Below are 72089 nucleotides of genomic sequence, written 5' to 3'. Positions count from 1 at the left end.
GCCCCAATCGTGCTGATATCCTTTGTTATGAAAAAGCCATTCGCCTCAATTTTCCCTCGGGCGAAACCCTCATAGTCTATGGTGATAAACTCAGCTCGAACCTTCGTATCATTTCATGTATCAAATCCAAGAAATATTTGCGAAATGAGTGACATGCATTCCTAGCCCATGTCATTAATGAGAGGAGGGAAGTTAAAGACCTCGAGAGCATCCCCGAAGTCTGCAACTTTCCTGATGTTTCCCCGAAGATATTCCCGGAATCCCTCCCGAGCGCCAAGTCGAGTTTCGAATCGACTTAATCCCCGGAGCTACCCCCGTAGCCAAATCCCCTTACTGTCTAGCACCGGCAGAAATGCAAGAGTTTTCCAGCCAGCTCAATGAGCTACTCAGCAAGGGATTCATTAGACCAAGTTCCGTACCTTGGGGAGCCTCGGTCTTGTTTGTGAAAAAGAAAGATGGATCCTTTCGGATGTGCATTGATTATCATGAACTGAACAAGCTTACCATCAAAAACCGTTATCCCCTACCCACAATCGATGACCTCTTCGATCAACTCCAAGGAGCCAACTATTTCTTAAAGATAGACCTGAGATCAGGGTACCATCAGTTACGAGTCCATGAGAGTGATGTTCCCAAGACAGTATTCCTGGAACTCGCTATGGTCACTACGAGTTTGTAGTTATGCCCTTTGGTCTAACCAACGCACCCGCATTATTCATGGATCTAATCAATCGGGTGTACCGCCCCTTCCTAGACAAGTTTGTGATAGTGTTCATAGATGATATACTTGTCTACTCTCGGAGCGAGGAAGATTATAGACAGCACTTGCGGCTAGTGCTAGAAACTCTAAGGGCGGAGAAACTTTACGCAAAATATTCTAAGTGCGAATTCTGGATCAGAAAGTTAACCTTCCTCGGTCACGTGGTTAGCAAGGAAGGCATACACGTGGACCCTTCCAAAATCAAGGCGATTGATAATTGGTTAGCAGCGAAGACGCCCACAGAAATCTGTCAATTCTTGGGTCTAACTGGCTACTATCGCAGGTTTATCCAGAATTTCTCCTAGATTGCTAAGCCTTTAACCACCATGACTCAGAAAGGCGTACGCTTTAGTTGGGGAGAAAAACAAGACACTGCATTCCAAACATTGAAGCAGGCCTTATGCAGCGCACCTATCTTGTCTCTGCCTGAGGGGACGGAGGACTTCGTGGTTTACCGCGGTGCATCCAATCAGGGCCTAGAATGTGTGGTCATGCAGCGAGGAAAGGTTATTACCTATGCCTCGAGACAACTGAAAGCAGACGAAGTCAATTATACAACTCATGATTTTGAGTTGGGAGCAGTGGTCTTTGCGTTAAAGATTTGGAGGCATTATCTCTATGGAACTAAGTGTACTGTCTTCATTGACCATAAGAGCCTACAACATATCTTCGATCAGAAAGAGTTGAACATGAGGCAACGGCGATGGGTAGAGCTACTCAATGATTATGAGTGTGAAATACACTATCATCCCGGCAAGGCCAATGTGGTAGCGGATACCCTCAGCTGGAAAGAGTATTTGGGTCGTAGAGTGAAGGCACTGACAATGACCATCCATTCCCATCTGTCCGCTCAAATTAGAGAGGCTCGGCTGGAAGCCTTAAAACTAGAGAACATGTCGGATGAAGCCTTGAGGGGAATGGAAAAGAACTTGGAGATCAAAGGAGATGGAGTTTACTATTTCATGAACCGGATCTGGACCCCAAAGTTCGGTGGGTACAGGGAGGTTGTCATGAACGAAGATAACAATACTAGATACTCCGTTCATCCAGGTTCAGATAAGATGTACCTGGATCTCAAAAAGCTCTATTGGTGGCTAAACATGAAAGTAGAGATCGCTACCTTCGTGGGAAAGTGTCTGACTTGCACCAAAGTGAAGGTGGACTATCAAAATCCCTCAGGTCTACTTCAGCAGCCATAAATACCTGAGTGGAAGTGGGAAAGGATTACGATAGATTTCATCACTAAGTTGCCCAAGTCTCCGAGTGGGTACGATGCCATCTGGGTAATTGTCGATCGATTGACTAAATCCGCCCACTTCCTACCAATCAAAGAAACATTCAAGATGGAGAGACTTACACAAATCTACATCCAAGAGATAGTTCATCTGCATGGTGTGCCTGTGTCCATTATCTATGATCGGGATAGCAGATTCACCTCGAGATTTTGGCAGTCACTGCAGAAGGCTCTTGGAACTAAGCTGGATATGAGCACATCTTACCATCCACAGACAGACGGGCAGAGTGAGAGGACCATTCAAACATTGGAAGACATGTTGAGGGCATATGTTATAGACTTTGGCAAGTCGTGGGACACCCATTTGCCATTGTTTGAGTTCTCCTACAACAACGGCTATCACACTAGCATCAAAGTTGCGCCGTTTGAAGCCCTCTATGGTCGTAAGTGTAGATCCCCTCTATGTTGGGATGAGGTGGGTGACACGCAGTTAGCTAGAGATCAAGTTCCCGATAGCTCTCTCACTGGCCCAGAAGTCATCCGTCAAAACCATAGAAAAGATCGTACAAATTCGTGATCGACTAAAGTCTTCAAGAGATAGACAAAAGAGCTAGGCCGATAAGAGACGAAAAACATTGGAGTTCCAGGTTGGTGACCGTGTTCTTTTGAAGGTCTCACCCTAGAAAGGCATGATATGCTTTGGAAAGCGTGGAAAGCTAAATCCGAGATACAAAGGACCATTCGAGATTCTTGCTAGGATATGTCCCGTAGCATACAAACTTCGTTTAACCCAAGAACTTAGCAACATTCATCGAGTCTTCCACGTTTCAAACCTTAAAAAGTGTTTATCCGACGAAACCCTTACAATCCCTACGAGATCGAAATCATTGAGAACCTAAATTTTGTGGAAGAACTAGTCGAAATCATGGATCGAGAAGTCAAAAGAACGAAACAAAGTCGCATACCGATAGTGAAGGTCCGTTGGAATGCCAAGCGGGGACCTGAATTCACTTGGGAACGCGAAGATCAAATGAAACAGAAATACCCGCATCTTTTTCCAAGTCCATGATTTTATCCTAAGTTTGAATTTCGGGACGAAATTCCCTCTATCGTGTGGATGATGTGACAACTTGAAAATTTTTCCGTTAAATAAATTTTGTATTTTTATTTAGTTCCGTCAAATTCCTATGGTTTGGAAAATCATTTAAGTTATATAATTTAGTTTTAGATAAGAGTCGAAACCAAAATCGCACGAAAACCCTAGTTTTTTTCAAAAATCAGCAGTTTCCAGCCTAAGTGGTGTTCAAGGTCGTGAACCCGATCACGGCCGTAAACCCGTTCACGGTTGGTGGCTGGTAGACCCCACCACTGACCATACACCCAGCCTATATATATGAGCTCCTCCCCCTCATTTACACTTTTCTGGCTGAAAACTCCCCCATTCTCTCTCTAACCTCTCAACCGCAAACACCAAAATACCCTCTTTTCTTCCGAAAATCATCCAGAATGACCTCTGGGCGTTGTTGTGGAGGATCTAAAATGCGTTTTGCATCGAATCAAGCATTGTTGCTCTTGAGTTCACGGCTGAGAACCCTTCAAATCTTCAAACATTCAAGGGCCGTAATCCGTTCACGGCCGTGAACCCTTCAAACATTCATATTTCCTTCAAGAACACCGTTCATGGCCGTAAACCCTTCAAGGGGCTGTTCACGGCCGAGAACAGTCCACGGCCGTAATCCCCCTTCACGGCTGCAAACCCATCCTAAGTTGTGAACTTGGCTGAAAACCCGCTTTCTTCGATTCAATCGAGTCCCGGTAACATTCTTAAACCAAAAGCAAGTGTTTTTCCAACACTATAAATAATGGTTTCGCTAATAAAATGCATATATGGATTTAATTGATATTAGGGTTCCGTTAAGTGCCGCGTACATCAAGCCGAGGGTCTTTACTTCCAGTTTTGTTGTCCGACATTTCACGCATCCAACAGTGAGTTCATACCCCTATGCTTTTGCTGCTTTTAATATTTTCAGGGCAGACTACAAGCCAAAAACAAATGATTTTTGTGAATTTATACAAAAGGATTCCAACACGATTAAAACTGATGCAATTGATACATCCATACATTTTATAAAATATTTAGATATTTTATCCCTTTTGTATTATGTTGAGCATAAGGGAAAGTTTTCAACTTACTACCAAATTGCATAGTTTTCAGATCAATTCATGAACCAAATACATAATATTCACGCAAACTATAATAGGTATAGTTTGGGGTTTTTGATATACAGTTTTACAAATTCAGAGCTTATACATTGTTAAACATATGAACTATGACAGACTTAGTTTATGATATTCATTTATATCTCTCGGGTAACAAGGATTCATTACCAAATAGTTATTTAAATATAATTATTACTCTATAAAGTATACACACTTGTTAAATTACAACAGAACAATACAAAACTATATGTAAACTAGTTAACACAGGATTGTGAAACAACACTTCATTTGTACCTTTCGAGGTACAAGTTAAATCCTATCTTCTAGTATAATCAGAGTCTCCTAGAGGGAGAGCGTGATATTTGTGAATAGATTTATTCGGGACTGATAATCCCACACCTAAACTGCTAGCTACAGTTAGGCAGGCATGCCTGGGGTGACAAATATCATACCGTCCGACGCCCGAAGAATGTCGTAGAGGTCATCAGTCATATCAAGCATGGTTATACGATTCACAATAGTATAAACTAACTTATCGTTTACGGGATTTCATTCTTCATTAGTTTTATTTTAATTAATAAAACTACTATACGTTATACTGGAGGATTCCAGGGGATAAAATACATGGTTTTATTTTAATCAATGAAACTACCATACATACTGGTAGTAACCAGGGTTTCCAACAGAACATTCTAAACATACTGGTGATAGCCAAGGTTTCCGTAGTTATAGATCACTGTAACAAACTCATACATTAGAAAATATTGGATTTTATTGGAAACATATAAACATTTTCGCTGATTCATTAACAAGTTTTCATTATAAAAACATGCTTATGAACTCACCAGCTTTTATGCTGATACTCTCTTTTCAAAATCGCATGTATTCTCAGGAAATCAGTAGACAGGTACCTCAACAGACTTTTGAGAAGACAGAGCATATAGAGTCACGTCTTTATATTTTTTTATACTTTTGATGTATATGAATAAGAATCAAACAAATGTAAATACTTTTTATATATTCAATGTAATGGTTGTGTTTACTTTGGTTACTATGATGCAATTGTTGTGATACTACATATGATGTCATCTACCCCCGAACGTTTCCGTCATTTCAGTTTGGGGGTGTGACAGGGTGAAATGGGTATATCGGACGTGCTGGTCGTCGAGAAAGACTAAATTCATGTTAGCCTCAAACCAAGGGGGAGACTGTTAGGTCATATTTTGTTGGTTTGAGCTAGGCATCAATCTGTATAGGTCTTGATAGGGTTTGGTCATGTAATGTAATGGGTGTACGGTTGTGTTTTCGGCTGTATGGGTGTTCACGGCCATGAACTGTTTACGGCCGTGAACGTGTTTGCGGTTGGTTGCCCCCTATAAATAGTTGTCAGATGTGTCAGATGAACAGTAGTCATGTGTGTGTGTATCCAAGTGTACCTGGCGTTTGCGGCCTAATAGACGTGCGCATTTTTGGATCATTCTTTGCTTCTACTCCTTCTATTCTTATTCAATTACTGCTTGATTGTTTGTTTGATCACTGGTTGGATCCAAATTGTGGACTTACACCTAATATGCTAGTACTTTGCATTTTTCACTTTGTTTGTGTATCTCATAGCCCTCTTAACAAAACATGTGTTCCTAGTTCATAGAATTAATGCATAAAAAAGTATTATATGAACTTAAACATGAAAATGGTATATTATTTGTATATAAAATTCATTAATATTTTAAATATTTTTTAAACTTTTTCCAGCAAGCTTTTAGAGTCATGCCATAACACATCCACATAAATTAACTAAGTAGAGAATAACACAAGAAAAGATAAATTTGGAGAATAAATTAGTAAAGAATATGAAGAATTCTACAAACCAAATATGATATTAGGTTAAAAGGTAGACGATCATGGAATTGGTAATACCATATGATATCCTTTAGTGACTCTAATCAGAATTTTGTAAACCAAATATGTGAAGTAAAAAATAGTTCAAATTAAAACTAAAAATACAACCTATGATGCGTTTTACCATGTACATCACCAATATCATGGACTTTATGTCCTTGAAAGATCTGAAAGAGCCAAGAGAAGCATTATTAACAATTTTAAGAATTGACCTTAAAGAGGTGGTTGAATTTCTAACCAATGTTCATATATCATCATGAATACTCCATAAAATGACTAATTTCGAAATGAAAGTATATTGATTTAATTGATAAAATAGAAAGTACATTTACAACATCGGCAATGAGAATAAAATATGTGGTATTAACTGCAAGTTGTCCATTCATGGCTCTTTTATATATCCATCACAGTTATAGATAATAGAGAAATTGAGAACAAATTTTACCAAACATACTCATCTAAATAAAAGAATCTCGTACACAAACCTAGTGACATGAAAGTTCCAAAAAAGGATGATGAAGTCGGGGATATAAAGAACATCGAAAATGGAGCTCTTATTCGAGAGTTATGATTTTTCGAAAATTGTAAAAAATACCCGGAAAATGATGATGTGTCCCAACGAAAGAGCGCCACATGGAAAGGCAGCAGTCCCCTCTTTCAATTGACTCAGTGACGTGGACGACTAATATCAGGACATGTGGCACCATAAGAACGTGGCATATGGGCACAATGCGACGCGCCTGGTGCCACGATGGTGCTCGCTAATTTTGGCAACTTATAAATAGTTGTGAGATTTGCTCATTTTCCCTCACATTTTCACTCCAAGCTCTATAGAAACCTCCCCCATTATAAGCCTTATTCTCCTGAGTTTCCGGCTACTTTTGCAAGGCGCTGGAGCATCAGATAGCCCAATGAAAAGAAGCTTTCAGAGTCAAAATTATGCCCGTGAATTTTTGTACTTTTTTCATAAAACTCTGTAAGTTAATTTGAACTTACTACGCTTCAAACGTAACTTATATTTATACTCATAGTCGATATTTTGAATTTATAAATAAGATCTATCTGTAATTCCAGTCGTTATACTAATCGATCTACTTATAGGAGTGATCTCTAGGCTAGATTTAATGAGATGTTTAAAGTGCATTTTCCAAATAGTATACTTTATATACCAAACAGATACTACCTCACATATGATCTTACCTGGTCATTCCTTATTAGATAAACTCTGTATTTATTGGGTTATTGAGGAATCTGAATTACTTTGATTATAGTCCAGAAAAATATAAAACGACCACTAAGACTTAGTAATGGTTTTATGTAGGTAGTTAAAAAGGGAAAGCTAAGGTGTTAGATGAAGGAATAACTTTCCCACTAATCATCCACTTCTTACATGTGAATGCATAGTTACTTCCATCTTACAAATAGACACAAAGTGTTTAAATGCTTAATTGATACGTGCGTTATTATGATATCTATATTGGATAAAGTAGCTTGACTTAATTATATATGTACTTACTACACTCTCAAGTCTGGCCCACTTATTTTCTTTATGTCACAGGTAGGAATACGAAGGCACATGAATAATGATTTAAATTTGTTGAGATATTTAATGATTTTGGGGCCATTAATATAAGAAGCAGTTGTAAGTCCTGTAATGACTAGTTTATGCTTATGTTTCTGTATCAATGTTAACAGTCGAAGATTTTGATATTAATGAAAACGTTTTTTTTTTAAAATGGTTTTAATTTCATATTGCAATGAAAATATTTTGGGACAAATTCTGCACTAATATATTCTTTAAAATAATACTTTGTTTTAAGTAAGCATAAAGAAAAAGTTGTATTTGGCCGCGAAAATTGGGGATTTCACAGTTCGTATTAGAGCATTAGTTGAAGCGAATTAAGAATTTTGGTAAATGTTAGACTTCAACATAGAATGCTAAGTGATGATTGTGCGGTGTGTATCTAGACTACACCTAAATTGAGACAAACACTAGCTTACATTATGAATAAATGTCTAATTTTCTATTATGTGCTAAATGGTTTATTTTATAGAAAGCCTTAGGTTCTCTACCTATATTGCTATTAAAAGATTTGAGGGCTATTACCAAGGTTCTAAAAAGCTCTCAATGGCTTCGCCATGGCATGCCATGACTCCAACGCTTGTACTTGCGGCAAAGGTTTAACAAAATGTCACTTTAAGTCATATATGTATATAAAAATGAATAATCACATAATATATAAATATATATATATATATATATATATATATATATATATATATATAATTATCATTTATATACAAAATTCTCCCCTTAGTTCACGCCTTACAAATGACATGACTCACCATGATTTGATAAAGCTCGAGGCTTAATATTGCCGCCAAGTGACACCTAACATTATTAACAACATTGTCTATTGCTAACTGTAAATTAGAGAAAGGAAATTTTATATGCACATGATTCTAAATCTATAAGTATTGTATTAGAACATAAATATCACCTTCTCCGTCATAATATAGTCGCATTCCGATACACTGGATGATTGTTTCAGTGTACAAAACATCATGGTGAGAACACATAGCGGATTGGGAAAAAAATGGAAATCGATAGCCTGAACAATCGCGTGTGATTAGACGTGCACCAGAAGTTGTACCTACACCTGAACCTGTGATGATAGCATGACAATCCAAGCTATTATTCAGGACATGTTAGCCCAATATTTGGAAGAAACAAGACGACTTCTACAGGATAATAAAAGGGAACCCACTGTCCCAATTGTTGGACTAGATTTGAATGAAGATCAGTCGGAGAGAAGGAAACTATAGTTGAACCACTGATCAAGATGAACCACGAGTGGTTAGAAGGAACAATCTAGATGAAGGGATTTAAAGAGATAGATGCAAGTACAAGGACTTCATGGCTTCCAAGCCACCAAGTATTTTTGGGAACCTAAAACCAGTAACTTTTATAGACCAGATCTCTGAAATAAAGATTGTGTTTGAGAGTTGCGACTACAGTGACAGATAGAATACCATCATCACATTCAGATAGTTGAAGGCGTTATTTTTAAGTTGGTGGAAACTATTGGATGGAACTATGCCAGAAGGTGAAGCGATCAATATGTCACGGGGAAAATTCGTAGAGCAATTGAAGAGGGAATATTGCTCAGAAAGAGACCTCCTGGAAATCAATAACGAATTCTAGAATTTGAAGAAGGAAAAAGTGAGCGTCTGTGAGTATGATGTCGCATCCACTAAGAATATGAAGTTGGTTTCACACTTAGCACCTGCTGAACTATCAAAGATTGAGAAGTTTGCTAATGGACTGCCATCAGATTATGGTCCAAAAATGAAGCTAGAAACTACTTTGAAATCAGACGTCTAGGCGGCTATGAACATGGTGATCCAGATAAGAGAGAAAGGTCTGGAAAAAGATGGAAATGAAGAGAAAAGGAAGTTTGAAGGATCCTTAAGGTCCAAAAAGAAAAGTAGGTTTTCGAAGTATAGCCTAAAAACAATAAGTATATGGGTAATAATGAGGAAAAGTGGTGTGATAAGTGCAAGAATAAGCATTCTAGAAAATGCATGGAAGAAGTGACATGCTTCAAGTGTGGAAGAACGACTCACTATTGTAACGAATGTAGGCACAATAAAAGGGTATGTTTTGAGTGTGTAAAAGAAGGGAATCTTATGAAGGACTACCCAAAGAAGAATAGATTTGTAAAGCCAAATGTGCAGCCAAAGCTAAAGGCAAAAACATTCTAGATGACCCTAGAGACAGCAAAACACGAAGCAGATGTCGCTTCAGGTACTTTTCTAGTAAATGACTTGCCTGCCAATATATTATTTGATCCGGGAGCAAAATACTCCTTTATTTCTCATAAATTTGGTAGAAAACTATCATTTCCTTTGCAAAGACTAGAACATGCCTTAATAATCGAATAATGGTAAGTTTGTATCTGTTAGTGATCATATGGAAAACATCGTCATTGACTTGAATGAGAATAAGTTCCATGAGGAATTTTTTCCCATTGATTTAAATGGTTTCGATGTCATGGTAGGGATGGATTGGCTAAGTCTGAATGATGTTGAAATACTTTATAGAAAGAAGAATGTGAGAGTAAATTCCCTTGGAAAAGAACCATTTATGGTGTACGGAGACAAATGTAGAGTAAATTCTTGAATCATCACTATGATGAAAGCAAGGAAGTGTTTGGCCAAAAGGTGTACATCATACTTTGCATTTGTGCTCGATGAAAAGAAAAAGTAGAAAGAGATACATAGAATACTGGTAGTGTGCGACTTTCTGAAAGTATTTTTCCAGAAGACCTTGTTGGACTGCCACCTGACAGGAAAGTAGAGTTCTGAATAGACTTCTTACCATAAACAACACCAATAGCAAAAGTACCATACCAATTACCACCAACAGAGATGAATGAGCTTTTGATACAACTTCAGGAACTGTTGGACAAAGGTTTCATTAGACCTAGTTCATCACCCTGGGGAGCCTAATGATATTCATGAAGAAGAAGGATGAAACCATGAGAATGTGCATCGATTACAAAGAGTTGAATAAAACAGCGGTGAAGAATAAATACCCATTACCAAGAATTAATGACCTGTTTGATCAACTGTAAGGCACAAGCTACTTTTAGAGGATTGATCTCAGGTCAGGATATCACTAATTAAAGGTGAGAGAACAAGACATAATGAGATATGGAAACTATGATTTTTTGGTTATGTTTTTTGGACTAACCAAGGCTCCATCAACATTTATGGATCTGATGAATCGAGTTTGTAAAACTTTCCTCGATAGATCTATGATAGTGTTCATCGATGATATTCTTATATAATCAAAGAGAAATTAAGAGTATAGCAAGAAATTACGTGAAGTATTAGAAGTTCTGAAAAAGGAAAAGTTGTATGAAAAACTCTTTAAATGTGATTTTTGGATCTAAGAGGTGCAATTCTTGGGTCATGTGGTTAACCAAAAAGGCATAAAGGTTGGCCTAGTAAAAATTGACGTAGTGATGAAGTGGGAAAGACCAAAAAGTCCAATTAAGATTTGTAGTTTTCTGGGATTAGCTAGATATTAACGAAGGTTTATCAAGGGCTTTTCTTCAATAGTTGTTCCATTGACAGCCTTGACCCACAAATGGGCTACCCACACATAGAGTGAGAAGCATGAAGAAGCTTTCAAGAAACTAAAGAAGTAGTTATGTGAAGCACCGATTCTTTCTTTACCCGAGGGAGTTAAAGACTTTGTGGTTTATAGTGATGCATCTGGATTTGGTTGGGTTGTTTTTTAACCCAAAGGGATAAATTAATAGCATACACATCATGATAATTGAAAACCCATGAACTAAATTACCCCACTTATGATTTGAAGTTAGCCCTGGTAGTTTTTGCATTGAGGACATGGAGACATTATCTATACAGAACAAATTGTAAAATTTTCATTAATCATACGACTCTTCAATATCTCTTTGTTTAGAAGGAGGTGAACATGAGACAAAGGAGATGACTAGAAATAGTCAAGGAATATGGTAGTTTTTGCATTGAGGACATGGAGACATTATCTATACAAAACAAATTGTAAACTTTTCATTAATCATACGACTCTTCAATATCTCTTTGTTTAGAAGGAGGTGAACATGAGACAAAGGAGCTGGCTAGAATTAGTCAAGGAATATGATTGTGAAATACTTTACCATCCTGGTAAGGAAAATTTCATAGAAGATGCTTTGAGTAGAAAGTTAAACCCCAAGACGAAAAGGCCATGGGCATTCAGAATTAAAATTTTCTCGATGATTATGCAAAAGTATCAAGAAGGCTCAAATTGATGCTTTGGAAGGAGATAACCAAAAGGGAGAACGTTTGGGAAGGATGTTAGTGTTTGGAACGAGTAACCAAGGGTTGAAAGTATTCCAGAATGTAATTTAGGTGCCAAAGAAGGGTTGTATAAGGGATCTTCTCATGGAAGAATATCATAAAACCATGTACTCTATCTATACAGGCATCACCAAGATGTATATGGATCTACAACCATAATACTTGTGGTATATGATGAAACTTGATGCCACTAAGTATGTAGCCGACCGTGTGACATATGCAAGAGTTAAGACTCAACATCAAAAACCGCACCGAAGTTTGGAGTCGTTACTAGTACCCATGTGTTAGTTGGATGGCATTACCATGTATTTCATAACCAAACTGGCCAAAACAAAGGGAGGCCACGACATGATCTTGGTGATTGTAGATCGATTGAAAAAAAAGTGTACATTTTATAGCAACCAATGAATGATGTTCTATGGAAAAGCTCGCTAAAGTTTACATGAAATAGATAGTAAAAGCTCATGGTGTTCCCTTGACGATTGTGTCAAACTAAGAGATTCGTTTCACTTCAAGATTTTGGAAGGGATTACACAAAGATATGGGTACAAAATTGTGTTTGAGTATAACTTACTATCCGCAGACAGGTGGCCAAAGTGAAAGAAAAATTCAAACATTGGAGGATATGTTTGTTGGGATTCGTAGATTTGATATGTTGTGTTTGAGTTCGGATGCGAAATGGATTTTAGAGATATATGTATAGTCTTCACTTGTATACGCGAATAGCATAGCATGTGTTCGTATTTTTGTACATAGGCTTCATAGGTCTTATAAGTTTGTTTTGACAGTTGTGATTGCTTAGGTGTCCTGACCTCATTGGTCAAAGCCTAACTGACTTCCTTGTACTCACTATATAATGGTAGTTAGTTAGTTGTGGAGAGTATCTTTTGAGAGGTGTCTTACATCATTTTGTAATCGTATGACTTTTACTCTCTAATTGAAAAAATAGATCTTATTTACATCGACGTGTGCATTTAATTAAGTCGTCACATTGTTGATTTCATTTTTATAGAATCTATCGATCCTATCAATGTTGCGAGCATGCACTCTTTAATTTATAGGTAACTTGGATAAGCATCTACCACCAGTTGAATTTTCCTACAACAACAGTTAACAATCGAGCGTTAAGATGACATCGTATCATGTGTTGTATTTGTTGAAACATGAAAAGTGAACCTCTAACAATCACAAGTAATAAAGGTCTGAAGTCAGCTGAGTTCGAGATAGAGATGGAGTACGATATGGAGATCATTCTGAGATGAAGGGCAGTTCCGAGATTTACAATCTATTATAGCATTTAATGTTTCTTGTCTTATTATTGATGTAATGCTTCATAGGACTTTCCTTTATGTATCTTTTAGATAATCAGTTTGTCAGTGACCGATTATTATCCAGTCCTAGGAATGTTTCCCAGTTTGTACGATGTTCCTCCTTAGTCTATTTAAGGAGTGATTTGAATGATAAGAAATATATATGTTGTTACTCAAAAGATAGCAAAAATTCTCTTTACTTCAGTTTCACTTTTCTATCAAGTCAAGATCTTTCACAACATTCTTCTTGTTCATTAAATGTCTTTTCATTGATTATACTCCTAGTTTACTTCATTTAATATTAGAGTACTTTGTTGAATCATTTCTTCAAGTCCTAACTGGTATTACCAGATTCGACTGGAACCACTAATTAAGAACATACATTGATCTTAAAGATTAACTCAAAGTTTGAGTTTTCAAACCTTGTCCTTGCGTATTGATTCTTGTACTCACAATTGGTATCAGAGCTTGAGTGGTTTCCCTTTGAATCCATAAGAACATATTATAGTTGATTTGAAAATACCTTGGTATTTCAATCATATCTATGTTCAGGATAAAATTTCTTCTATATATTGCTTCTGCTCTAATATCTTAACTTCAATGGCTGCTCCTAATTCTCAACAAACGTATTCAATGCAAAAAAGAAAATAGCGTGGGTTCCCCTTCTCGTTCCCCATTGCTAGTTGTTGAAGAGTATGATCACTGGAAAGTCAGAATGGAAAGGTTCTTACTTGGTAAGGAAAAGGGGGATGAAATATGGAGATATGTGAAAGAAGGTCCACATGTTCCTATCAGACAAACTGTAAGAGATGTTGTTGCAACTCTCATGGGATAGGAACAACAACATCCAACACCTCTCACTGCTCATGATATTGAGAAACTACATGCACATAAAATTGCATTTTCCTAGATGGTGTTCGATGTTCCTCCTTCTCTCTTTGAGCACATTAAGTTTTGTAAATCTGCTAAAGATATTTGGGACACACTCCAAGACCTATTTGACGGATCAGAAAACATGAAGGATAAGCATTTGACTTCCGTCGTCAACGAGTTTGATACTTTCACTACAACTCCCGGTGAATCAGTTGCGTTGGCCTCTAACAGATACAGAATCGTTGTCAACAACATGACAACTCATGGGATTTTCCGAACTCCATTAGAATACAATCTCAAATTCATCAATTGTCTTGGTAAAGGATGTGGAAACGTGAAATCATGTCTTCAAAGTAATGGATATCTAAAGAAGTTGAAGCTTTACCAGCTATTAGATGAGCTTCAAGGTCATGAACCAAATGTTGCACAAACCTTGAGAAAACTCTCAGGAGGTCCTCTTGCTCTTGTTAGTTCTTTCGATCCTCACCTCTCGAACCACTCTGTTTCGAACCCATTCAAAGTTGTTATCCCACCAATCCCACATGTTCAACCCTCTCCACCTACTTTACCTGCTCCTGCTAGTTCAAACTATCAGTTTGATGGAGACCTCGACCCTGAAGCAAAGGACTTCGAACTTCGCAATCATAATCCTTCACCGCATCCAACCATCTGTGCTGCCTCATGTTCAAGCTTGGCTGACCGATCAAATACCTCGGGCTCTTGTGATCCGTGTAGATAGTACATAGGACTCCATATAGGTAATGTCGCCAAATTTTGAGGGAAAACACCACTACCTCCAACTCCAAATCATGTGTGGGGTAATTCACTTCATCAGGCTTCAGTTGCCTCGACGTGTATGCAATCACATGACCCCGCTGCATCAATATTGAAGGGTTTTGAGCATTCTAACACTCCTATGGTGTACATGCAACCCTATAAACCTTGGATCTACGTTTTCTCTATTATACATGCAAATATTCAATATTCCAAGGTTTCATCCTAACTAGCATAATAAGAAGTAACTATACTACAAGAATCTAGTGCCTCAAGTGTGACACCTCAAATGGTTCACACAATACCAAGGACCCTTGGAATAACTAGAGAATAAGGATACACGCACCAAATCCATTTTTTCCCTCTTGTGTATCGACACTAGTGCACATTTCATGAACTAGGAACCTCTTTATATAGTGTGGAGGATTAGGGTTACATTCATGTAAACCCTAATACCCATGACCTTTTATTTCCATAGGATCCATGGGTTAAACTTTCCATGGACTATCCATGAAAGCTTAACCCAACCTAAATGAACTTGGCCCACCACATATATAAGAGTCCATATTTAATTAGTTCCTTTTGATCACTAGATTAATTCTAAATTAATTCTTTATCAATACTAATTAAATAATATGATTTCATATTAATATATTAGAACTTATAATATATTAATATAAATCACTAGTATCCTTTTTTCTCATTTTGTCTATCCAATTATTCTGATGCCATGCGACCCAAATGGACCATGCCAAATCGGGTCAAGTACATACCAATTATAGTTATGGGCTCAGACACTAATCCAACAAATATTGCACCTAAACTCATGATCGAAGCATCATAATATACCACAAAGTCCTCAACACCATCAGGCAGGGTCAGAGTTGGTGCCTCACACAATTTTTGTCTCAAAGTATCAAAAGTTGCCTGCTACTCAGACCCCTAACGAAATGTGACAGTTTTCTTTGTCAGCCTGGTCAAAGGAAGCACTATCTTCGATAAATCCTGAATAAATCTCTGATAGTGACCTGGAAATCTAAGAAAACTCTTAATCTTAGATGGAGACCTTGGAACATCCCACCTCATCACCGCCTCAACCTTGGCTGGATATACCAAAATTTCGTTCTGGTTGACAAGGTGCCCCAGAAACTGCACCTTGTGCAACCAGAACTCACACTTGGAGAACATCGCATACAATATATCCCTCCTCAAAGTCTCTAATACCTCCCTCAGGTGCTCCTCATGTTGCTTCTGGGTCTTTTAATAGACCAGAATGTCATCAATAACCACAATTACAGACAGATCAAACATGGGTCTGCATACACGATTCATGAAATCCATGAATGTGACTGCAGCATTGGTGAGCCCGAAAGGCATCGACACGAACTCGTAATGACTATAACGAGTTCGGAAGGTCGTCTTCTGCATTTCTTCCTCCCTGAACCTCATCTGATGATAACCCAAGCGCAGATCAATCTAGGAGAACCAAGATGAGCCCTGAAGCTGATCGAAAAAATCGCCGATCCTCAGGGGTGGGTAATGGTTCTTCACCGTTAACTTATTCAGCTCTCGGTAGTCAATACAAATCTGATATGTCCCATCTTTTTTCTTCACAAATAAGATCAACGCTACTAGGGTGAACTACTCGGCTGAATAAATCTCTTGCTTAGCAGCTCTTGCAGTTGCATAGACAACTGTTGCATCTTTGGAGGTGCTAGTCGAAAAGGTGCTTTAGCTATCGGTGCTACACCTGGAATCAAATTAATCCAGAACTCCACCTTCCTCTCCGGAGGCATTCATGGCAAATCCTCTTAAAACACATCCGGGTATTCCCGAAAAATTGACACATGATTCAATGGTCATCTCACCCTTCTCTTGGGTATCCCTCACATAGGCCACAAACCCATAACATCCCTGTTTAAGATAACATCTGGCACTGGCTGTCGAACAGAGAGCCGGCCTACACTGAGCACGCTCATCATGGATCACCATTTCTCCCCTACTTGGGGTCCGAACACATAACAACTGAAGTCCACAATCAATCCTTGCCCCAGTGGGGCTCAACTAATCCATCCCCACAATGACTTTTCTCTCGCACAAGGGAATCAAAACCACGTCAATCGGATACTGCTCACCAAATGACTCAAAGGTAAATCCCCGGTGAAACCTCGATACTCACACTGGATGGTCATCGGCAATCTCAACCTCCAGTGGATGATCCAACTCTCCCGTAGCATCGGCAAACCTCTTGCTGAGCGTAAAAGATACAGAAGATCGGGTAGCCCCCGAATCAAACAATACCAAGGAAGAGATACCATTCAGAAGGAACGATCCCGTCACCACATCTGGTGTTGGACGAGCCTCCTCGGCTATCAGCTAAACAGCCATACTCCACACAATAGGCGCATCCTCCATGCCCTAGCGGCCATCAATAATCTATAAAGTCGCTTTAATGGGTGCTACCACTGGTCCCACTGCTGCTAAACTTGGGAAATTGGCATTCTTATCGCCCTTCTGATTGCAATGGAAGCAAATTAGATCTGATCCCTGGATGGTAGTAGTAGTAGTACAATCCCTGCCAAAGTGCCCTGTTTTGCCGCCCTTATAGCAGCCTAAACTACCCGCCCTGCAGGCTCCGTCATGAGCCTTGCTGAACTTGCCACAGTGGCTCCGACTCTATTGGCCCCTTGATATAGAGTCATAACCCTTGGGTTTCTTTGCCAAACCCCCAGTCGTCTGCCCCTGATCAGCCTTCCTCTTATGGAGGTGCTCCAAATCAATTTCCTGCTCTCGTGCCGTAGCTATCATGTCATCCAATGTCACGCATGCAGAAAAACTAAGAAACACCTGAATGTCTGATCTCAAAATATCATGGTACTGAGTCTTTCGCATCTCCTCATCTGCGGAATATTGAGGTACCAATAAGTCTCTCTCCCGGAACTTGGCGGTGATCTCCTCCACAGTTTCCGTCATCTTTATCATATCCAGGAACTCACTCTCTAGCTGTTACACCTCAACAACTGGTGCAAACTCTACCTTGAATCGGGTCACAAAATATGGCCAAGACATGGCATCAATGGATGGGCGTCCCATAGTATATCCAACCTCGTCCCACCAATCTCGAGCTCGCTCTCTCAGACATCCTGCAGTGAACTGAACCTTCGACCCCTCAGGGCAGAAGCTCGTCATCTGGGCACACTCGATATCTACCAGCCAACAACTGGCGGCAATATGGTCCTTCACCCCAAAGAAATATGGTGCCCCAAAACCCCTGAATTCCTTGAAGGAGAGAGTGTGGACCCCATAATGGCTAGCGGCCAGGTCGACCTTAAAAATCCAAAGGCGATCCTCCATCAGCTCAATGATACCCTCCTTGATTGACCCAAACATCACCGGGGTCCCATCAAGGATACCTCTAGTAATCTTAGACGCAATAAACTCGCGTAATCTCTCAGAAATTGGTTCGATGCCCATGCCCGTGCGCAAACCAGAACCACATAACCACGTGTCATCACCATGTTGAAACATACCACATAGCCAGTCAGTAAACCTACGAAGAGGTTTACACTTTCAAGCGTCCTATATTCATCGTGTGTTTCCTGGTCTCGGGTATAAATCTTGTGCGTTCAATAGTACGGGCCTAATATTACCTTCCACACCTATCTATACCCTCCTCAACGACTACCTAGACACCTCCTATTCACTCATTCCTTTCTATTACTTTTTTCATAATATAAGGCGTCCTACGCACCAACACATATCCAAGGAAGTTCCTAGGGTGCCTTTCCTCACCACTATCTGCTATCACTTGTAAAAGGAACTCTCACTAATACCATCTAACCACCACACGAATCCAAGTAAATATTATTGATATTAGATAATTCTTCGAATGAAGGGTTCCACACTACAATGGTTAGACTCAGACAAGAACTGTGCAATAGAGTTAAACCTATCCTTATAAAGTTATCTAATCCCAATAACATGTAACCAAACGCATTCATTTGATAGTCAACTAGTACCAGCAAATTTTTCTAAGAGCACAGAGCATGCAACATTCGACCATCTAGCAACTCCAATCAGAACACAACCTAATCAGGCCATCCTATCAGATAACTGATCTCATACAAATCTATAAGCTCATGCAATAAGCATATAAAGGCATCTCTCCTAGCATTCTGTCATCCAATACAGAGCAGATACTTAGCACTAATCTAGCATACAGTTCTCATATCATAACATAAAACATATGACATGTATGGGTATTTTGGGAAGACTTACTTAAGCTTGGCTGATTGCATGCATCACACCCCTTTATTTCTTAGAAAACTTTTAGAAAACAACTTCTTTAATGAAAACCTCACCAAATTCTTAGTTTGAGTTCAGACACACCCGAGGGTATGCCCGAATCCCTCAACCAAGGCTCTGATACCAACTTGTAACATCCCAAAAATATCAAATAAAAATTTCATTTTTAATTCCTTTCAAAACATCTAGTAAGCATGTCTAAACATCCAAAAGTGTAACCTAGTATAATAATATCAGCATACAAATCCTAAAATCACATATATGCAGAAAACATGGGCAGATGCGGTGTGATCAAACCAGGTCCTTCCCTTTCACGTAGGAAGTAACAGAAACAAAACCTAAAAACTCTAAGCACAAAGCATATGTGGGTATATTTCAACCCTTTCGGTCTCTTTCAACCGGTACGGTGTCTATTTCAACCCCTTTCGTCTCTTTCAACCGGTACTAGGTGTATTCCAACCCCTTCGGTCTCTTTCAACTGGTAATGGAAATATATCAACCCCTTTGGTCTTTTTCAACCAGTATCGGGTCTATTTCACCTCCTACAGCTAGCATGCATACATATCAGTACATGTCACAAAGACATCAATCATATATAGATATGACATGTAATTGACATGAAGACAATTACAATCTTACAACATAATCTAGTAGGTCGGCCTTGGTGCCTTCGACCAACGAGTACGGTGAAGGAAACTCACTTCTCGATCGATAACCAACTACTGTTGCTCTCAAGATCAGCTACACAGGTGCTACTCCACACCTAGATAAGAATGCAAGGCAAACCTTAAGTCTACCCTTCAAAACAAAGGGTTGACCAAAAGTCTACTCTGATCAAAAGTCAACGTCTTGTGTCAAAGGTTAACTTTCCCCTTAATTCACCCTCACATCGTGACCACTAAGGCTTACGTCGTGAGACTGGACCCAACCCGGTCCCACTCAGCGAGTCGACACAGAGTTAGGACCGGAGGGTCCATCAGAGTTGTGGGACCGGAGGGTCCCACTGAGACACATTGACCGGAGGGTCTTACAGAGTTATAGCCTCGAGTGGCTAATGAGCTTGGTGTGGTATTTTGGGGAACTCACTAAGCTTCGTGCTTACCGTGTTACGTGATATGTGTTTTAGGTTTCTCGGGATCGCGGAAAGGCGTCGGCTTGATTGTACACACCAGAGAAAGAGTTATGTTTTGAGGATCCTGGAGTCTTAATCAAACATTTATGGAGTTGTGATTTGTTAATTAAATAAATGAGATTTTGTGAAATGTGTTATGAGAATCATGTGATTTAAATAAGATAAATTTGCTTAAAAATTTACGGTGTTACAACTGAGCTACCTAACTCTTCTCAAATGAGTTAAGAGTTTTCTGCTTGGTCCAAAAATAGAAGAGGTACAATAGGATTCGTGAAACAATCTTTTTCATCTCAACATTCTTACACTTTCACACACAATGACATATGTCCAAGAGATCTCTGGTCAAACCAATCATGATTTAGACATATCAAACTTCTTTGTTAATGATCTAACATCATGAGACCGTGATGAAAGTGAAACCCACACTATCGAACTCATTTAAGGAATTGACGAGGAGCTATGTTCCAGATCTAACGAAACAATCGTTTCAGTACCAACTTTCAAAACTCCAAATCATATTCAATTCTTTTGAGTGATCTTGATCAAATGTTCGAATCCCACGATGTTTGTTACCCAACAAGATCCAGTAAACATTTGTTTCTTCAATATGATTTCCGGGTGAGTTTCATTTGAATTATATGTCACTTCATATATTTTTTCAAAGCATACTTGTCCCTAACCACACCGGTCATACAGGTAATTTCTGTTACAATTACTCACCTTATGTTTAGGTTGATATGTAACGAAATTTTTAAGCTACCCATGAAGCCATATAAAAGAAGCCCTTCGGTACTTCTCTACAAGTTTTCGATTGTAATTCACGGGAACATACACAAGCTTTTGATTATCTCTCTTGATAATTAACGAAGCCACCTTTGCCCGGGGTTTAACTGCTTTTGTGTCGAAATTTTATTTTTCGACATCACAGATCCCAAATTTTCGTTAGTTTGCTTCTTATCTCAGTCTATTGACACACTACACTCACGAAATCCTTGAGGTTCTGAGTATTACCAACTCAGACTGATGATTTCAACAAGTCTGGCATATGACTTCGTTTCTAAACCCAAAAACAAAAGAGCTTAACCTCTATGCCGAAGGTTTTTGATCTTATCCACTTGGTACTCACTAACAGTTTGATGTGACAGTTTGGCAACTTGGTCCGATTTTCAAGGTACTTTATCTGACGTGGTGCTCATAACGGCTAGTGTTACGATTTTCAAGGACAGACGTGGGTAACTCTTAAAGAAATCGTTTGAATTCCATTGGGGTTACATATAAAATGAAATTATTATCTCCTTTTATAATTACGCGTTCAAATTCTCAGACGATCACAAAGCCCTAAAAATTCTTTGTTCTTCAAGAATTTCTCAAAACCCTAATCAATGGCTGCTGTTCAAATCAACACAACTGATGAAGTTGCATCTCAACCAATCATGAAGATTCAAAGCAGCAACTATCAAGTTGAGGCTGATGTTTCGTTGTATCCAGAAGAACTCAAGATATTGATTGTTGCTCTTCAACATTCAAGTCTTGCCACTGCTATGTTAAATTCCTTTGATGTTCCGATGTCCTGGTTGCCAATGGCTGGTTCAACTGCTTCCTACAGCAAAGCACTAGATGTGATTACATTCAACTTGGTGAATGATAAGAAGGTTCATCTTTCCAATAAACTATTTTGTCAAATTCTTGAAATCCCCAATTCTCCACCGTCCTATACTCTCACCAATGCTCAAGTCATTCACATGTTCAACGAGATGGGCCATCAACCCGCACTCACCAAGATTAGTGATTTCAAGAAGTGAAGCGTTCCAAGCATTTGGAACTTTCTGTTTGGTATTTTTCTCCGTTGTTTGACTGGTAGAAGTGTTGGATTATACAAAGGAAGAATGGAAGTATATGTCATGGTTGCTGGGATTTACTATGATCTTGTTGTTGATTTCTCAACTCAAATGTGGAAAGAGTTTCTGAAGAGTGTGGAAAATACAAATGTGGTACAGGGGATTTCCTGAGCTCAATACTGGAGTTTAATACTTCAGTATGCTTATGAGAAGGAGGGTATTCCTGTTCCTGTTGATGAAGCTAAAGCAAAATTTATGAAGTATCACTTTCTGAAGTCAGTGGAAGATTATTTAGAGGTTTTCCCCAATGTTGCTAGAATTCTCGATGGGATGCTTAAGAATATTGATCCATCAAATTCTGTCTTGGTGGCTTATTTGAAGAATGTAAATCCTTTTATTTCCACTGGTGTGTTGTTTGAAAGCAGTAATCAAGGTTCATCGAAGAAGTCAAAGAAGTCCAAGAAGGTTCCTGATGAAGTTATAATTCAAGAAAGTCCCAAGAAAGTCAAGTCTAAGTCTCCTAAGAAGATTATTGTTGAACAGGAGAAATTTTCGAAGAAAATTGAGAAGCCTATGAAGAAGGTGGTTACTGAGTCTTCGAAGGAATTAATTCCTTCAAAATCAGGGGTTTTTAAGCACCTAACGAAGATGTCTCATAAATTTTGAAAATCGTCTGATGATCTCTCACCAACTGTTCGAAAGACACAGATAAACAGTATAGGGGTGATTCTTCATGCTATACCAGCCCCGGTGTCCCCATCCTCGAAGAAAAGACGAGCTGATGATGTGGCAAAGCATATTGCCAAAAAGATAAAGAAAAGGAAGTTGGTTATCCATGAAGATTCATCTGATAGTGAAATTGTCCCAGAAACACCATTGGGATCGAATTCTCCACCATTATCTTTACCACAGACCACTACCTTCATTTCCTCAACAACAACAACTCCACTCGAAATATTTATTACCAAATCAGTTACTGAGGAGGTTCCAATTTCTAACATTGTTGCAAACGTATCTGATACGGGTGCACATGTTAAGAAGAGTGTTGAAGGGTCACAATCACTGATTACTCAAGGTATTCCTATTCCATCTCTGTTCGCACCTATTTCAACTGTTGATGTTTCACTTCCACCTTTTGTCCCTCAAGTTCAAACAGTTACCAAATCACCTACATTCGAACATATTCTAGAAGAACCAATCACCGCTCTTTTGCAATCTCAATCCACAACTACACCAAAACCCAATTCCGATGATGGAAGAGATGGAGGAGGTTTCGGAGGAACGTTTGATGATCTTCACTTTGATTCGGAAGAAGAGGATATACCAGATCGCATGTTGATGTCTGGTAAGCAATTTAAAATTCTGAACAGGAAACTTAACTCTATTCTACAATCACAAGCTGATTCTGGTGCAAATAACTCGGTTTCAGGAATAGAAGTTGATGTTATGTTGAAGGCCATGGAGCTTCGAATACAGAAACAATTGGACGTTATAGACAAAAGTAACGAGTTGAGAGTCAAGGCTCAGGTTGATTCATTTAATTCTGAAATCAAAGATCTTCGTCTCACAGCAAAAGAACGACATGTTCTTTTTGTTAAAGATGTCAAGACTGTACGAAAAGATGTCAATCGAAAACTTGAGGAGCTGAAGGTTGACCTCTCACAAGAGATAAATGAGCTGAATTCCAACTATTCGATAATCACATCGAATGTTGACACTATAGCGGCTGCAGTCACAAAGATTGCCGAATGGTATCAATCATTATCTCCTAAGTTTGAAGCAAAGGCTACAGAAGATGGTCAAAATTTCGATAAGATGGGTACTTTACTTGGTGAACTGAAAGACTTAGTATCAAAACCTGCTCCAACTTCGTTTTTAACTCCTATGTTTTTAACTCAGAAGTTACACAGTTTGGATCAAGCTATTCAGAAGGTTGTTGCTCCAATTTCGAAGTTTACAAATATGTTACCCACTGGTGCCCCACCTATTGTCACATGAGTGCAAGGGGAGAAAAAGAGAAAAAGCTCAAGTAGGTAAAACTTCTAAGGTTTTGAATGAAGGCAAAGACAAGTCCACAACTGTCGAAAAAGTGATACCTACTCAAGTTTCAACAAAGGTAGTATCAACTCAAATCATCACTCCAATTGTTTCGAATGTCAATACAACACAAGCCATCAAAACCACAACAAAACCAATAGTGAAAGGAATTATGATTGGTTCAACAACTGAAGGAGGGAGTTCAAGTTCTTCAAATCCAAAGATTTCTGAAGCAGTAAAAGATAAAGGGAAAGTAATTGTGATTAAAAAAATCAAAAGAAGAGAAGAAGGCTGAGGTAGAAGCTGAAATGGAGAAACATAGACAAATTCAAAGCATAATGAGGCTTCGTGAGAGTGATCCACCACACATGGATAAGGGAGATCCTAAGAAGTTGCATAGTTATGAAAACATCGAACCCAGAGTGTCATACAATCAAATGTATGCATTCAAGAAGACACCACGAAAGAGTTATTCTATCGAGAATTCTGATATGAATCAACTTGATTTTCCTGTTAACGAAATGATGTTCATAACTGCTCAGTATAAGGTGATAGAGAATTTCAAGAATGAAGATGGCTTTCTTCATATGAAAATTAGGTTTCATGCTATTGTTGGAAAGGAACAAGATGATGTTCGGTCACTCATCAAGATCACAAGGGTGTTGAGTATTACAAAAGACGTAATATTTGAGAACATGATACAGAACTTTCGTTATCATGTTGTTAGAGCAAACAAGGTTGCATGTGATTTCCCAATTGCAGATTTCCCTCTCATGAACTTGAATGATCTTATTCGAGTGGCTATAATTCTGAAAGACATGGATGCTTCACAACTTCAAGGAACTGATAAGGAAATTTTCAGACTAGGTCTTGGTCATATCAAAAATTTCATAGACAATTATTATGATTGTCTAGCCTTGACAGATGTTGAATTGTCAACGGCACTTGGGAAGGAAGTAAAAGTGGCTATGGAAGTGGCGAAGTCACAAGCTGAACTGAAGAAATATGCTGATGGGAATATTTGTTTAAAGCCTTTTGGATAGGTTTTTGCTGGAAAAGATAAGAATGGGAAAGCTAAAAGATTTCTGTTTCAAGCAAATGAAGTGGAAAGATATACTACAGCTCAATATACGAACTTCATTGTTCGTATGAATAACTGCAAAAAGAACAATGATGGTGATAAAGTAGAGCTTAAGAAGGTTATGAGCTGGTATACAGAGATTCATAGAATGATGCATTTTGCTGCACAGATTCTCTCTAATTGAGAAGTTCGACATTATTACAAAGGGGGAGGTTGTAAGGTCGAAATTATGTAGTAATATGTCGAAGTCTGTGTAATATTTGCTTTCGTTAGTTTTGTTATGTATTTACTAAGGTACCTGTATGTCGAAGCCTAGTGCGAGCCTTAGTATTTTTTGTATGCTTTATTTTTCTCCTATAATAAGGGAGTTACTTAGAGATAGATAAGAGTTTTGGGGAGTCTGTCTTGTCTATAATCTTTGTGTAAACTTGAAGCATAATTGAGTTGAAAGCATATATTATTTAGTCTCGGTGTTCATAATTCTTATAACTCTGATTTTACGTTCATTACTTGATTCAATACATCATCAGGGGGGATACAAGTCTAACACAGGAATATTGTTTTTACAATCAAATGATTTCTAAATATTTCTAAAACGATTTTAAACTACTAAAAATCTTTTAAATATTGTCAAACTCTTGCCAAAATCATATTCATATGTATATATTTATATAAATAAGCTTTAAAGGGCTTAGGACTAATAATTCGCTTTATTTCCCTTTTCCTTGTTTGGATGTGGGCTCAGAATAGAATTATTTGTCCGAAAGTGTTTTCAATTTTAATTATATATATATATATATATATATATATATATATATATATATATATATATATATATGAATACAAAAGTTATTTCAATCAGATTCATATTCCCTTTGTAACATGTCGAGGAAAGGGGATACTTTCATGAATATTACATATCAAACAGAAAACACATATAAATTATAATATATATAATTTATGGAACTTTCAAACTATTATCACGAAACAGTTATACAAAGTTTAACAGATTACTCTTGTACAAATACTTTACATTCAAGAATACTAGAGAAAGATCATACTATCAGTTTATCATTTGTTTAAAAACGACTTTTAATCGTTTGTTATATATGTAATCGTTAATATGCTTTTTATGAGACAATTTTTAGTTACTTATTCATTTAGGCAATACAGTTAAAGTCCTGATATTATAACCAGAGTCTCCAGATAGAGAGCGAGACAAACGTGTATAGATCTATACGATATTGACAATCCCGCACTGAGACTGTTAGCTATAGCTTGGCAGGCATGCCTATGAGTGACAAACGTCGTTAACAGTTCTGACGCCTACAAAGCGTCATCGCAGGCAGCTAGTCATAGTATGGTTATAATAAATCACCAAAAAGATATGAACAAATACGATTAGTATATAATTAATTAAACCAAAGAGTACGAATATAAAGTACTGGTTTTACAATAATACAATTTACAGTATTACTTTACAATTACATCTGGTGGAGCCATGCATATTCATTTTTACAAGATTTTCATAGAGTACAATTACAAAACTTGGAAATATATAAACAATACATAAAACATTCTTTTTACGGTTTTATGGTATTAAAACTACTTTCAGTTATATTAGAAAATATTTGATTTTCTGATACAATAAACATGATTACTATTTCAAGAAACAAACAGTAAACTTCTAAACATAAATACTTATGCACTCACTCAACTTAAATGTTGATACTCTCTCTTTTTCAAAATACTTGTATTTTCAGGGAACCAGTAGACAGGTACATCCTCGGGATTTTTGAGAAGACGGAGTTGTATAGATTTATGTCTTCTATCTTTTGTTATAATACTTTTGATGTCATATATCCAATGACTAGAAAACATATGTAAAACTTATACATTATTAATGCAATGTTTGTTGTACTTTGATTACTATGATGCATATGTTGTGATACTTAACATGAATTCATCCACCCCCGGACGTTTCCGCCGCTCCGGTTTGGGGGTGTGACATCTGCTCACTCTGACCATCCGTCTACGGGTGAAAAGTCATGTTGAAGTGAAAACGAGTACCCTACTCCTTGTGGAACCTCTTCCAAAACCGAGAGGTAAACCAAACATCCCTATTCGAGACGACACAAACAGGCACCCCATGACGTGACACAACATCACGAATGTAGATATCTGCCAACTAATTTATAGAGATACTCTCCTGGATTGGGCTAAAATGCACATTCTTGGTCAATCGATCCACGATGTGGGCCATCCATGGAAACTTCGTGATGAAATCCATAGTAATCTCTTCCCATTTCCAAACGGGAATGTCTAACGGTTGCATCTTGCCATGAGGTCGCTGATGCTCGGCCTTGACTTTCCTTTAAGTCAAGCACCTCTCTACATACCAAGCTACATCCCACTTCATACATGGCCACCAAAAATCGGTACAGAGATCCCTATACATCTTTGTCGCTCCGGAGTGAATAGAGAATCTCGAGTCGTGCACTTCTTCCATCAAAACTCGTCGTGTACCACCTTAGTATATAACCCACACCCTCTGATGGAGAGTCAATAATCTCTAGCTATCATAATTCAAGGAAGCCACCTGTCCCACAATGTGCTTACTCTTTCGGTGCTCGTCCTTCATAACCTCAATCTAAGCCTCTCGGATCTGGTCTATTAATGGGGTAATCATTGTCATCCTCAGACATAAGTCTCTGATCAGAGTCATGACCACCTTGCGGCTAAGAGCATCAGCCACCACATTGGCCTTTCCCGAGTTATAAAAGTGCTGGATAAGGTGTCTAAGTCCATAACTATATTTGGTATGTACTTGACCCGATTTAGCATGGTCCATTTGGGTTGCACTTCACCGGAACAATTTGGACTTTGAGAAGAGGATATGTATGATTTATTAATATATTATTAGCTATAATATATTAATATGAAATCATATTATTTAATTGGTATTGATCAATAATTAATTTGGAATTAATTTTGTGGTCAAAAGAGACTAATTAAATATATAGGGATTGATTGTGTAAATCATTCATTCTTATAATGTGGGCTAGTGATCCATGATTCCTTATGATGGGCTTAACCCATGTGGTGACCCATGGGTGCTCCATGGAGGTTAAAACCCATGGATCATGAGGGATGGTGTAACCCTAATGTGCACACTATATAAGAAGCCCTTTGGTTCATGAAAAAAGGAACCCTAGTGTATTGACAAGGAGAGGCCGATTTTGTGAGCAGTGTAGTTCTCTTCCAAGTTTCCAAAGTTTTGGTGGTGATTTGTGATTCCACTTGAGGCATTCACATTATTGGTCCTAAGCTCTTAAAGCTCCAAGCAATTACCCACAACAAAAGGTATGTTTCCTAACTTGTTTCACTATGTATCAAAGTTTTGTATGCTAGTTAGGGTAATACCTTGGAAACTTAAAGTTTGCATGTGTAATAGTGAAAACATAGATCCAAGGTATTTAGGGTTGCATGAACACCTTAGGAGTGTTAGTATGCTTAAAACCCATCAGTGGTATCAGAGCCTAGGCTTGCTTTCAATTATACTTGATGCTACTTGCTGTTTTAAGTTGGAAAAATACAGTTTTTTTCTTCCTGACTGATAAACTTGCCGAGTCCTTTGCTGGACTCGACGAGCCCATGTACAAATTGAGCTACTCGACGAGTCCAGTTCATAGACTCGCCGAGTTGGCTGGACAGGGTGCAGAAAAACGATTTTTTGGCCTCAAATGGATAGGATCATTATCCCAAACTGTTTTGAATCATAAAAATATGTTTTTTAAGATATTGTAATGATCATGTTAAGTGATTGTCAAAATTTCATGTTTTGTTTTAGTTTATATGATTAGTCTAAATTACATGGAATTTGTTTGATTTGAATTGCCTTGAGCATATGAGTTTAATCTAGAACTTGGACATTCTTGTTAGTTGAATTGTTGTTCTTGATGATTTTAATGGACTCCATAACTTGTCCTCAAGTTATGGAATTCCAAAAGTTTTTCCATTTAAATGAATCATTAAAAATCATAGGTTATAGAAAAATGAAGAGTCTCATTTTTAAAAGACCATTAAACTCATATGTTATGAAGTTGAAAAGTTTTGAAGAGTTTCAAAACTTGCCCTCAAGTTTTGGAATTTGTAAAGTCACACATTAAAACTTTAATTCCAAACCCTAGAGTTTTAAAAGTTTAAAATTCAACCTTATACTATTATAATATTATAAATTTAATAATATATATATATATATATATATATATATATATATATATATATATATATATATATATATATATATGTATATATGTATGTATAAGAACAAGTCAGTCTTACCGTTAGTAGGCCTCATTCACGAAGCTGGTCTATAAGGGGGTATAAGGTTGTTGCCTATAAATAGGCAGCTTAATGGGTGTCCACTCTCACCCACCGCTTCCTTGACTGGTGGAGGGTCGTTAGCCGAACGGGTAGTACAAAGACTATAATTATCATTAAAAGTATAATGATAAATATAAAGTAACTAAATGTTTTATAAATTCCCAATCTTAGTTACTTTAGGAAAATGTGAAATTGATGCTAACCCATAAAATTACACTTTGCACCTTACCAAGTCGTTAGTGGAGAGTGTGTGGTTAACCGGTACACTAAGATGGACTAGTAAGGGTGGCAAAGGGTATCTTAATGTTCGTCATAGATCGATGGAGCATGTGTGGTTAACTGGCACATCGATTAGCTGATAAATGACATTAAGAGTACCAAGTATATTTGTATGGTTATTCACACCTTGTTTGTGATCCTCGGTATCCCAGTCACAAACGTGAAGGGCATAATCGAGATTTAAACATGCCATTGAAGAGTTCAATGAATCTCAAAAGAATCTAGGAATTTCAATTCTTCTAAAACCTAATAATTCAATTTCGTTTTTTCATGGTGGAAATTGGTAAATCGTCATTTACCTACCTTCAAATATTTTGCAGCTTGGATTACGGTATCTCTCTTCCAAATTGTAAAATATTGTGTTGGGTCCTAGCCTTAATATTTCATTTTGGGTGGTATATTAAGGAATCTATATCTAATCTAAACTTTATCTTTCTTCGTTTTCAGATGTCTTCCAACAATGCTGCTTCTGGCTCAAACCCTACCGGCTCCTTCTCTCTCATGAATCTTTGTGGGAGAGTCATCTTTGATGGAACTAATTTCAACGATTGGATTAGGAACATAAGGATGGTCACTCGTTATGTGGACAAGTAATATGTCCTAGACAACGAGCTTAAGGACATCGATGAGTCTTCTGTTCCTCCTCAGGAGATTGATGATTTTAGGGCGCATGAGAAAGATGCCACCAAGGTAGCTTGTATCCTGCTTTCCACCATGTCACCTGAACTCCAAAAGTCCTATGAGGACTTCTACCCTTTTGAAATGCACCAGGACCTGATGGAAAGATACTATCAGAGTGCTCGTCAAGAGCGGTATGAAATCATCTCTTCCATGATTACAACAAAGATGAAGGATGTGAACCCATCACGGGCCACTTGCAGAAAATGCAAACGTTTATGGACCGTCTGATCAAACTGAATGTGTACCTTGATGAGGAGCTAGCTACAGCCATTATTCTACACTCCTTACCTAAATGTTATGATCAGTTCTGTAACGCCTGTAGATCCGGGCTAGTCAATTTAGAGACGATAAGCATCAAAAATGACTTTTTGATGGAAGATTATTTAGAAGGATTAATCTTAACCAAGTTGTAGTATATGTCTCAAGGTTTCCGGATATATAAAGAATGCCGAAATCCGAGTTATAACGAAGAAGTTATGACTTGTCGAAGTTTCGCGACAAACCGGCACGGTGCCGAATGTCGTAAAAAGTGAATTTTTGATAAACTACTTTTTATCCTTAGTGATCTAAATGAAACTTGTAGTGTTCGTTAAACCGAGAGTAGGTATAAAAAGAACGCCCAAATCTGACTTCGTATGAGGAAGTTATGATTTGTCGAAGTTTCAGCTTAGTAGTAGACAGCTAAAAACTCGAATTTTAGATCGAGTGATTTTTAGCCGACACGACCTAAACGAGAATCGAAGGTCTCGTCATTAGTAGCACAACGGTAGAAAGACAGACGAAAACGGAAGTCGGATGAAGAAGTTATGAATTTTTAACAGATTTTCTGTCCCGGTCTGTTAAAAATAATAATATAAAAATTAAAGTCAAATATAGCCGACGAAGTCTAAACGAAAGTTGTAGAGCGTAATTTCACTCCTAAACTCATATTTTCACCATTTCCACCTCCCCCGATGCCCCGAGATCATTTCTAACGCCCGGAACACGTCCCGGAGTGCCCGAGAAGCCCGGGCAATTTATTTTTTCGGTTTTGAAGCCCGACCTTCGCAGAGCCCGGTTTCTCAATAAAACTCCCGGTTTTATTAGAAACGGTCATTTTAGGAAACGAATTGTTGCCCGATTTTCATTAAATCAGGTGAGTGTGTAGTCACTTTCATCTTACACATAGATATGAAGTATTTTATATAAAATACGTGATATGTGTATATATGTTGTTTGTTTATTTGAGATGGATGTTGAATGAATGTTTTATACATGTTTAAAATGATTTAAAATGTATATATATATTTTATCTTTAAATATGTTGGGTAAAACATGGGTAGATAAAGTATAAGGGATAGAAGTACAGTATAGATGTACGTTGGTAGCTATGAATTTAGTATAGTATAGATGTACGTTGGTAGCTATGGATTTAGTATGTTGGCAGCTATGGACTTAGTGCCTGTTGTATAAACCCTGACGACGATGTGGCTTCGTGCCTATTAGATAAACCGTGGTGACGATGTGACTTCGTGCCTATTAGATAAACCCTGGCGACTATGAGACGTAGTGCCTATTAGATAAACCCTGGCAACGATGTGACTTCGTGCCTATTAGATAAACCCTGGCGACGATGTGACTTCGTGCCTATTAGATAAACCCTGGCGACTATGAGACGTAGTGCCTATTAGATAAACCCTGGCGACGATGTGACTTCGTGCCTATTAGATAAACCCTGGCGACTATGAGACGTAGTGCCTATTAGATAAACCCTGGCGACGATGTGACTTCGTGCCTATTCGATAAACCCTGGCGACTATGAGACGTAGTGCCTATTGTATAAACCCTGGCGACGATGTGACTTCGTGCCTATTAGATAAACTCTGGCGACTATGAGACGTAGTGCCTATTAGATAAACCCTGGCGACGATGTGACTTCGTACCTATTAGATAAACCCTGATGACTATGAGACGTAGTGCCTATTGTATAAACCCTGGCGACTATGAGACGTAGTGCTTATTGTATAAACCCTGGCGACTATGTACGTAGTGCCTGTTGTATAAACCTTGGCGACGATGTGACTTCGTGCCTATTTGACATAAATTGCTGAGGGAAAGCAATGTTGTCACCCCGATGTTTGTTTTATTTGACATAAATTGCTGAAGGAAAGTAATGTTGTCACCCCAATGTTTGTTTTATTTGACATAAATTGCTGAAGGAAAGCAATGTTGTCACCCCGATGTTTGTCTTATTTGACATAAATTGCTGAAGAAAGCAATGTTGTCACCCTATTGGTTGTCTTATTTGACATAAATTGCTGAGGAAAGCAATGTTGTCACCTATTATTGGTTGTTTTATTTGACATAAATTGCTGAGGGAAAAGCAATGTTGTCACCCCGGTGTTTGCCTTATTTGACATAAATTGCTGAAGAAAGCAATGTTGTCACCTTATTAGTCGTTTTGTGTTAGGTGTTCTTGTTTGACATAAATTGCTGAGGAAAGCAGTGTTGTCACCACATTGGTTGCCTTATTTGACATAATTGTTGAGGAACCCCCGAAGCAAAGTTGTCACCCCTAATGAAAATCCTTAGGCTAGGTCCCTTGTGATAGTTGTTTTAGGGACGTAAGGTGAGGATAACGGGAATGGGTAATTAGGGTTGTTTTTTGGTTGATGAAATTAATAAATTATTTGTTGATTGATAAACTTAAAGAGTTTATTATTTATTGTGGGTTGAAAACCCTATATGCTCACCAGGCTTCCAAGCCTGACCCAATCAGCTTTTTATATTATAGGTAGTGGACCCCGAGCATAGTCGTATGATGATGAGTGATTTATGGATTATAGGCCAGTAGTTGTAAATAACTGTTGTAAGGCTTATAATGTCTTGTTTATGCTTTTGATCTGTATCGGAACATGACATCCCGAGGTTTTGTTATGAAATAAAAATATATATTTCTTAAAGAAAGGTTTTGATAAACTTTTATCATGTTTTGTTTTGGGGACCAATTCCGCAACATCTTTTAAAAAGATTTCTCTGATTTTATTTTAAAAAGCATAAACGAAATCGGTCTTTTCTGGCCGTGAAATTAGGGATGTCACAAGTTCCGCATGACATATCATATGAACAAGGATGAAGTCACTCTGAGCAAACTTCAGGGCATTTTGAGGACTATCGAAAGTGGTCTCGAAGGTAAATCTGTTGTAACCACTCCTACTGCTAATGCCCCTGTTTTGGCAATCGGGAAAGGCAAGGGAAAGAAGAGGATGACCCCTTCCAAGGGTCCCAAGGGAAAGTCTCTTGACGGGTCCTCTTCTAGCAAGACTAAATTCGGTCCTGCTACTCCCTCCTCCAACCCAAAAGAAGCAGAGTGCTTCTATTGTCATGATAAGGGGCACTGGAAGCGAAGCTGCCCAAAGTACTTCCAGGATGTTAAGGATGGGAAAGTAAAACCCACTCATGCAGGTATTTACACTATATTGTCTAATAACTCACCACATACTAATTCTTGGGTCCTTGATACAGGTTGTGGTATTCACATTTGTACTAATTTGCAGGGGCTAAAAAGAAGTGAGGATGTGGAGCACGGGAAGATAAACTTAATCATAGGGAGTAAAAGCTTCACCTGTCACCAAGATTGGAGTTTATTCTTTATCGCTTTGTAGTGGGTTAAAATTAGATTTGAATAAATGTTGTTACTCGTCTGAAATGGCGATAAATATTATTTATTTTCATGGTTTGTACAAACAAGGTTTCATATTTTCTTTTGATAATGAAATTGGTGAAATAAATTCTTATTATAATGGTGTTTTTTATTTTAAAGCATTACCTTGTAATGGTGTATATGAAACTGTGATGGTTGTAGATAACTTAGGAAATAATGTATTGCATATTGATTCTTCCACTAGTTTGGATAAAGCATCCTTGTGGAATTGTCGTCTTGGACATGTCAACAAGAAGCGCATATGCCAACTCCAAAAGGGTGGAGTCTTGGAATCATTTGAGTTAAAGTCAGATGATGGCTGCGAATCTTGTTTGCTTGGAAAGATGACTAAGTCACCCTTTACTGGTACTTGTGAGAGGGGTGAAGGTTTGTTGGACATCATACACACAGATATGTGTGGACCTTTCAGAACCGCCACAAGGGATGCTAACCGCTTCTATGTGACTTTTACTGATGATTACAGCAGATATGGCTATATCTACATAATCAAGCATAAGTCAGAAATCTTTGAGAAATTCAAAGAGTTCAAACAGGAAGTGGAGAATCAGCTGGACAGGAAGATAAAGATGCTCCGATCCGATCAAGGTGGCGAGCATCGTAGTATCGAGTTCCTAGACTATCTTAAGGAATGTGGAATTATTTTGCAATTGACACCTCCTAGGACACCACAGCTAAATGGTTTGGGTAAGAGGTGCATTGGAACTTTATTGGATATGGTTCGTTCCATGATTAGTCGAGCTTCATTACCTATCTCATTCCGGGGGTATGCCTTAGAGAGGGCCGCCCATATCCTTAATCGAGTCCCTACTAAGAAGGTTGCCAATAAACCTCACGAGATGTGGACATGGAAGGTTAACTCGTTAGCACACATCAAGATTTGGGGTTGTGAGGCTTTCGTGAGGCACGAGAGTCATGACAAGCTCGAACTTCGAAGTGAGCAGTGTATTTTCATCGGCTACACACATAAATCCTTTGGTTGTCTCTTTTACAGACCGAGTGACAATGTTGTCTTCGTTGCGAGGAGAGGAGTCTTTCGTGAGAGAGAATTCATAAGCGAAGGAAACAGTGGGAGGAAAATTGACCTTGTAGAGCTTCAAGAGTCAAGCGGTGAGGGAACCTTAAACACTAGCGATCAACCTGAGGAGGAAACTCCTGTTGAAACGATTGACGAATCTGTACCTCTGAGGCGTTCCACAAGAGTTAGGAACTCACCTAACACTTACAAGGAAGCCATGGAAGGCCCTGAGTCTGCAAAGTGGACAGAGGCTATGGACAGCGAGATTCAGTCCATGTATGACAATCAAGTTTGGAACTTGGTTGACAATGTACCGGGTCGTAAGACAGTCGGGTGCAAATGGATCTTCAAGAAGATGACCGACATGGATGAGAAGGTGCACACCTATAAGGCACCACTGGTTGCGAAGGGATTTACTCAAACTCCGGGAGTTGACAACGATGATACCTTCTCACCAGTGGAAAAGATTAAGTCTATTATGATTATGCTAGCCATTGCTGCATTTCATGATTATGAAATATGGCAAATGGATGTCAAAACCGCTTTCCTTAACGGAAAGTTGGCTGAGGATGTTTACATGAGTAAGCAAGATGGTTTTATCGATGCTAAGTATCTTAATAAAGTGCGTAAGCTTGAGAAATCCATTTATGGATTGAAAGAAGCATCTCGCAGATGGAATCTTTGTTTCTATGAGAAAGTCAAAGAGTTTGGCTTTTCGAGAAGTGAGGATCAGTCATGTGTGTATGTCAGAGCTAGTGGGAGTATAGTTAGCTTCTTGGTATTGTATGTGGATGACATACTACTTATAAGAAATGACATACCAACCTTGCAGGGGGTAAAATCCTGGCTTGGGAAGTGTTTCATTATGAAGGACCTTGTAGAAGTTGCCTATATCCTAGGGATAAGGATATTGAGACACGGGAGTAAGAGATTAATTGGACTTAGTCAAAGCACCTACTTGGAAAAGGTATTGAAGAGGTTCAACATGGAGAATTGCAAGAAAGGTGACTTATCGATCCAGCACAATGCCAGACTGAGCAAGACTCAGAGTCCGAGTACAGAGGCTGAGATAGCTGAGATGAGTCGATTACCATATGCTTCCGCTATTGGCTCGATCATGTACGTTATTACTTGTACTCGCCCTGATGTGGTCATTGCTTTGAGCATGGTCAGTAGATATAAAGGTAATCCTGGCAAGGCTCACTGGACTGCAGTGAAAAGCATTCTCAAGTACCTGCGGAGGACTAAGGACTGGGGCCTTACACTCGGTGGGAGTGATGACTTGAGAGTGACAGGGTATAGTGACGCCAGCTTTCAGATCGACAAAGATAATTTCCGCTCTCTGTCGGGCTGGGTATTTACCCTGAATAGAGGAGCAGTTACTTGGAAAAGTTCCAAGCAGGAGACCGTAGCTGATTCAACGTGCGAATCAGAGTACATAGCAGCGATCGAAGCGGTGAAGGAGGCGATATGGCTAAAGAACTTCATTGGAGACCTTGGAGTTGTACCATCTATAAAGGAGCCTATGGAGATTTTCTGTGACAGAAATAGTGTGGTTTCCTTAGCCAAGGAACCAAGGGATCATGGCAGATCCAGACACATTGACATAAAATATCACTTCATAAGACACAAGATAGAAGAAGGACTCCTCGTAGCAAAGAGGGTATCGTCAGAAGAGAACCCAGCAGATCCCCTTACAAATGGACTGAATAGGGTTAAGCATTTGCAGCATGCAAGGAGTATCGGGCTGAAAGACGATATTAGTTTTAATAATTAGATAGTTATTTCTTAAACTTGTAATAAGTAAAATGTAATTGACATTTAATGATTAAATAAAAGTTGTTGTTTTATTATGAGTAAAGTTACTATCTTGTTTCAATTATTTACTATTGTTTCAATTTTGCATGTTTTGACTTCCAGAATAATAAGATTATTCAAACTGTCCACAGTCGGTCATAATTTGGAAGTAGGTATTGAATCAAGACTGTGATGAATTTGGCTTGTAGATTGTCTGAAATGGTTAGACATTGCTATGACATTCATGAGTGCTCATAAGTTCTGAGTATTGGATTAAACCCACGCTCACTTGTATCACTTCATGGAATTTATCTTGAGTGATCGTGAGACGATAATATCGTATAAGTCTTCAAACCAAGAGATATGAGTTGTTGACTGTGAGTTAGTTGTGCATTGATAGTACGAAAATGCATCAGTAACTTGATGTTATAAAACGTGTTGTCGTGTATGATTTGGCGAATAGTTAGTACAAGCATATGAGTCGAAGTTTATATGTTCCTTTTAGTCCTTAGAGGATTAAAAGCGATATCTTGGGCCCCTCGATGATTTTTTTTTTACTTATGTGTCGGGCCCGGTCAGAACTCAATTGATGTGTTCGATTAAGTTCTATGTCAAGCAAATCAGGAATCGGGAAACACACTGCTGGACAATCAGTATGACGTTGTTCCATGTATTTGTCCGACTGATATCTCTAGAATAGAGGATTATATGATCACTTGTCTGAAATGGCGCATTCTAGTTCAACAGGTTTTAAGAGCTACGATTGCTGGTCGGATCTTGAAGTCGTACTTGAAATTATAGTTATTATACTTATCCAAATGGGAGACTGTCGGATAAGGTGTCTAAGTCCATAACTATATTTGGTATGTACTTGACCCGATTTAGCATGGTCCATTTCGGTTGCACTTCATCGGAACAATTTGGACTTTGAGAAGAGGATATGTATGATTTATTAATATATTATTAGCTATAGTATATTAATATGAAATCATATTATTTAATTGGTATTGATCAATAATTAATTTGGAATCAGTTTTGTGGTCAAAAGAGACTAATTAAATATATAGGGATTGATTGTGTAAATCATTCTTTCTTATAATGTGGGCTAGTGATCCATGATTCCTTATGATGGGCTTAACCCATGTGGTGACCCATGGGTGCTCCATGGAGGTTAAAAACCATGGATCATGAGGGATGTGGAAAGTCATGAGTTACATGGTGTGCCCTAATGTGCACACTATATAAGAAGCCCTTTGGTTCATGAAAAAAGGAACCCTAGTGTATTGACAAGGAGAGGCCGATTTTGTGAGCAGTGTAGTTCTCTTCCAAGTTTCCAAAGTTTTGGTGGTGATTTGTGATTCCACTTGAGGGATTCACATTATTGGTGTTAAGCTCTTAAAGCTCCAAGCAATTAGCCACAACAAAATGTATGTTTTCTAACTTGTTTTATTCACTATGTATCAAAGTTTTTTATGCTAGTTAGGGTAATACCTTGGAAACTTCAAGTTTGCATGTATAATAGTGAAAACATAGATCCAAGGTATTTAGGGTTGCATGAACACCTTAGGAGTGTTAGTATGCTCAAACCCCATCAAAAGGATCTTACAATCATAATCCTTTACCACATCCATTCATCTGCACTGCCTCGTGTTCAAGTTTGGCTAACCCAACAAATACCTCAGGCTCTTGTGATCCGTATAGATAGTACAACGGACTCCATAGAGGTAATGTCTCCGAATCTTGAGGGAAAACACCACTAATCCAACTCCAAATTGTGTGTGGGGTAATTCGCCACATGATGCCTCAGCTGCCTCAACGGGTACGAAATCACATGACCCTGTTGCATCAATATTGCACCTAAACCCGTGATCGAAGCATCACAATATACCACAAAGTCCTCAACACCATCATGCAGTGTCAGAATCGGTACTGCATACAATTTATGTCTAAAAGTCACAAAAGGTATATGTTACTGAGGCCCCTAACACAATGTGACAGTTTTCTTTGTCAACCTGGTCAAAGGAACCGCTATCTTTGAGAAATCTTGAATGAATCTCCGATAGTAATATGCCAATCCAAGAAAACTTCGAATCTCAAATGGAGACCTCGGAACCTCCCACCTCATCACCATTTCGACCTTGCCGGATCGACTAGAATGTCATTCTAGTTGACAAGGTGCCCCAGAAACTGCACCTCGTGCAACCATAACTTAAACTAGGAGAACTTCGCATACAATCTCTCCCTCCTCAGAGTCTCCAATACCTCCCTTAGGTGCTCCTCATGATGCTCCCGAGTCTTGGAATAGACCAGTATGTCATCAATAAACACAATTACAAACTGATCCAACATAGGTCTGCATACACGATTCATGAGATCTATGAATGCGGCTGCAGCATTGGTGAGCCCGAAAGGCATCACCACGAACTCGTAATTACCATAACGAGTTCGGAAGACCATCTCCTACATGTCTTCCTCCCTGAACCTCATCTAATGATAAGCTGAGCGCAAATCAATCTTGTAAAACCTAGAGGCACCCTGCAGCTGATCGAATAAATCATCGATCCTCAGGAGTGGGTAACGGTTGTTCACCATTAACTTATTCAGCTCCCGGTGGTCAATACATATCCTATGCGTACCATCCATTTTCTTCACAAATAATATCGATGCTCCCCAGAGTGAACTACTCGGTCGAATAAATCCATTGTCTACCAGCTCTTGCAGCTGCGTAGAAAACTCCTGCATCTCTGGAGGTGCTAGCCGATAACGTGCTTTGGCTATCGGTGCCCCACCTGAAATCAAATCAATCTGAAACTCCACCTGCCTCTCCGGAGGCACTCCCTTAAAATCCTCCAAAAACACATCTGGGTACTCCTTAACAATCAACACATCATCAATGGTTACCTCACCCTTCTCTTCGGTATCCCTCACATAAGCCACAAACCCAGAACATCCCTGCTGAAGATAACGTCTGGCCCTGGTTGCCGAACAGAGAGTCGGACCACGATGAGCACCCTCACCATGGATCACCAACTCTCCCTACTTGGGGTCCGAACACGTACCAATTGAAGTCCACTATCAATCATCGCCCCATTGGGGCTCAACCAATCCATCTCCACAATGACTTTTCTATCACGCAGGGGAATCAGAACCAAGTCAATCAGATACTGGTAACTAAATGACTCAAAGGTACATCCTCGGTGAAACATCGATACCCGCACCAGACGGTCATCAGCAATCCCAACCTCTAGTGGATGATCCAACTCTCCCGGAGCATCGGCAAACCTCTTGTTGAGCGCAAGAGATACAAAAGATGGGGTAGCCCCCGAATAAAACAATACCAAGGAGAAAATATCGTTCACAAGGAACGATACTGTCACCACATCTGGTGCTGTTAGTTGAAAAGCCCTGGTACTCACAGCAGGCGCATCCGCCCTGCCCTGGCGGCCATCAGTAATCCGTAAAGTCACTGGAGCAGGTGCTACCATCGGTCCCGCTGCTGCTAAACTCGGGTAATTGGCCTTCGTATGGCCCGTCTGATTGCAATGGAAGCAAATCAGATCTGATCCGTTGATGTTAGTAGTAGCAGTACAATCCCTGCCAAAGTGCCTTGTCTTGCCGCACTTATAGCATTCCAAACTACCTGACCTGCAGACTCCGTCATGAGCCTTGCCGCACTTGCCACAGCGGTTCCGGCCGTGCTGGCCCCTTGATCTAGAATCATAACCCTTGGTTTTCTTCACTGAAACCCTATTCACCTGCCCCTGCTCTGCCTTCCTCTTACCGATGTGCTCTAACTCAATCTCCTGCTCTCGGACCCTAGCTATCATGTCATCCAATGTCGGGCAAGCGGAAAAACTAACAAACTCCCAAACGTCTGATATCAAAATATCATTGTACCGAGTTTTTTTCATCTCCTCGTGTGCATCATACTAAGGTACCAATAAGGCTCTCTCCCGAAACTTGGCAGTGATCTCCGCCACAGTCTCTGTCGTCTGTCTCATATCCACGAACGCACTCGCTAGCTGTTGCACATCAACAACTGGTGCAAGCTCTGCCCTGAATTGGGTCACTAAATCTGGCCAAGACATAGCATCCATGGGTGGGACTCCCAGAGTATATCCAACCTCCTCCTACCAATCCCAAGCTCGCTCCTTCAGACATCCTGCAGTGAATCGAACCTTCGACCCCTCGGGGCAGAAGCTCGTCATCTTGGCACACTCGATATCTGCCAGTCAACACCTGGCGGCAATAGGTTCCTTCACCACAAAGAAATATGGCGCCCTAAATCCCCTAAAATTCTTGAAGGAGAGAGTGTGGTCCCCTGACTGGCGAGCGGCCACGTCGGCCCTGAAAATCCGAAGGCGATCCTCCATCAGCTCGATGATACCCTCCTTGATCGACCCAAACATCACCGGGGTCGCATCAAGGGTACAGCTAGTAATCCTAGAAGCAATGAACTCGGGTAATCCCTCATCAAATTGGTTCGATGCTCGTGCCTGAACTAGATCCAGATCCTGAAACTCCTGCTCTGTCACACCCCCAAACCAGACGGCGGAAACGTCCGGGGGTGGAGGACTTCATTTGTAGTATCACAACACATGCATTATAGTAATCAGAGTACAAACAACCACTGTATTTAAAAAGTATAATTATTTACATGTGTTTCACCATAGTATACTGAAACTAAATAGTTATACAAAAGAAGAAGACAAGACATAAATAGCTCCATCTTCTCAAAAGCTTGGGGTGTACCTGTCTACTGGTTCCCTAAGAATACAAGTAATTTGAAAAGAGAGTATCAACATAAAGTTGAGTGAGTGCATAAGTATTTATGTTTGAAAGAATGTTTTCTGTTTCTTGAATAGGTAAATTGTTCCAGAAAATCCTATATTTTCTGATGTATATGAAAATTAGTTTTTGTTACATAAAACTGTTCTATTTGTAAACCAATGTTCTGTATTTGTAATCCTTTTGTAAACTTGTATCTGAGAGTATGTCTGATTTCATCAACTGTTATTGTAAACTGTAATGTAATACTGTAAACTGTATCTTGTAAACTAGTACTTTGAAAATGTACTTAAGTTTAGTTAATTATACACTAACGTATTGTTAATATCTTTTGTATGAGTTATTATAACCATACTGACTAGATGGCCTGACCCAACGCTATGAATGCGCTGAAAACATTCTAATAACAATTTGTCACTCACAGGCGTGTATGCCTGACTGTAGCTAGCAGCCCGAGTGCGTGGTTGTCAATCCCAATATAGATCTATACACACATTGTTTCGATCTCCGACTGGAGATTCTGGTTATAATGTCAGGACTTTACTATGTTGTTTAAAATGAATTAAACAACCTGAACTACTTGTCTCATAAAAGCATATAAACGTTACATGTATAATAGTTATGAAAACCCAATCATTCTGAAATAAATGATTGATAGTACTTTCTTGAATTAGTACTCTTAACATGTATCTGAAAGAATGTATACCCTTGAATAGTTTTGAATCAAACCTTTGTTCTTGTAAAACAATGTACTCTAGTATACTTGAATCGTGAATTAATGTTCTGTGAATCATAAATTATACCTATTATAATTTATATGTACTTTCTGTATTGATACTGAATATTCATGAATGCAACCCCTTGCTCAACATGTTACAAAGGGTAATTGAAACTTAATGAACTAACTTTTATACTTGTATACATATACAAATATATATAAGTAAAATTTAAATGACACTCGGACAAATAACTGATGCTTATAATCCCACATCCAAACAAGGAAAAGGAACCAAAGTAGGTTATCAGTCCTAAGTCTTTTAAATCTTATATATATATATATATATATATATATATATATATATATATATATACTAGTATGATTTTTTGGAGAAATATAAGTTTATTAAAATATTTAAAAGAAGTTTGATATTTTGAAATTCATTTTGCTGACTTGATGTCATTTTGATACAATCATTGAAAACCATTTGATTTGATGTTAACTGAAATCCATTTTGATAAGATAATTGAAACCATTTGTTTATAACACAAAATCTTTGTGTTAGACTTGTATTCCCCCCCCCCCTTTAAAACAGTAAAAACTATGAAAATACGGGGGTATGAACTCACCTTTTGGAGGGTGATTCAAATGATGATTTAGTATAGGATGTTTAGTTCCACGAGTGTAATCCCGCAATAAAACAAGTTCTATATAGTTATTTGTATAACATATATGCATCCAATTAGCTAAAATAATCATAGGAATGATTAGAAATCGGACTAATTTGTAAGTATAACTTACAAATTGAAGTGTTTGAAGCTAGATTGGAGACTGATATGAGTTTACGGCCAGGTGTTCTTGAAGGATGAAGAACACTTGATGATTCTAGACCAGATTCTAAGAATATTCAAAGGTTTTGAGGTGCTTGTTCTTCGTGTTCTTCACGTGTTCTTCACGTTCTTCGTGAAAACAAGTAAAATCAATTGATTTTAGCCTAATAATTGAAGATGGAAGGGTGTTCTTGAAGTGATAACAAGATCAAAAATTTATACCTGTTAGATTATGTGATGAACTAGTGTTTAATCACTTGAATAAGATGAAAAAGGATGATCTTAGTGTGTTCTTGAGGAGATATGATGTTCTTGGTGGATGATACTTAAGAGAGTTTGAGAGTTCTTTGCTGGAAGATGTGATAAATGAAGGAAAAATGAAGGAAATCTATATATATGTGTGAGGGTTCACGGTCCGAGGGTTTACGGCCGTAAACCTCGTTTACGGTCCGAGGTCGGCTAGAGTTTACGACCGTGAACAAGTTCCAATGCGTTAAGGTTCGGCTTCCGAGAAGATAAGATCCGAAGAGTATACTGCCGAAGCCGTTTACGGCCTCGTTTATGGCTGCGAGGAGTGTACGGTCCGAGGAATGTACGGCCGTAAACTCTTTGCGGTCTCCATTATTTACCAGGGCGTGTTTGTATAATGTATGTTCTGCTTTTTATCTTGAAATTGTATTTGATTTTCATCTAAAATTGTGGTAGATTTCAAGATCATTGTTCCACATAGTTGTTCTACTATCAACTGTGTAAACCAACATAGTAATGGAGGTTGAAATGCAGAAGATAAGAAGAAAAGAGATTAGCTTACGAAAAATGCAGGCGCCAGACGGAGACGAAGCCGGAGACGACAAAAGGTTATAGTGGTGGTGGCTAGGGTTTACCATTCTTCTTTTTTCTTCTGTCATAACGGAGAGAGTACCAGTATATTTCTAGTGTGAAATGGCGGGTGTGGGAAAATGGGCTCTATATTTCAATTTTTTGGCGTAGGAAATGGCGGGGTGTGAAATAATGGCCGAAGGCTATTTTGATTCTAAAAAATGATAAAATTGTAAAAGTACTCTATGTAGGTTAATTTTATCGTAACTAAGGTCCAAAATTTTTAAAAAAAAAATATAGATTTGGTCATTAGAGAACTTGAAATGTCTATTTTATTCTTTAAAAAATATTTTTCCATTACTTTTTTTACCATTTTATAAATAAATAAAATAAAAATAAATGGCCCACCCACAACACCCCACCCCCTACACCATCCATGCACCCCCACCTCTCATGTGTCTTATCTGAATCTCTCCTACACTAGTGTAGCCGCCACCGGTGAAAACCCTACATCTAACGAAGATAACTTGCATTACATATCTGACTTTCCTTCCACTATCCACCAACATCATTTCCGTATAAACCATCGACTCTTATGGAAATCAAACCTAACCTTGGACCAGTTTTGGAAATCACTAGTTGGAAAGGTTGATGAATAAAGCTTTTTCATCCTTAATTTATGTATGAAATAAAGCATCTAATCATTATACAATAGCTTCTCCACCCCCAATTTATCTCTTAAATGGTGTTAAATTTTTGCATTTATATCTACTCAATTCCTAATTTTGATGATTGTGAGATTACTGGTTGGAAATTTGATGAACAAAAAAACCTATGAAATCACATATTGGAAAGAGGATGAATTCACTTGTTTGAAAATCCATTCTCAGACATTTTTTCATGGAATAAAGCAATTGATTTCTAATTTTTGAAACATGATGAAATACATACTCGAACAATTATGGATTCTAAACAAGTACGAATTTCTAACACAATAAGGAAAAAAGTCATGTGAACCTTAAAATCGCACTTACAGGACATCTTCAACCAAACTTACCTTTGGACCTCAATTGATCGGTGTCGCAAGGTAAAATTGAGGAGTCATTTAAACCATATAATCATACTAAAAGGACTATACTATTATTCAAAACATTTTTTTCACCAGCTAAGAAAATTTATAAAAACCAACTAGCAGGAAACTAGCAAAGAAAAACTACAAAGAGTTGTGGATCATTGGGTTTTGTAACCACAATGTCCAAGTAATGTTATTTCTAATGAGTCTATTCGTAAACCAATCAAAAGAAAGAATTACAATGCTTTCAAGAATATTGCTCCTCTTTATGATCGGTGTCTGGAAGACAACATTGTTCCTATACTGCCAAATCGTCCATATCGTGGTCAAAACTATGGTCTCTAAAGCTTTCTTTTTATTTCTTCCCAAAGAAACAAAATCTACCCCTGAGAAAATCTCTTCAATATTAGAGAAAAGAAGAAAAGGAAGATTGATCCATTTAATGACCTTCTCCCATATTTTATCAGCCACATCACAACTAACAAAAACATGATTATACTCTTCCACATGCAACGAACACGATGGACATAACACGGAAGGTACATCAATACCTTTATCTACCAAATTTACATTAGTACGAAGTCTATTCAAAAGAGTTTTCCAAATAAAAACATTTACATTTATTGGAACTATATTGCACCATCTAGTACCAATAACCCCTTCTTGAAGTATAATGTTATCAATATGGCACCTAGTACCAGAAAATGAGAAAGAACCATTCGGCTCTAACTCCCACTCCCAAGAATCCGACCGATCACTCATTTGAACTTGACTAAGAAGCCCTCTCAAAACCGTGAACTGCTCAACTGTAATACCACCACTTTAAATCTCTCTAAACCAACTCCAGATCCAAGTATTGTCTCTCTGTTTATCAAAAACTATCACTCTTTATGAACCTTCAAAGCATAAAGCCTCGGGAACCTATCTATAAGAATTCCATCTCCCAACCAAACATGTTTCCAAAATCAAGTACCACCCCCATTTCCAACTTTTTTTCGTAAAAAAATTGTAACATCACAAAAATCACAACAAAATTAAACTTTTTAAAACAACCCAAAATCATAAAATATTTAAAAATCATTGTTTCCAAATTGTTTATCAATATCAAAGTATCCCAAAATCAATAATCCATAAACAGAGGATGTGTACGGTCACGCCTTCGCCTTCCCATGATCATCAGAAGTACCCGAAACAATAAACTAAAACTGTACGCCAAAGCTTAGTGAGTTTCCCCAAAGTTCCTGCACATAAATATAACAAACAACAACATGCATAAGCGACCCTTCAGCCTAACAGGATCGCCTCGCAGGCCTATAGCCTATCTGGACCGCTACCGAGCCTTCGGCATGACTGGACCGCCTCGCAGGGCCTATAGCCTATCCAGACCGCTCGTCGGGCCTTCGGCCTGACTGGACCGCCTCGCAATGCCTACAACCTATTCGGACCGCCCATGGTATCTTGGCCTTCAACACAAAGCAGCACCGCCTCAACCTAACCACATATAACATGTCGACATGTACGTAACAGATAAACATATAACCAAACAAACAGACATATCTACATATCACTACCACATTCTACTACCCTATATATCAGGATACTGATCTCACAGATAATAACATACTACCATATAACAGGATATCCAATCCAATGGGCCGCCCTTGGTGCTTTCGACCCGTGAGTACAGTGAGGAAGACGCACCTCCCATTGGAACGACCCTGATCTCAGCCACCATGAGCATACCCATTGGTACGACCCTGATCTCAGCCACCATGAGCATCGCTATATATTGCCTCCGATTCCCCAGCCAACTAAACTTTGACCTTTGCAACCTAACAATCAAATTAATCTTGTCAACAAGTATACAACATGATGGAATCGATATCATCACAAATTCTATGATTGGAGAACCCTAAATTATGTAACGTCCTTTGTGATACTGATATGAGAAGATGATTCCAAGAATTTAGGATCAGGGACAATATTGTCAGTTTTTTATATTTTTGTTGATTTTAAAATATTTTAAATGATCACAGAATAGATGTTAAAACTAAAGATTTTGATAAATTTGATATTTTAAAAACTTATGGACAATGCTTTAAAAAACAATTTTTTAGTTGAATCGGTCTAATGAGATGGTTTTCGGTACGACTGTCGGTTCAACCGTTTAAACCACCGATCTACATTAGTGGTGTGCGCTGGTCTCTGAGTTGTGTATACTCCGGATAACCCGATTGATCGAGCTATTCAACTTTATTTGGTCCAAATGAAATTTAATTATTCATAAGACAGATAATCGTTTTTTATTGTTCATAATCTAGGGTTCATGACTTTCATTTATGTTTATTTTTGAAATATAGTGTTCTCACACCTTTAAAGGGTTTTTTATTTGACGAAATCCCTTTACTTTCTGTAAGGTTATGCAAAATAACTTATTATTTCCGAGGTCTATTTTAATACAAGGCAAATATCCTCATGAAGAGAAGCGTGGCTTTAAAGATGGAGCTTCTAGTCGTTGGTGTATTAAGGTATGCTCAATCTTTTAAGTTCAAAAGTAATTTCTGAGTTTATTTATACCTATTTGGAGGGGAGGAGTATAACGTGAGTAAATAAATGTGAAAAAGTGCTAATCAATCACGCTTGTCCAACTGTTTTGCGTATTTTCCTCTGCCACCAACAATCAGGTCTACCTCACCCTCCGTCTCATGTCTTGCTGTTTGTTTTTTCTTCATCTTCTATTTACAGGTTTCAATATGCATTTTCTATATATCTTGATAGTATGTCAAATATTTGCTTTCCTTTTGCTTCTTATAAGCAGCATATATAATCAATCTCAAAACCCTAAGTTATAAACTACCGATATGTTGATGCTTCCATACATGACTAGAGTTTTTGAAGTTTGGATAATTGAAAGCTGAGAAGGACATGAATTAGTTGCGAAATGAGGTGTTTTGTTTTAGATGGTTGAAGCATACTTGAACATGTGTTTTGGCAAAAGAAGTATGTATCCATATTGATTATTTGTGGTCTCTGTTTAATTCAGATTAAAGACTTACGTAGCTACAGAAATTTGTTTTAAATATGGCAGTAGCGTTATTTCTTCTTCTTTTCCTTTTATGCTTTTCATCAGTATGGCATCAATAAAAGTGTTATTAGATATAGAATTTCTAAATTGATAAATTTGATTTTACTTTTTAGTAAGTATTATCCAATGAATCTTGTAAATCACAGAACTTGACAATGGAGGAATTAGATTCCGATTTCTATATCTATACATAGTGTACAGCAACAAGAATATATAGAGAACATACAACCAGCTTCCTATAATATAACCTACAATCAAGGGCAATCAAGGACTATTAAGGGTAATACAATAAACTCTAAAATACATCCGATATTGACAGCTCATGCCAACACTCCCCCTCAAGTTGGAGAATGCATGTCTATCATTCCAAGCTTGCTGATAGAGCTGTGAAAAACTCTTCTGCATACTGCTTTTGTTAACATATCTACAAGTTGATCTTTCGAATTGACATAAGTAAGCTCCATATTTTTCCATTCCAGATGGTCTTTAATAAAGTGGCGATCGATCTCTACGTGGTTGATTCTATCATGCTGAATGGGATTGTTAGCTATCTTCACAGCCGCTTGATTATCACAATGTAGTTTCATGGGAGAAATTACTCCAATGCCTAGATCCTGTAATATTCGTTTAATCCACAATATATCGCACACCCCATGTACCATTCCTCTAAATTATGCCTCAGCACTTGATCTAGAAACTAACTTTTGTTTCTTACTCCTCCATGTGACAAGATTACCCCCAACAAACGTAAAATATCCCGAGGTGGACTTCCCATCATTTCGATCTCCTGCCCAGTCAGCATCAGTGTACCCACTGCATTATGGTCTGGATTCTTACCAAAGAACAACCCTTTACCTGGAGATGATTTAAGATACCTTAAATTTTGATATACCACATTCATGTGATATTCGCTAGGTGCGTGCATGAAGCGACTTACAACACTCACAGCATGGGCTATATCCGGTCGAGTATGAGGCAGATAAATAAGTTTTCCGACTAGCTTTTGGTACCTTTCTCGATTGGCTGGACCTGATCCCTTTTAATCGACAGCCCATGGTTTGTTTCGATTGGAGTTTTTGCGGGTTTACAATCAATCATACATGTCTCTGCTAATAAATACATAACATATTTCCGTTGGCACATAGTGATTCCAGTTTTTGACCTAGCCTCCTCGATACCCAAGAAATACTTCAGATGTCCAAGAACTTTCAGTTCAAACTCTGTTGCCAGGATAGCTTGCAGATTCGTTATTTCTTCTAGATCATTTCCAGTTACCATAATATCATCAACATATACAATCAATGCCATCACCTTTCCATTATTATTCACAAAGAGCATGTGATCTGCATCACTTTGTTTATATCCAATCTTTTTCATAAATGCTGAAAAATGACCAAACCAAGCACATGGGGGTTGTTTTAAACCATATAAAGCTTTCTTTAATCTACACACCTTACCATTACAATCAACACCTGGAGGTGGATCCATGTACGCTTCTTCTTCCAAGTACCCGTTCAGGAATGCATTTTTAACATCAAACTGCTTTAATGGTCAGCCTTCATTTGTAGCAATCGAGATCAGAATTCGTATTGTATTGATTTTAGCTACCGGCGCAAAAAGTGTCTTCATAATCAATCCCATGATTTTGTGTATAACCCTTGGCTACTAGCCTTGCTTTATACCGGTCTATGTTTCCTTTGGAGTCAATCTTAATTGTAAAAATCCACCTACACCCGACAGTCTTCTTACCCGGAGGAAGGATAGCTTCATCCCACGTTTGATTCTTACTTAGTGCATTTATTTCTTTATGTATCGTCTTTCTCCACCTTTCATCCTTTAAAGCTTCTTCTATGCTGGTTGGTATAGTCACTGAGGATAATGCATCTACTAACAATGACTTTGAGTTAGCCAAACGGTGCCGAGACATATAATTGCTAATTGGGTACTTTGCTTTTGCTTTTAGGGTTGCCTGATACTTTTTCTTCGGAATTCCACGAGTACTCCTTGTCGGGTACCTGGATTCAGCTGGGCTCTCCGTTTCCTGCAAAATAGAACCACATGCATAATCTGGTATATCAAATGCGTCAGTCAATTTAGTGGTTTATGAACTTGGCACGAAATTGGTACCGACACCAACATCGGCGGTATCAGGTTCAGCGGTGGTGGTGGTATCTGCTTCAGCGGCGGCGGCGGTCGTACTATCATCTACCATTGTTGCTTGACCTTTATCATTATTTTCGACATAATCTTCACCGGAGTCATTAATTCCATCAGGACCCACTTCATTAGTTTCTTCGTTTTGGTCAATAGGAGTTTCAAAAACTTCTATATCAGGAATATAGGAGTTTGCATGGGAGTTCACTTCATCGTTCCTCTCCCTCTGAAGTGAACACGTGGGCCTAAAATATGGTACTGTCTCATGAAAAACTACATCCCGAGTCACATACATCTTATTTATAGTTGGGTCATAGAATCTATAACCCTTTTTTTGATCTTCGTATCATAAGAAAATACATTTAATTTCTCTTGTGTCAAGCTTTCCCACATTTTGATGCACGTATGTCGTGCATCCAAAAAAAATTGGTTCAAGACCATAGTTCTCCAGTAGGCTTACAAGTTCATGAAGTCTTTGTAAGGGAGTTTTGAACTCAATCACACGATATGGGGTCCTATTCATAAGATATGCAGCCGACCTAACTGCTTCACCCCAGAATTTTCGCTGGACATTCATGTCAAACAATGAGGCCCTGACTATTTCAAGGATTTGCCTATTCCTTCTTTCAACCAATCCATTTTGTTGAGGTGTTCCGGCATATGAGGTTTGTTGTCTGATTGAGTTTTCTCTACAGAATTTTTTCATCTCATGATTTATGTATTCCCCACCATTATCAGACTGAAGTATTTGAATTTCTTTCCTGTATAAAGACTTTATCAAATAGTGTAATTCCTTGAAAGCATTGTAAACTTCATTTTTATTTTTCAGCAAAGATACCCAAACCATTCGTGTGCATTCATCAATAAAAGTGACAAAGTAACGTGCCCCGTTAGGCGTGGCTACTCGAGGAGGACCCCATACATCTGAGTGGATAATCATAAAAGGAACTGATGTTTTATCCAAGCTTGGAGCATAAGAATTTTTTTTTGTTTTTAGCTAACTTACATGTACCACACTTAAAAGCACTTTCTTTTACATTTAGAAATAAATTAGGTTTAAGCTTTCTAAGATAACTGAAAGATAGATGCCTGAGTCGACGATGCCATAACCACGCCACAGACTTATTGGCTTGAGTCATTAATCTCGTATGATGAGCTTCACTTCGATGGTTCTCTTCAAGGTAGTACAACCGCCCCTGCCTAGTACCATAACCAAGAGCCCGATGTGTCGCCATATCCTGAAACGTCCATTCATTTGACCAGAAAGTTACATAGCAGTTCAGAGCCTCGGTAATTTGGCTAACGGATAATAAGTTAGAAGATAAATAAGGAAGTACAAGGACGGAGTCAAGGTCCATGGAGTTCAAAATTTTAACTGGTCCTTCACCCCTGATTGGTGCTACACTCCCATTTGTCGTCTGTATGTTTATTTGTTTTTGAGAATACGTTGTCATGTGGTCCATATTATTTTTCATATGGTCTATTGCGCCTGTATCGATTATCTAATTATAATTAGGAGTGTATTTTTAATGTAACATACCGGAGTCGGTGACCGTGCGAGCAGCCATCGGCGTGACAGGTTCTTGTGTATCAGACGAGGTTTCCATAGCAGCTTGGCTTATTTTCTTTCATGTTTTTTTTCGTGAAGTCCCACCAATTCGAGTACCCGATTATTTCATAGCAGCGAAGTTTCGAATGCCCCGCTTCCCCACAGTGTGTACATGTGAAAGTAGTTCCTTTCCCTTTAGAATGTTTCTCTTTCATTGGGCGATTTCGAGAAGCCAAGTGAACCACACTATCCGGTTCGTGTTTCACTTCATCCATGGTTTGTCTTTGATTCTGATCCTTACGAATATACGCATAACATGAATCCAGATCAAGGACAGGATCCTTTCTAAATATTTCACTTCGGTATTGATTAAGCTCGGGGTCCAGTCCGGCAAGAAATATATGAATCGTAAGGTGTGCTATGGTTTTGTTGAGTGATACGGTTTGGGCTATTGTATCTGTATCTCCCTGTGCAGTCAATCGAGTATCTATTTTTTGAAAGATACTTACCAGTTCATTGTAATACGTGGAAAGAGATCGCCCGTTTTGACGAGTAGTGAACGACCCCCGACTCAATTCAAACAGTTGTGTCTCGTTCGTTCCATCATAGAACGTCTTGCTGACAGCCTCCCAAATCTCCGCTGATGTTTGAAGACGTATAAAGCGGCACACTAGAGGCGGACTCATTGAGTCGATCAACCAACTTTTCACCCGATGGTTGTCGATGATCCATGCTTCGATCTTCTTCTCGTATGTCTTCGGTTTCGGAGTGTCCCCCGTGATGAAACCGGATTTGTTTCGGACCATGTCTAAATATGCAAACAAACTGTTAATATTATAGTCCTACCCCTAGCTGTCAAGATTGCAACTGAAAACTTGAATTGTTGTTGGAAGCCTACATGAATATGAAAGCATTTGGTTTGGAACTTCTAGTTTTTGTTTCTTACCAGCTTATGGGAGCTAGCAATAGGTGGTGTTGGAACTTGGAAACAACTTTATTATGTTGGAAACTGGTAATGGTTTAGGTTAAATGGCAGTGTACTATTGTGTATTTTAAATGGGTTTATGTTTAGATGCTTCATTGCAAATAATATATGACAGAAGTTTTGGATATCCTGAATACTATTTGCACAAAACAATAATTAAAGAGTTTGTTGAAAAAATGAGAATGCCAGTTTCAATTTGTAATTACATAGAGATTATTAAATATGGCGGCATGTCACTACTGATATGATTTGGAAATAAACATGTTGAAAAATAGGTGTTGGAAGGCATAGAGTGTGGTTTTTGAAAAATTGGATCCTTTAATCATATTATAAATCGCTCCTTGTAACTCATAGAACGCTTTTGTATTAGAAAAATCGGGTTATATAAGTTTATAGCTAAAAGACCCGGTTATGTCAATATAATTCGGGTTTTTTAAATCTGACATAAAGCCCGATTGTTCACTTTAAGCCGGGTCATATTACACTTCCCTTTATAAAACCCGGTTTTTGTATCATATAACCTGGTTTTTTCAAAAAACGGGTCCTATAACGCGGGTTCTGTGTGCCTTTTTGTAGTAGTGTGGGGCAATGGGCCCGAAAACAATTTGGTGAGTCTAAAAAAAATGGCACGTGGATGGAAAGTGTTTTTAAAAAATGGCATGTTACGATTTATGTTTATGAACGATATAATTAAGTGTTTTAAATCGTATATTGAGCTGCTCTAAAGAAGAAGTAAAATTTTAATATCAAGTCAATAGTCAAACTTTCGTCATCATTAATATTTCATAATTTTGTAGGTTTAAACTTAAATTATTTCACAGGTTCAACCGTCCCCACAAATCGACTATCACTAATTAAGAAAAGTCATACACAGCTAATCTATCAAGTCCATTTATTATATATATATATATATATATATATATATATATATATATATATATATATATATATATATATATACACATGATCTATGCCAAACTTCTTCAAAGAGCTATTTTCTGCTTTCTATATCTGAGCTATGGAGCGGATGGAGAAATTACTTTATGAAGCATCAGTAGAAGGAAACCTAACCGTTTTGATAATGTTGCTTCAAGAAGATCCACTGATTCTTGACAGAGTTACCCTAAATCGCTATGGCGACATGCCTTTACACATCGCATCAACTCTTGGACATACTGACTTTGTTCAGGAGATCCTAACTCGAAAGCCTCAGCGTGCTATGGAGCCTGATTCACAAAGACGCTTGCCTCTTCATATAGCATCTGCAAAAGGCCATGTGGAACTAGTTAGAGCTCTGCTATTGGCTAGCCCTGAAGCATGCCTTGCGCGTGATAGTGATGGGAGCAATCCCCTCCATCTTGAAGCCATTAAAGGACGCAGTGATGTCGTGAAAGAGCTGGTGCAAGCCCGACCTCATGCAGCTAGAGCCATGGTGCAGCACGAGACCATCTTACACTTGTGTGTGAACCATAACCAACTGAAGATTTTGAAGTTCTTAATAGAGGCCACGGGTGATCATGAGTTTGTAAACTCTAAGGATAGTCAAGACAATAATATATTACACCTAGCTGTCGTTTACAGACAAACTGAGGTACGCATGCATACCAAGATTTTCCCTACTTTTTGTAAGAACTAATCTTGAAATATAAAATATATAATAAGTTTTTGATCTGTGTTTGCAAGATTTATTCATTTTTATTAACTGATCCTATCTTTAACATTTGTTTAGACCATAAACTTCTTGCTACTCAGTACAACTATACAAGTCAATGCAGCAAACACAAGTGGGGAAACACCAATGGATATATTGTCTCAGGGTCCAAGAGATTTGAAATATCAACAAATCTTACAGTCCCTAACGCGAGCAGGAGCTGTTGAGTTGAAAATTGATAATTTGTTCAGACAAGATCCTCAAAATTCCAGAATCGAAATAGGTGTGGATGGCTTAGACTATAATCAGAGACAGACCTCTCCTTTTTACTTGAAAGAAACCTCTACAAACTCTGATGACTGGCTGGACAAAACGCGAAACACTTTGATGGTTTGTGCATCATTGATAGCAACCATGGCCTTTCAAGCATGTACAAATCCTCCCAGTGGTATTTGGCAAGATGGGTCAACGAAAGATCCAAACCGTATGGCTGGATATGCTGTCATGGTATACAATCATCCAACGGCATACCAAATCTTCCTGGTTTGCAACACGGTGGGTTTTGTTTCCACTCTTAGCATTATCTTGTTGCTTATTAGTGGATTGCCTTTTCTGAAGCATCGTGTTTTCTTGTGGATACTAATGGTTATTATGTGGATTGCTACTACGTCTATGTCACTAACGTACTTGGTTTCCATATGGGTTTTGTCACCAAAACCCGAGTCAGAGACATTAATGAATGTGGTAATTTGTATTGTGTTGGTATGGATAGCGTTGATGACTCTTCTAGTTGTTGGAGACACCATTCGCCTGATTGCAATCGCTATGAGGGGCTTCAGAAGGCTACTCTTCCCTAGAAAGAGGCCAATCTTACGTCCAGAGGAACCATGATGGAATGTAAAATGTGAAACATTCAACCAGTCTCACACCGCGCACGCGCCAACACTTATATATATTAAGATTTATGTTTTTTATAATATTGTAACACTTGTAATGCAAAGTGGCAGCTGTTGCCATTAAAACATGTGGCTCTTATTAGATTCCCTATTTAAATTGCTTATAATTTAAGTTATTATTATTATTATTGTTTTTCTTATAATGTTACTGGCGAAATACAAATAAATGCAAGCTCAAGGATTTAAGCTGCAACCCCCAACATTATGACAAGTTGACAACATGTTGTCGTGTTAACCCATTTGTGTTGCACTTGGTTTGCTTACATTTTATAGAAAAATAAGCAAAATAAAAGTAAGTATATATATATATATATATATATATATATATATATATATATATATATATATATATATATATATATATATATATATATATATATATATATATATATATATATATATAGGGTTGAGATCGGTTGAGAACTTATAGTTTCCCGAGAACACGAGAACTAAAAGTGAAGCGTTAGATCAAAACTAATTCATTAAGGGCATGGATCGTAATCTTATCGATTTCATTTAATGTTTAATTTTTTGTGGTATTCTACATATTAATAGAAATGTCTAAAACATTACATAATAAATCAAAATTTCGGATTTTTTTAAAAAAAGTATTTTTTCAGTATTAAAGTGCAAATTGTTTAATTTTTTAAAGAAAACATGAATTTTTGAAAAAAAAAAGACAAAACTGCAAAATTGGTCCCTGTGGTATTCGAAAAACTTTGGATAAGTTCCAAAAAGTTTCCAACTTGCATGAAAGGTCCAAAATCAATATTTTTCTAGGTTTTTGGTCTTAAAAAAGTTGAAAGGACTATTTTTCCCTTATTATTAATGTTTTACATTTTCTTTATTTATTTTTATATTTTAATAATTATAAAAAAAAAATCTCATACCCTACACCCTACACCCTTCTTTCTCTCTCTATCTCTTTGACTTTTTTTTCTCTATCTTTAACTCTCTCTCCTATTCACCCGCTTCCTATTTTCCTCATCTACTTTCTTCTCTCATTTTCATCAATCTAAACCACAGTGTCTGGTAATTCTGAATCTCATTTTCGTTAAATTTAGGGCGACTCTGAGAGAGGTACTGACGATATTGGTGAACATTATAAGAGGAGACGAAAACGTTGTTGGGAAAGAAAGATGAGAGAGTGAAGAAGAAAAAAGTGATGAAGATTAGCACAACACAAACGAAAATGGTGGATTGAGCTCTGGCGAAGATATGACCGGAATTTGTGCGTTTGAGAAAGGCTCACCACTACCACCACACTCCTCCATACTCTCTCATCCCAAACGTCACGAACCACCTTATCCTAAATTACCCACCACACTCCTCCATCTTCACTAGCCTTTCCTTCATCTTTTCCGGTGGCCAACCTCCACCTCCGACGTTGCTTAATTGTTGCAAGAACTTACCTTGCTGCTCGCTAATTCCACTTGCCACTAAAAGCGACGAAGATCCTATGTCTTCGTTTTCCTCTAGGTCTACGATTCCACTCATCACACAATGAAGCATCCTTCAATATCAATTGCTGATTTTTATTGGTGGTTGTCTGATTTTAGTCACTAATTACGATTGCCTAATTATCTATGGCTTGATTACGTCGATGGTACAAAAGTAGGGTTAGAAAATCCGGGTTTTTAAACAATCTTCATATTCTTATGGTACAAATGATTTCGATGAGGAAGTTAAAGGTTTGAATTTGATTTTGCTTTTGATTTTGATTTTGGTTGTGCATGTGTGTTTCGATTTCTATTTTTCACTGTGTTTTTATTTTCTTCAGTTTCAATTTTGATTCAATGAACAAAAACACAAAACACAGGTGTAAATCATGTTCAATTTCATATATGTAATTGTAGAAAACAAAGGGGATGGATTCGTTAGAGGAGGAGATAAGTTTGTGAGTGATTGTTCTTGACTTGCAGGTTTTAATGTTTTCAATTTTTGTGTTTTCATTTTGTGTTTGTTACATGGATTGATTAATGGAGGAGATGGATTCATCAGGTTATTGATTGCAGCTTCACATGGAGTGATGATTATCGGCTCTTGGTCAAAAGAATTTGGTGTTGCGATAAGTAAATTTTTTAAACACAGAAAGGATTTTGTGTTTGATTTGAGATGAAGATTCGCAAAGCTAAAGTGTTGAGTTTGATGAGAGAGAGAGAGAGAGAGAGAGAGAGAGAGAGAGAGAGAGAGAGAGATTCTATATTTTATTTTTTAAATACCAAAATAAATAAAGAAAATAGAAAAAAGAAATGAAAATGGCAAAATCAACTTTTCAAGTGTATCAGGGACCAAAAACCCAGAAAAACTTTGATTTTGGACCTTCCATGCAAGTTGAAAACTTTTTGGACCCTATCCAAAATTTTTTGAATACCACAGAGACTAATTTTGCAGTTTTGTCGAAAAAAAAATCAGTTTTTTGCAGATTTTTAAAAAAATAGTATTTTTCAGTTTTTTTTTTAAATAGTATTTTTCAGTTTTTTTTTAAAAAAAAAAGTGCAGATTTTTTAGTTTTTTATAGAAAACATGAATTTTTGAAAAAAAAATTGAAAAAAATTATTTTTAAAAAAACTGCATTTTTTAAAAATCATTTAAAAATCAATAAAAAAAATTGGAATATTTAAAAAATACTATAATTTTTTAACCAAAAAAATCAACATTTTTGGTACATTTATGCATATTTTTACAAATGCATATATGCATATTTCATATACTATAATATTTGTAAGAAAACTCATTTTATTTACTAATCTATAAACACAATACAATAAGTATTTTATTCGATACAATATAAAATATAAAAAACAAAAAATGCTACAAAATTTCAAAGCATTTTCATGTTTTCGTGTCAATATTTCCATATTTTCTTCAATTTATCATTTTCCACCTCTTCAATATTCACCACAATTTCTTCCAAATCTACAAGAAAATTAAAAAGTATCTGATTGATGCAAAAACAGTCACAAAAATACATATGTGATTTACATGTGAATCACATGTAATTCATATGTGATTTACATGTGAATCACATATAATTCATATGTGAATTACATGTGATTTACATGTAAATCACATGTAATTCATATGTGAATCACATGTAATTGTGATTCATATGTGAATTTCATGTGAATCACATGTAATTCATATGTGATTTACATGTAAATCACATGTAATTCATATGTGAATTGTGAATTACATGTGAATCACATGTAATTCATATGTGAATTTCATGTAATTCATATGTGATTTACATGTGAATCACATGTAATTCATATGTGATTTATATGTGATTTACATGTGTGTCACATGTGATTCATATGTGATTTACATGTGAATCACATGTAATTCAGATGTGAATTACATGTGAATCATGTGAATCATATGTGAATCACAAGTGAATCACCAAGTTAGTATGTGAAAAAATATGTACATGTATAGATACCAAGTTAGTAAACAACTATGTGAAAAAAAATATGTACATGTATAGATACAAAGTTAAAAGAGGCATATCATCGTCCCACATACGAATCTGATTATTAATTTCATCAATTTGGAATTTTTAATTTCATGGATAATAAATAAGGATAATAATAATAATGCATACCTCTGATCCAGTGAAGATTGCAGGCTCCTTTTCTACTAACTGTGGTGTAGTCATGGGATTGGCTGAGAGCTTTGTGAACATTTTTTTTACCTGATCCACAACATCTTCATGTTTAACAGCTCCTGAGGCAGAAATTACCTGAAAAGATTCATGATTCGTCATACAAGAATTATATGTCACTTTGAAGTACTATGGAGTTTCTGCCCCTGAAGGTTCACTTGCTCAGGTTTGTTAACATTTCCTTTGGCTCCATTTACATTTTTATTTACATCTGAGTCACCAGTTGGATTCTGCTTTGAATGTTCTTCTATTTGCAGAGTGTCAGCAATAAGCAGAAGGCAAATGCATTGGGTGCTAGTTTTGTGTATTTACCTGCTGGAGAGAACCTAGAGTGGAGGGCTTATTTGCCATAAATTTGAAATTAATGTGTCACATCGACTTACTACATGAAGTAAGCAACCATTTTTTTCAATTGATTTGCCATAAATTTTACCTGAATTTGACTATTTGTACATGCGCATCTATTCATTCAGGCCTTATTTGATTAAAAACCTTCCCATTTTGGGTGATGCATTAGATAACTATAGCCCAGTTTTGGATGTTGTATGTGAAGGAGCAACTGTTTTTGAGCAAAATGGCAAGAGTGATTTGGTGCAGCAACAGGTATAATTTCAAAAGTTATCTCATTACATACTGCTTGAAGTAATTGTATTGATGACAATGACATAATGTACATTTTGTTTAAACTCTTATATTACATTATTACAGACTGACAAGAACAAATTGGCTAAGGAACATTCAGAAAAGGCACCACAGGTATGCATGATATTTATTTTATTTCGTTCTTATAAAGTTCCTATTCTTTTAGACATTTATATATGTTTAACATGCTCTGTATGAAATGCTACAGGCTGATGAGAGCAAGATTACAGCAGTATCTTCGGAAGAAACAACTCAGGTATGGTATTTTTGCCATTTTTGAACATTCAACATTCTAAAAATTTATTAACAGGTTCAAAAAAATTTCCCCAGTTGTAGGTGGTTAAAGAGAATTCAGAAAAACATGTAGAGACTGTTGTCGCTCCCAACAGAGAACATCTAATAAGAAAAGTGAACGGGGAAGAAGCTTCTATTAAAACTCTGTTAATAAACCGAATTTTGCCCTAATTTCCTCAAATCAATCACAAAATGTTGATGAGAAAAAGTAAAACGAAAATGAAATCGAAATCAGGTGATGATGATTACATACGTAAAACGCGAAGACGATTCCTGCGGTGTACTTCGTTGGCGATTTGATTTTCGCACCGAAGAATCCATAATTGTAATAATCCGTTGATATAATACTAGCACCCTGCATTCATTCATCCTCAAAATGTAATCAATCTATCAATATTCATAAACAAAAGATCATTATCTCTCTTTGAAATCTGAACCTGACCTACCGTGTTGACGATTGAGGAAGACGGTGGTGGATTGCAACCTTGTGGTGATTGTCGAGGAAATCGACGGTGATTTTGGTAGATCATCAATCTCCAATGAATCGTCGATCTGAAGATGCAACTCGCCGACGTCGGCTATGGGGGACGAGGAATTGTCGGCACCAGGTGATGATCGCTTGGGGAAGATAGCAGGCGACATTGGGATATTTTGTATTGTGTTTTAGTAAATCAGATTTAATAATAAACTAATAATATATTTGTTTCCAATAATACCCATTATCTCATTTAATTAACATGCCCCCTTCTCTTTAGTTTCCGATTAATTCCAATTAATTACAAGAACGTCACCTTACATCTCGACCATCCCTTTTTTTTATCCAACGCTCCATCTGTTGTTCTCGGGTTCTCGGGAAATTTTGAGTTCTCTCTCTCTCTCTCTCTCTCTCTCTCTCTCTCTATATATATATATATATATATATATATATATATATATATATATATATATATATATATATATACTAGCCGTTTACCCGTGCAAAGCAGCGGGCGGCAAATAGTTTATTTCAGAAGATAGTTTTAATGTGGTGATTAATTTCCTCTACGATGACAGATGGTGCAACAAATATTAGTATGTTTATGTTTTGATTTAAACTATAAATATATTGATTGATATAATTATATAATTTTTCGAAGTATAATGTTTTGATACTAAAAAGTGAAAGTGCAATGGCTTAATACAATCATTTGTTTTTCCATTATAGCAACATACTTTAAGTTTTTTTTTTTAATTTTTTTTTCAAAATGTAAGTACATTACTGTTTTGGTTCAAAATATAAGTGTATTTTTGTGGTTAAATTAAAAGTATGTTATCCTTTTAGGTTAAAATTAAAAATGTGTTTAAAATAAATTTGATGCAAATGTTAATGGTGCGGTTATAGGTGGCGCTTCAATGTGTACGAGCACGTGATCAATTGTACACTATTAATCGGTAAGAATAAAAAATGAAGAGTCCGGATTGTTTACAATGTGTACGGACATATGATTGATTGTACACTATTAATCATGCAATACTTTTTTATACACTACATTTGATGTATAGACTTCACAGTCGTTGTATTGTTCGTTAGGTTTCACCAATACTTTTGTATCGGCACGTGATATCCCTTTTGGTAATGTCACATAAAGTTAGTTATGCAAATAGTTAGTTTCGGAAATTATTTCCATTAGAAAACATGTTATATTTCAAGAAACACAAATTGCCTTTCGATGAATCATTTCCTTTCGGTGTTTATTTGTTATTCAGAAATGTCCATTTCTATTTGTTGTTTTGGATTAAAAATAGAAGTATTGAAAATAAGTATAACATTAAATTATAAATTGCAAGCAGATGAGAATCTTGTATACAATTTAAAAGTTAAACGTGCATATGATTGTGGCATTGATAATATTGAGTTTTAAGTTTTTTTTATGTAGTTTAAACTATCATTTTTTTTAAATGTAGGTTAACACCTAAAAAAAACAAGATATAAAAATGTGGAAACAAAAGATAACCAAAAAACGCACAAAGCATAAACATGTTTCCAAAATATTGGATGCTCTACCTCAAGATTTCTTAAATCGAGTGAAACTAAATATAAGCATATTATCACAATTTAAATTGGAGATTTGATCTTATTAACAAATAAAGAATACGAATGACAAAAAACAGAATGAAAGCAAACTACAATTAAAATAAAAAAGAACCACAGTGAAGAAAAGTATAAAAAAACAAAAAAACAAAAAAACAACAACAACTAAATTGGCCCTAATCCTGTTTACCTAAACAAACAAACTCCACAAATCCCCAGTGCCTTTTTTTCATGTCAATTCCCTAATAATCCATAACATTGAGTGTAAGCATGTTAACTCCCATTCAACAGGATATAATATCAGTTTCACAACTAAAAAATGAACATAAATGAGTAGAAAATGAATATAAAAGAAATTACTTGAATGAAAAATCAATGGAAACAACTACAAGATAAGATTTTAACCAGGTAGGTCATAAAAGAAATTACTTGAATGAAAAACCAATGAGAAGAGTGATATAACTCACTTTAGGGGTATGTCCGGATCAAGGGTAAATTCGTCAACAAAGGTGAAACTGCCCCTTGACACAGGTAGGAACTAACCCAACTATCAAGAGCTTTATAAATTTCACTATTACCAAACTCCAAACACAATAAGCAATGAGCAGCTTCAATATTTACTACCTACCAACATCAGGGGCAAATTGGTCCAAAATGACCAACTAAAGGATTTAATTAACAAACCAGTAAAATGCAGCACCAAACTCTTAACTGTTTTACATTTACACCTACCTGGACCATCAATGAAGGAAAAATCATCCAAAGCTCTCTTTTAATCTGTATGACATAATTAAATATATAGAAACATTAAAAATATAGAGTACGGGGGTGTTTGGCAAAGCTTAAAAATGGAGTTTTTTGACTTATTACCAGTTCCACACCGGTATAAGCGAAAAAAGGTGTTTGGATAAAAATAGATTATACCGGTGCCATACCGGTAATAAGTCAAAATCAATAAGTAAGAGACTCCTAACTTATCAACTTATAAGCTATAAGCTATAAGCTGAAAAGTACTTATGAAAAATCATAAGCTTAGCCAAACACCCTCTACAATTAAAGCAACCCCAACATTTCCTTTGACTTTAGATGGTCGCAGAAATTAAAACTAAACTTACCCATTGAAGCTTGTACATTATATGACTTGAATTCATCAAATTTATATATGAGGAATCAATGTTAAAACCTACAACCAAGTCAAATGAAGAAAAAAATTAGTGAAAAGTTAAATAGTCAATCACCTTCAGGAACTCTAAACATACACCTTTTATGAACATTTATTTCATTCTTTTATTATTATTAGGTTTATATGGCACCACCACCCTAACCCACATAGCCCCAAAGACAATCTTTTTCTTTGTAATAGGGATCAAAACTTTGAATAAGCTTAAAAAGAATAACTAAAATAGCAAGATAACTCTTTTCGGGATCAAAAGAATAAAGATAACTCTAAGTAAAAGATATGTCAATCTTGGTCAGGGGGAATATGTGTAGGTTTCATGAAAAAAGAGTATGTAACCTGCAAAAAAACAAAAAATTTCATATAAAATTATACAACACCATCAATTCAGGATGCAGTGATTTGTGTGTGCGTGTGAATTGAACTAAATCAAAAACCGCACACCCATTCATACCATGGAGAGTAAACCTTTGAGTTAGCAGCATGTCTTTTTATTACCAAGAGGGGTATAGTCAAAGAAAATCTAAGAATAGATGATTTTCTGCAAACATTTATACACCATTAATGATATATTAAATGTAGATGAAAATAAAAAAATTTATCAATGATGACTATATCTCAAGAATAGATAGATAGAAACAGACCATTACCAATGCTCAACAAGAAACATATTCCCTTGAAAGTTCTATCCTGAGACTGAAGTGAATCTAGGGCTGAGAGTTGAAGTACAAAAACTGATAAAAACTGAGAATCAGTTAAATAAAATAAAAACTAATGGAAAAAAAATCATAAGATCAGATCTGAGATTGAGCAAGGAAGCGAAAAAGGGAAGTTCAAATCTGAGACTAAGAATTGAAGCATAAAGACGTGTGAGTTTAGATACGGGGTAGTAAAGCAAAGAAATCCAAACCTTTATTTATATCTCTTTCTCCTTCAAAGTTACTCTTCTGTTGAAACTAAAAATCAAAATCATGTTTTATTGGAAGGAAAAAGTATAAATCAATAAGATTTGGTTGTGATGCAACAGATAGTCAAGATTTATGAATAAAAAAGTTACATAGAAGCTTACTTGGTTCTGCTTATGCTAACAACGATTGAAAATGGTGGCAGACGGAGGAGATGCAAGTGCAGATGGCGGTTAGTGGTGCGAGGGCGAAGATTGGGTGGAGGTGGCGGAGAAATAAATAGGTAACACCGGTTCGTGGTGATAGTTCATTCTTAATTGTTGGGGAAGTGGGCGGATGAGATCTAGGGTTTAAAGAGAAAGGGGGAGGAGCGTGTTTGGGTTTCTTTTTTTATATGGGGAGACGTTACAAGAATTGCAATGGATATTAAGCTAAAAATGATTGTACATATTATAGTAATATTTGTACCTCTTAATTTTCAAGAAATGTCAAATATGCTTTATAATATATATATATATATATATATATATATACACACACTAGTCGTTTACCCGCGCAAAGCGGCGGACGACGATTAGTTTCTTTTTGCAGAATAGTTTCCGAGCAACGATCGATACGACAACTCGACTTTTCGACCATATGGATTATGGGTGTGGACTTTTTTGTTTCTGTTCCAGCATCGCACCTAATTTTGGAGATCCATTGGAGAGCCAATGGGTGTGGATGTCAAACATTTTTCCGTTTTTGGCGGTTGGTGGATAGGGAAGGAGGCTTTGAACCAGAACTCTATTGGAATAACACTGTAAGGATGTAGAAGTGCCACCAAACCCGAGGTGCAACCTGGTATGTCGGGGAAGGATACGATCAGAGATGGATGTATTTAATGTCAGGGAAGGAGGCAGTTGGCGACGGTTCAACTAACGTGGTCAACGACAGTGAGGCTATTTTGGTGGTGATAGTAGAGGCCAATAAGTTAGGTTGTTAATACGAGAGAGAGAGAGAGAGAGAGAGAGAGAGAGAGAGAGAGAGAGAGAGAGAGAGAGAGAGAGAGAGAGAGAGAGAGAGAGAGAGAGAGAGAGAGAGAGAGAGAGAGAGGTTGGGATGGGGTGGGGTGAAGTCTGGTATTAATTTTTTTTTTTTGTTTTATAAACAATAAATAAATAATAAAAATTATAATTAAGAAATATATTAGTGTAAAACAGTGTTTTTATAATGGATGGGGATCAAATTCGCAACAAAACCGGATTTTGAGGCCCTTCCGACTGAAAAAATAAAGTTTGAGACCAAACGTGTAGATTATCCCAAATCGTAGATACGATCCATTTGTGTAATTTACTACAGTTTTTAATATTGTATTATTCAACTAAATCCAAAAATTTGGAAATCTCATGAATATTTTGAGTTTATTTTCATTTTATTACATAAATACCCTTAGCCTTTAAAAAAGCACAACAACCATCTCATGGTTATTTACATTCGTTTCAGGTACACAAATAAGTTAAATTGTCATAGGTAAGTGAGAGAGAAATGAGTCATCTTTATATAAATACATGAAAATCACATGGATCGTAATTTAAAGCTATAAGACATGCTAATGGTTTTATCAAGTAAAAACCAAGTGATTATGTCATATTGATCCGACATCCTGCAAGCATAAAAGTGTGATATTTAAACGTGCAAAAACCACCTGTATCAGCTTCAACATCATCCTGCAAGCATAAAAGTGATCTCTATTAAACCGACATAATTGAAGTTCAAGAATTAAAAATAAAAATAGAAAATGTAGAAGTATCATGGCATGCTAGAGAATGTTATTGAATCATAAATTGCAGCAAACCTTTATTACTAGCCTGGACTTGTTTTTTTTTTTTTTTTTCATTTTTGGTCTTCTTCCACATAAAATTTGGTATCTTAAATAAACAATAGAATGAAAGTAAGTTCCTATTTTTATACCAAATATAAGCTATTATTAAACTTAGTTATATTTTAAGTCGATAAATGTAAGTAAATTACTATTATTGGCAAACAGATATAGGTATCAAGCTGTTAATATTATTTTAAAAATTAAGTTATAACCGGACTATGAATTATATTTAAAAAATATAAATTTATACGCAAAGATACACACAATACAACACACAACACAACATGCATACACACAATCAAGTACCTTTTTTTTTGCTTTTACATCAAAGTATTTTCCATGATGAATGGTTTTGTCTCTTTATTTAGTTTTGGGATTCCCTGACCTGAAAAATGCATTGAACAACATTTCAACCCTTGTTCTTTCTAACAAACACACCAACATACATCTTTATTTAATAGCTTTTAAACCCCTGCGCTTATTAACATAGAAATAAAACTCTATTTAATAGCTTTTCAACCATTGTTCTTACTAAGGAAAAGATATAATATTACTTTGTAGACTTGCTTTGTGTTCTCGACATTTTTTGAAGTAACTGAGAGTAAAATGTTGCTCCCAAATCAGTATTTCTCCAAAGGCATTGGTAAATTACCTTTTGGGTCTTGCAGAATATTGGCATGTCTAGATTTATCCCTTTAATGTGGACTGTCATCGTACATCAACCAGAGCTGAAAAGCACTTGAGAATTAAAAACTTTCATTCCAGATGATGTTTGAGAGTATATTTCATTAATAGAACGGTTTCTTTCATCTCTCACAAAAAAACCAACAAAATGATCAAAAAGTAGGTTACCTCAATCAGTTTGTCAATATCAAACATGGGTGCTTTATAATATTATATTTGAGGATGAAAATGTATACCCATAAACCTGTAGTTTGAATCCAAGATACCTGCAAAAATTAATGTCTGTGAGAGAGAGAGAGAGAGAGAGAGAGAGAGAGAGAGAGAGAGAGAGAGAGAGAGAGAGAGACCGAGGTTAAGGCTTCAACCGACTCCTTTCAATTCAGCATCAAATGTGACAAAACAGGTGAATCAAATATGCTTTGTTAGAAAGATTAAATTAGGAAATCACCTTCAAGTCCTTGAACTTAAGACTTGTTATAGTGGCAGGGGATGGTGGAAACAACAAAGGTGAGTGGTTTATGTTTGTGCACATAAGAATAGATAGAGTGTGAGTGGTGTCGGTGGTATTGTGGAGCATTGGTGCACTCGAAACTGTGAATCAAAAAACAAAAACGACAATGAATAAAAATAAAAAATGGGAAAGCAAATAAGTACGTTTGAGAAAGCAAACAATCGAATTATAGTGGTTGATTTTAAGTTTTTAACCATTCCCTGCAAATGTAGATGCACCTAATTGAAAATCAAAATAATACATGTTTGCATTAAGGCTTGTAAAAGGGGAGAAAAAAAATCAAAAACAAAGGGAAGCATTTAGGATTTCCATAAATTTTTGCATTTCAGATTTTGATTAGGTATTCTTGGATCATGTGACTCCGATGAAGATAAGAGAAATATATATATATATATATATATATATATATATATATATATATATATATAGAGGGGGAGGGGGAGTAGTCGATAGGGTCACGTCGCCAGTGAAACGCCTAAACAACAATTAAAAGTATCAAATGCCAACACTTAGTGTTACTTCATATCTGTAAGTGCTAAATGGTGATGGCGATGTCAGTGAGTAAGATTTTAGAGAGAGAGAGAGAGAGGAGGAGGTGTCATGTAGCATAACTTACCGGAGTTCCTACAGTGGCTGATATATGAGATGGATTCTAGGTTTACGTTGATATTTTGAGTGATAGGAAAAAATATTCCGTCCACATCATCAAGCATTGATTTTCCATCAGACCTTCCTGCAACAAAAAACCGAACCTATAATCATGTTGTGTAGTTGATAAAATTTTACATACATATCAACATAAAGAAAGTTTTGGATGCATTAACCTGTATGATAACTCATACAGTTGGGAGAGGCGAGATTAGGGTTCGAGAGATTATGTGGTTTGATCGGTGGATGAATATGATGGTGGTGAAGTGCGATCAGGTTTGTGGAATTGGAGCCGCACATCATAGTAAAATATAATAGGAGACGATAGAGATAGGGCCCAAAATAAAGGGAGTTTGTTATTCAACTATCAAAGTGAGGAATACCAATTCAAAGTGAGGCGGCATACTTTTCCAATGGTTAACCGAATAAAATTCGTTCATTTTGCATGCATAAATTCATTATACAAATTGCAAATTGGTTTGTACGACTTAAAATTCAGCATTTAATCAAATATGCTTTATAAGGTATAATATATATAAATTTTCTATATATATTTTTTGAAAATAATATGACATCTATCTACTCTAATAAATAAAATCATTTCTTTCACTTGTCATTCTCTTAGTCATTATGCCGCATGTTATTTTATGGTAATTTTAAATTAAAATTATATTCATATCTTATTTTCTGGGTTTAGTCCATTTTATTAAATTACATATAATATTTTTAATATAATAATAAATGCATATTAAATTCATTAATACAACTTTTTTTATAATTTTTAAAATTTTAAATTGAATCTAATTATTTTAGTTGTTTGTTTATTTGAATTATTTGTTTTAATTTAAAAAAGAATTAAGCAATTTAGTTTTAATAGTTACATGTTTTCTCCCTTTCCTTAAAAATTCAAACTTTCTAAACTTTTAATTCTTCATATTTATTTTTAGTTTTGAATAAACATATATAGTATATAAGTCTCACAAATAGTTAACTATAAAATAATAATTATTACAGTTAAATATAAAAATATAACAAAGGGCTTCTCTCTGTTACATAACATATTTAATAGTGGGATATATATATATATATATATATATATATATATATATATATATATATATATATATATATATATGTGGTGGAAGCCTAAAACTACACTATTAAAACATTTTCACATTAATAAACCAATGAATCGCACCACTAAAAGTATTTATTGGTATTGTCTTCCTATATCTAAAGTAAAAGATATTAAAAAAATATTATTTTGTGCGGTTTTCAAAACCATACTATTAAACACATTTATAATAATTAAAACCGCATCATAAAAAGATCTGGAAACCGCATTAGTAAAAGTTGTTCACTTCCCTCTAAAAGTTTCATTCTAATTTTCGCTTCTCTCCTATATTTTCGTTCTAATAAACTGTATTAATAAAAATTCGAAACAACAACATTAATGTATATGTGCCCTATATTCTGTGTGATTTTCCCCCTTTACAAACAACACAAAAGTAAATCTATTTTCTTCTTCCTTATTTTCTTTTTCTGATTAACATTTGTTTTGTTTAAGGTGAAATAAGTTGGTGAATCGGAAATATGTAGGAGAAGGTGATGCTTGGATGGATCTTGGTAAAGGCAGGGCATCTGTGGCGGTGTTCACGGTGGTTAGCGGTGGAGATGACAGGTACGCTGATAAATTAATTTGTTTTCTTCTTCATTTTTTTTTTCTTTTTCTGACTTACGTTTGGTTTGTTTAAGGTGGAATAAGGGTGATGGATCATAAATATGTAGGATATGGTGATACGTTGATGGTTCTCTGCAAAGGCATAGGCTTTATTGACGATGTTCTTGGTGGTTAGTGGTGGAGATGACGGGTTGTATAAGGATGGTACGAGCTAGTGAAATGTTTAACTAGAGGTGAAGCAGACTTATGAAGATGTAGGAGTTGTTTTCAAGAAGTGAAGATGTTAAGGGGTGTAAAAAATGATGGTAACAGGGAATGTAGGGTGTTCTTCGTGGCTGTAATGGTTGTTTTTGGCTATGGTCGGGCAGATAGTGATGGTGTCAATTAGGTGTGGTTTATTCTCAATTGTGAAGGTGGTCGATGTAGAGATGCTCAACGGTGATTAATGACTGGAAAAGTGGTGCGGCTTGGTGATTGTTATTGTAACATCCATAAAATTCAAGCCAATTTAAAACTTTTTCAAGCATTCAAAAACCTTTAATTATTACAACATGTTTTCAAAATAGTTTCATATCAGAGTATCCCATAAATCAAGATCATAAAAATGTGAGGAGATGCACGATCAGGCCTTCGCCTTCCCGCGATCATCTGAAGTACCTGAAACAAAATCCAAAACTGTAAACCTGAAGCTTAGTGAGTTTCCCCCAAAATACCAACACAACAAATAACACACATATAATAACATCATACTATGGGCAGAATCAAACATCGGGTTGGAATGCCCCAGACCCTCAACCATTAGGTTGGAATGCCAACATACTATGGGCCCAATCATCCTCGGGATGGTATACCCTCGGCCAACAACCATCGGGTTGGAATGCACACATACTATGAGTCCAATCATCCTCGGGATGGAATACTCTTGGCCCACAACCATCAGGTTGGAATGCCCTGGTCTGTTGACACTCGCACAAAGAAGATAACCCTCAACCATCAATAAATCATATGCACATATATCAAATAATCACATAACAGTCTACAGAGAGACAAACCGATCTACAGATCACTAAGCATAGCAACATCCTATCTACCAGAATACCGATCTAACTGATCATAACCACATAGAACATCCTATCTACCAGGATACCGATCTAACAGATCACACGAACAATAAATCAGGATAACAATCCAAAGGGTCGGCCTTGGTGCCTTCGACCCTTGAGTATAGTGACGAAAACTCACCTCACAATGTCGAACCGAAAAGATCAAACTCCCAAAACACGAATCTAAACACCAACACCTACGACCACCATTGATCCAATTCCATAAATTCTCAAATTACCAAAATACCCTCAAAAGTCCCACTGATCAACCATTAGTCAAAGTCAAAGTCAACAGTTAAGGTCAACTGTCCATGTTGACCCAACTCATCGAGTGTAGTTTACTGACTCGTCGAGTCCCTTCAGAACTCAAAGAATTGTGAAAACCCCAGTTGACTCACTGAGTTTCCAGACAACTCACCGAGTCCATGCAGTGTCCAAAATGTCAGGAAAACTCTAACCAACTCGTTGAGTCACCTTGCTGACTCGTCGAGTCCATGCATAATCCAGAAAACAGGAAACCCTCATTCAACTCTTCGAGTTGACTATACAACTCATCGAGTTCCTTCACCATTTCGTATTCAGCTCATTCGAGTTCATGGCTTGAAACTCCAGATATGTTGAGAAATCTTTAATCCCGATGTGTTTATAATTGTATATCTTTTATGGGTTGATATACTCAATTCACTATAAACAAAGCTCTGATACCAATCTGTCACACCGTCAAACCAGAACAGCGGAAACGTTCGGGGGCGGAGGACGTCATGTTGAGTATCATAAAACTGCATAATAGTAAAACAAGCAACAACATCATCCATTGCATTAATAATATAGTTAATATATGTGTGTTCTGAATGTATTTGTAAGACACCAAAAATAGATATATCAAAATATAAGACGAGTCTTGAACATGCTCCGTCTTCTCAAAACTTGGTCCAGTGTACCTGTCTACTGGTGACCTGAGAATACAAGTAATTTTGAAAGCGTAGATCAGCATTTATGCTGGTGAGTTCATAAGTATTTTA

General features: G+C 37.0%; 3 protein-coding genes and 2 long non-coding RNA genes across 10 annotated transcripts; 1 reads left to right on the top strand and 4 right to left on the bottom strand.

Annotated features, from left to right (window-relative positions):
* Positions 1-52272: 52272 nt before the first annotated feature.
* Positions 52273-53037, bottom strand: LOC145121739 (uncharacterized). Its single transcript, XM_079057440.1, has one exon. The coding sequence runs from the start codon at positions 53035-53037 to the stop codon at positions 52273-52275; it is 765 nt and encodes a 254-aa protein (XP_078913566.1).
* A 1159-nt stretch (positions 53038-54196) lies between these two features.
* On the top strand, positions 54197-55951 carry LOC145119080 (uncharacterized). Its single transcript, XM_079054723.1, has 2 exons — positions 54197-54807; positions 54946-55951. The coding sequence occupies exons 1-2, from the start codon at positions 54235-54237 to the stop codon at positions 55756-55758; spliced, it is 1386 nt and encodes a 461-aa protein (XP_078910849.1). The 5' UTR covers positions 54197-54234; the 3' UTR covers positions 55759-55951.
* Positions 55952-58544: 2593 nt separating this feature from the next.
* On the bottom strand, positions 58545-61072 carry LOC145118575 (putative mitochondrial-processing peptidase subunit beta, mitochondrial). Its single transcript, XM_079054271.1, has 4 exons — positions 60870-61072; positions 60677-60778; positions 59428-59565; positions 58545-58742 (listed from the first exon to the last, which is right to left on the bottom strand). Exons 1-4 carry the CDS (start codon positions 60951-60953, stop codon positions 58722-58724), a joined length of 345 nt encoding a protein of 114 aa, XP_078910397.1. The 5' UTR covers positions 60954-61072; the 3' UTR covers positions 58545-58721.
* Positions 61073-62514: 1442 nt separating this feature from the next.
* LOC145119032 (uncharacterized) lies at positions 62515-64951 on the bottom strand. Of its 5 annotated transcripts, none has more exons than XR_013713607.1 (7): positions 64741-64951; positions 64582-64627; positions 64322-64405; positions 64126-64212; positions 63610-64010; positions 62962-63271; positions 62515-62736 (listed from the first exon to the last, which is right to left on the bottom strand). It is a non-coding gene; the product is annotated as an uncharacterized LOC145119032 (long non-coding RNA). The 5 variants fall into 5 exon arrangements; XR_013713609.1 differs by having other exon boundaries at positions 62515-63118; positions 63227-63271; XR_013713610.1 differs by having other exon boundaries at positions 62515-63271; positions 64316-64405.
* Positions 64952-66086: 1135 nt separating this feature from the next.
* On the bottom strand, positions 66087-68552 carry LOC145121246 (uncharacterized). 2 transcript variants are annotated; one of them, XR_013714555.1, is made up of 6 exons: positions 68460-68552; positions 68252-68368; positions 67293-67715; positions 67093-67168; positions 66747-66825; positions 66087-66285 (listed from the first exon to the last, which is right to left on the bottom strand). It is a non-coding gene; the product is annotated as an uncharacterized LOC145121246 (long non-coding RNA). The 2 variants fall into 2 exon arrangements; XR_013714554.1 differs by having other exon boundaries at positions 67093-67715.
* Positions 68553-72089: the final 3537 nt, after the last annotated feature.

Source organism: Lactuca virosa, chromosome 6 (assembly GCF_052849685.1).
Source record: "Lactuca virosa cultivar CGN04683 chromosome 6, Lactuca_virosa_CGN04683_v6, whole genome shotgun sequence".
Taxonomy (NCBI): domain Eukaryota; kingdom Viridiplantae; phylum Streptophyta; class Magnoliopsida; order Asterales; family Asteraceae; genus Lactuca; species Lactuca virosa.
This window is presented reverse-complemented; position numbering and strand designations above follow the sequence as displayed.

Excerpts from the sequence above, each read along its gene's own strand:
- LOC145119080 (XM_079054723.1), top strand. The coding sequence starts at position 54,235 with ATGGAGCGGATGGAGAAATTACTTTATGAAGCATCAGTAGAAGGAAAC. Across the intron at positions 54,808-54,945 it reads TCGTTTACAGACAAACTGAG|ACCATAAACTTCTTGCTACT; the intron begins GTACGCATGCAT and ends ACATTTGTTTAG.
- LOC145118575 (XM_079054271.1), bottom strand. The coding sequence starts at position 60,953 with ATGATCTACCAAAATCACCGTCGATTTCCTCGACAATCACCACAAGGT. Across the intron at positions 59,566-60,676 it reads GAATCGTCTTCGCGTTTTAC|GTAATTTCTGCCTCAGGAGC; the intron begins GTATGTAATCAT and ends GAATCTTTTCAG. Across the intron at positions 58,743-59,427 it reads CAATCTTCACTGGATCAGAG|ATTTGGAAGAAATTGTGGTG; the intron begins GTATGCATTATT and ends ATTTTCTTGTAG.
- LOC145121739 (XM_079057440.1), bottom strand. The coding sequence starts at position 53,037 with ATGGTCCGAAACAAATCCGGTTTCATCACGGGGGACACTCCGAAACCG.